The sequence below is a fragment of the Grammomys surdaster genome, unplaced genomic scaffold (genome assembly GCF_004785775.1).
Source record: "Grammomys surdaster isolate TR1022 unplaced genomic scaffold, NIH_TR_1.0 125504, whole genome shotgun sequence".
Taxonomy (NCBI): Eukaryota; Metazoa; Chordata; class Mammalia; order Rodentia; family Muridae; genus Grammomys; species Grammomys surdaster.
The window spans coordinates 131,011-197,615 of NW_021620360.1; the positions used below are offsets into that span (position 1 = coordinate 131,011).

Genomic DNA, 66,605 nt, shown 5'->3' on the forward strand with positions numbered 1-66,605 from the left:
AAAGCTCCCAGGTTACATGGGAAAATAAAGTCAAGGTCCTCGACAAAAGAGGAGATAAAGTTCCCAGGAGTGGGACGAGATAATTTTCCTCTTCTCTGTAGATAAAGAGAGAGCAGGCAAGTTCGTGGTGTAGCGAACCGAAAGTGAATCTTTGGGAGGAATTTAATTATGGGCACTGCTCAGTCACACCCAATTTTTTTTTTGGCTCTTTAGGAGCTGCTTTTATCAAGGAGTTTAAAGATAAAAAGCTCAACTCTATTAACATTTTTGAATGAATGCGATACCATTGCACCCTGGTTCACGGTATCAGGAAATCTTACAGTATCCTGCTGGGATAAGCTCGGCAGAGACCTAGACTTTGCCCAGGAACAAGGAATTTTGAAAAAGGGAGTAAAACCCATTTGTAAGTTAGTGAGAAGCTGTTTGGAAGATCAGAAATGCTGTAAGGCAGTTGAAGAGGGACAAACGGCCTTGGAAATGTTGCAGGAGCAGAGATCGGAGAGGGCTGCTAGTGAGAAGGAAAAGAAAAAAGAGAAGGAGAAACCCCCGTTAGCAGCAACCGGCAGATTCGAGGCCGTCATTAAAACACCCTCAGTTCTTCCAGCTTATCTTGAAGCGTCGCCGGCTACTCCACCTACACAGCCTGCTAAGGCCGTCATTAGCATACTTTCCTCTGAAAAGCTAAGCACTGCCAAAGAGTTGTGGGTTGAGCAGATAAGGACACTAGCATGCTAGCTTGGCTCATAGTGAGCGGGGGCAGTGGTGCTTCGCTGCCCCTGACTTCAGAGTGGCAGGGGTCCTAGTAGGGCAGTGCAGAGAAGTAAGCTAGAGTAGTAAATGGAAACCTGAACTTTTTTTTTTTAGAAAAAATAAAAAATTACTCTGAGGTAAAATGTTTAAATAACTTTTCATCTTTAAGCTTGTCTCTCTGGCAGAGCTTCTGTCCTAAAGCTAAGAGTAGAAGCAGGATTATGAAGCTTCTCATTCATTGCAAGGATTGGGGTATGAAGCCACTCCTAGCATAAGTGCAAAAGAATTAGTGTGGAAAGATCATGAGGGAAGAAAAGGTAGATTTCAGCCTTATGTTTTACCATTACCAGTGAACCTCTGGGGAAGAGACATCCTAAAGGGCATGGAATTAAGACTAACCAATGAATACTCTGCTCAGAGTCAGAAAATGATGAAAGACATGGGATATATTCCTGGACTTGGCCTGGGAAAGTTTCATCAAGGTATTTCCCAGCCTATTGAGACCAAAGATCAAACCCACACAAAAGGGCTGGGTTTTTTCCTAGGGGCCATTAAGGATGCAATACCCATACCGTGGAAATCAGAGGACGCCGTGTGGGTTCCTCAATGGCCTCTAACCTCTGAAAAATTAACTGCTGCTAAAGCTCTAGTTGATGTACAGCTAGCCCTTGGACATTTAGAGCCCACTCAATCTCCTTGGAATACTCCAATTTTTGTTATTAAAAAGAAGTCTGGAAAATGGAGACTTCTACATGATTTAAGGGCCATCAATGGTCAAAAGCAGGTTATGGGAGCCATTAAGCATAGTTTACCACTTTTATCAGCATTACCTAAAGAATGGAAATTGATAATTGTAGATATTAAAGATTGTTTCTTTTCAATAACTTTAGTAGTTGAAGATAGACAAAGATTTGCCTTTACGTTGCCATCCATTAACCATGAGGAGCCAGATTATAGATATCATTGGAAAGTCTTACCTCAAGGTATGGCTAATAGTCCCACTATATGTCAGTTATATGTGGGAAAATCCTTAAAAATTATTCGAGATAAATATCCTAAATTGAGAATATGACATTATATGGATGATGTATTGCTTTGTGGATCTAAGGATGAAGACTTGTGCCTTGCCTATGCTGATTTAATAAAAGTATTTGAGAGTAAAGGTTTATTTATCGCACCAGAAAAAGTGCAGAAAGGTAACATAGGAGCATTCTTGGGAACTAATATACATCCTCAGTTTGTATCCCCACAGAAAATTACCATTTGTAGGAACCACCTTAAAACATTAAATGACTTTCAAAAGCTTTTGGGAGATATTAATTGAATACATCCCTATCTTGAAATTCCTTCAGCTGAGTTAAAGCCTTTATTTGCTATATTAGAAGGAGACAGTCTTATTTCCTCACCTAGAATACTAACATCTGCTGCTATAGTAGCTCTGCAGAAAGTAGAGGAAGCTATACAGCAAGCTCAATTAGTGAGGGTTCAGCCTACTGAACCTATTTTCCTATGTGTTTTTGACACAGTCATATTGCCTACAGCAGTGTTGTGGCAGCAGGGGCCGTTGCTGTGGATACATCCTCATGCCTCCCCAAACAGAACCTTGGATCATTATCCTACAACTATAGCAGAGTTATCTTTAAAAGGACTGCAGGCTTCTATAACACATTTTGGACAGTACCCTGATACTCTTATAATTCCTTATATGACTCAGCAAGTTCAAGTGCTTTGCACAGCAATAGATATGTGGGCTATACTGAAATGTGTTTTTCCAGGTCATATAGATAATCACTACCCACAACATTCGTTATTACAGTTTGTGTCAAAACATCCCATAATTTTTCCTAAAGTAACTGCCAATGTCCCTATTTCAAAGGCTATAGATATCTATACAGATGGATCGAAGTCAGACATTAGATGTTATGTGACTGCTTTTGCTAGCCCAGTAAAGTTTAAATTTGCTCCTGACACTCCACAATTGGTAGAGTGTCAGGTGGTTTTAGAAGTCTTCAAGGCTTTCCCTGGTCCCATAAATATCATTTCTGATGCTCACTACGTGGTGAATGCAATTCGTATTCTAGAGGTCGCAAGTACAATAAAATCAACCAGTCCTGTGGCCACCATTCTGAAACAAATACAATAGTGTATTTTATCTAGGAACTCAAAATTTTTTATTCAACATATTAGAGCCCATACCTTATCACCAGGTCCTATGGTGCTGGGTAATGCTTTAGCTGATGCGGCTACTCGCCAAGCATTCCCTGTTTTGCAAACGAATCTTACAGCTGCTCAGGAATTTCATAAACTGTTTCATGTTCCAGCCTCCACTCTCAAACTTAAATTTGGTATCCCAAGAGCTGCAGCTCGAGATATTACGTTGAACTGTCAAAAATGTGTTGAATTTATCCACCCTCCATGCATTGGAGTAAACCCAAGAGGGCTTAGACCTTTAGATGTCTGGCAGATGGATGTGACACATATTAAACATTTTGGGAAATTACAATATATCCATGTATCTATAGATACTTGCTCTGGAATTATCCATGCTACGCCTATGGCTGGAGAAAAGGTTTCTCATGTTATTGCCCATTGTTTAGAAGCTTGGGCAGTGTGGGGTAAATCGCGTCTGTTAAAGACTGATAGTGGGCCTGCGTATACAGCTAAAACTTTTGTACAATTTTGTGTGCGTATGCAAGTGCAGCATCGTACTGGATTATCATACAATCCTCAGGGTCAAGGCATCATTGAAAGAGCCAATCTAACTTTGAAAATGTATCTGCAAAAACAAAAAGGGGAAATTATGGAATCATCACTGGCTCCTAAAGCAGCCCTGTCTCTAACTCTACTTACACTTAACTTTTTAAAACTGGATGAGAAGGGGCTGACTGCTGCTGACAGGCACAGTAATCCTGAGACAAAACAGCAAGAGACAGTAAAATGGAAGGATATCTTGAAGAACTCATGGAGAGGCCCGGATCCAGTGCTTACCAGATCCAGGGGAGCTGTTTGTGTTTTCCCACAGAATGAAGAAAATCCTGTCTAATCCTGTCTGGGTGCCAGCAAGATTAACCAGAGTTGTTGCGGAGCCAAGGACGTTTTCTAAGAAGAATGAAGATGCTGTGGTGGACACTTTTAGTCATGATGACTTATGAAGAAGTGCTAAGTATTCAGTTATGGGCAATAGTTAGATCTTGGCCCGTACCTATGCCCGTTCATGACAATTCTACTGTGTTGCCATTGTTTACTTCTACTCAATGTTTTATGGAAGTCCCATGTGCTATGCCTATGGGACAGGAGCCTGTTTTATACAATGCCACTGCATTTCCATTGAATTTTACTCTCTGCTTTACTACTAAGGCTAAAGCTCATACTCCATGTATCGTGCTCAGGAACACCACGTTAACAAACTGGGTGGATCCTATAGCATTTAGCAAGGTTGGTACCGGAGTCTTGGCTGAGGCACTAAAGCAAGTGTCAGCTGGTAAGATGGAAAGTTCAGGAAATATTGCTAATAATGACAGGGCCTTATTAAATATAACTACCATGTTGCTCCGGAGTAATGTTACTGCACCTTGGACATCACAATGGCCCACCCGTAATGCAACATACAAGAAAGTTTTGCCTTGGTGTCCATCTGATCTATCTTTTCCTCCAGTTTTTATGCCATGTTAATCTAGAGAATCTCCCGACATGGAGATTGCTTCAGGATTTGCCCTTTCACCTCCTATAAAATGGGCTGCTATCAACAGGACTGGTATTTGAACAGGAAGGCGAAATATATGGCCCTTTTATCAATGGATACTAACAAATATAGCTGGAGCCAGTACTAGCCTTTCTGCATTTGTCTCTATGCAAGGTCTATATCATGTGATACAAAATGTCTCAGCCACCCGTTCTAATAATAGCTATCCTTATTTGGATGGGATTAAGGTAAATGGTGAGCTGGTGAGTTCATCTGTCCCAGCTGCCCCCGTATGTGTTTCACCCCATTTTTCTTCGTATTGGCTGAGTTTGAAAATAATACAAGTCTTCTGAATTGTAGTACAAATAATGTTACCTGCTACTTAGCTGAATGCTGGAACGGTTCCTTATCTTTGGCCTTAATAGTACATATACCTACTTTTGTGCCAATTCCTGTGGAAGCAGATCCAGAAGATTTTCCTATAGCCACTTTATTTAGACAAAAAAGACATTTTGGTATTACAGCTGCAATCGTGACTGCTACAGCAGTGTCAGCAGCAGCTGCTGTGACTGCAGGCATAGCAATGGCCAATCAAGTAAATGCAGCTCAAACTGTTGATGCTTTAGTAGAAAGAGCTGCGGATGCTTTGGTTACACAGCATCAAATGAATGCTCATCTCACTTCTGGTATTCTTCTGGTTAATCAGAGAGTGAACCTTCTTCAAAGCAAATTGGAGGAGATTATAGATATTGTACAGCTAAGTTGTGTTAGTCATACTAAACACATGTGCATTAACCCCACTGAGGTATGATAATTCTACTTTTAAAGATGGTAATCTGTTGTCTAATTTTTTAAAAGGCAATTGGTCTCAGCAAGTGGAGTGGTTGCAGAATCGTCTATTGATGGAGATTACAGTACTGAATGGAACCCGCATCAATCCTATCACTGTGGGAGATTTCACTTCTTGGCTAACTTCGGCATTTTCCTACTTTAAGGAATGGATAGGGATAGTTCTCTTTGGGGCTGCAGTTTGCTGTGGATTGGTATTGTGTCTGTGGTTGCTTTGCAGACTTAAATTTTGTCAATGAAGAGACAAAGTACTAATTACTCAAGCATTGCTAGCCCTAGAACAAGGTACATCCCCCCAAGTGTGGCTAGTGGCTCTTCATAAAGAGCTGTAATTCTCTTGTCAAGGCCAGCTGCCATTGATCCCAATGACGGGAGTAGGTTGACGCCATAAGCCAGAGGCACACCATCCAGGATTAAAGCTGTGAGTCAACCCCATGACGGGAATAACGAGTGGCCATGACCTGGGTGCACATTCTCTTGCACAGAGAATGCCAGACGTGGGTGCAACCCTCGTAGCCTAAGACAGGGAACTCACCCTTCCTTATTGGAGTTTTGTCCTTTTGGTGCTGGCTATGGGGGCACGTCAACTAGCCTAAGACAGGGACATTGGCCAGTGCCTGCTCTTAAAAAATAAAATAGGGGGAGATGTAAGGAGCCGCCATTAGAAGATGGCGCTTGTTTCCTCTGTTTGAGGTGGAAAACAGCTGCATTCAGGGTCATAAACACCTGATGTGAGCCTGCATATCTTTCAGACGCAGCTCCTCACCCTCCCGAGCAGTATGTAACTGAAGTTCTGCAAGAAGCACCAATTAGACACTTATACACAGTTGTGATAACTATTTAAGCAGCACCCAGTTCAGGCCTCAGGGTCTTTCACTTTACAATCAATGGTGTGTTCCCCAGTATAGTGTGTGAGGAAGGATCCTGTTGTTGCATCATCCTTGCTGGCGAGGTGGGCGTGACAGTCAAAACATTGGTAGACATAGAACAGTGTCAGAAATACACATAGAGAGATAAAATTTGAGGTAACAGGAGAGATGTAGAAAACAGAGACGCAAAAGAAATACAGAGGAAAGAACAAATGACAGAGGAGTAGACAGAGAAAAACACAGAGAAAAGGCTCAGGACAGTGAACCAGACACGAGAGTCAAAGACAGAGCAAGCCCAGCACAGGGGTGCGTTGGAGAAGTTTAGCCTGGTTCATCCTCCCAGCCCCACGCTCCCAGAAATAGGACTCAGACTCAAATATATTTACAGATACTTTGGCCATATAGTTAGGCTCTTCTATGACTAGATATAACTTAAAATATTCCATATAGTCTAGCCTACATTCTGCCATGTGACTGGTTACCAGTGCTCAGGAACCATGTGTCTGACTCCTCACATCTTCCCAGAGAATCTCCCCCCCATCTCACTCTATCCCAGAATATTTTCTCTCTCCCGGATGTCAACCTCTGTCTTGCCTAAGCCATAGACTTTTTAATTGACAAGTAAAGCATCCATATAATACATAAGATACTCTCTACAGCATGTGCACACACAGGAGATGCCGGAAAGGAAGACAGGACAGATGGAGGAATGGCTGAGGGAGGTGACTGTCTCACCAGTTACGAGTCTAGTCGCCTACGAAACCAAGCCTAGCTTCCTAACAACAGTGACAAAAGAAGATTAAGTTGCTTTTTATTATTTGCAACCCCCAAAAGTGTTATTTGAAAGACTATAATCTATCAAAAATGAAGGTGAGCCTCAGTCAGTCACTGTGACCTCACAGGACACACATGATACACTGTGGAGAGGTCACAGTGTTCATGCCCAACAGTTCTGCCATGTTTACTTTCCCTGTCCTCACCAGCCTGAAGGAGGCTGGGGTGAGAACAGTGCACTGAACAGGAAATGTCCTGGCCATGAGGATGCCACAGCTGGAGCCTGCCTCCTCTGTCCTTACAGGCTCAGGATGCTCCTGGTCGCCTCTGTAGTAGAAACTGCTACTTCCCCACCATTTGGCTGGGTCACCTTGTCCCATAAGACTCCCATCCAGCCCACTCAGTTACAGACGTTCAGAATACAAACAATTCAGAATATGTTTAATTATGAAAAAGGCAAATGGTTTCAGTGCATCAGCACCCTGAGTGTGACAGTGGAGGCAGAAAGCCTGAGGTTTGAGAAGATGGTGCTTCTGTACATGGATGGTGTCTCTGGAATTAGCCCAGGGCAGAGCCACAGACTTGGGGACTCGGGGATCACAAGAGCTGGGTACACTGGCATCATGCTAGACTCTGAATCCAAGAGTGGCAGGCTGACACAGACAGGTATTTGGAGCAGGGAAATGCAGGCCTTACAGTGTGAGACAGTCAACTCACTCAAAACACTCTGAGTCACTGTAGGAGCCCTGTAGGAGAGAGAGGGAGTGGTCACAGGAGTGACCTCAAGATGCCTGATTGTTCCAAATCCCCTAGAATTAGACACAGACATCTGGTGTCCTGGTCATGTCTCCTCCTCCCCACTGCCTGTACAAAGGTGAAAGCAGTTAAGGAGGGGACACAGAGCCTCACAGGACACGAACGTGTGGAGGGGGAACAGAAGCCACCACCCTCCCAGGGAATATGGAGAATCCCCGATCTTCGGGGAAATTGGAGAGATCCGTCTCCTCTGCAGGGCCATCAGCCTCTTCCCACCACTGTCACTGTCCATGGTCACAGTCTCCATGTGGGGCACAGAGCAGGCAATATCTTGGTGTCTACACTCATGGCTCAGGCTCCACTCAAGACACCACTCAAGTGATGGTGGCAAACAAAGTCCTGCTGGGGACGAAGCCCCGGAGCTTCCTATGAACACTGGCTGTGACCCTCTCAACCCCACAGCATAGACAGACTGTGAACCAAGACTGTGCCAGACACAGCTGCCTCACACCTTCCCTCACACCCTCACACCCTCACCCCTGCACCACCCTTCCCTCACACCCTCACCCCTGCACCACCCTTCCTTCACACCCTCACCCCTGCACCACCCTTCCCTCACACCCTTACCCCTGCACCGCGCTCAGATAAGAGCTGAAATATTACCTGTTGGAGGAGGCCCCCGAGGTCCTGCAAAGGGAAGTCACATAGAGAAAGGTGTTGTTATAAAAACAGGGCTCTCTCAAGCAGCCTGAGGTACAATGAATGGGTCCTGCAGCTTAGCTGGAGTGTTCTCTCCATGTCTGTATTCACTAAGACCCTGAGCACTGCCCCCCACCCCCGAAATGGATCAAACTGCCACAGGAAGGAGAGAAAGCAAGACCCATGCTTTCTCATTGCCTGAAGCTTCCTGAAAGAGCAAGCAAGGGTGGATGACAGGGACAGGAGCCACAGAATAAGCTCCATCATGGGTCTGTGGCAGTCCCACACAACCCAACCAGCAAAACCAGATCCCAGTGTCTCCCCTGGGACCTCCGTGCACTCCCACCCACAGCCCAGCTCCTTCCTGCAGCACAGCCCAGCACCCCCAGGTCTCCAGAGCTCCTCACCTTTCTGACTCCTGTGACGGATGAACAGGCCAAGCCCGAGGAAGATCACCCCGAGCACAAAGCCTCCAATGCCACTCAGCATCTTGCTCTGGGCAGACTCAGACTGTGCCCCTGGGGAGCAGAGCCCAGTGTCAGCTTTTGTCCCCACAGGGCACAGCAGCCCTGACTGAGAGCCCACAGTCCAGCCTGAACCACAGGAGGTGAGGGATCTGGCAGGATCCAGTTCTGTGTTCTGACCCAGGGCCAGGAAGGGCCAGGAGCTCTGAGCACAATGGTGGGGGAGGGGATATGTGGGTGTTTGCACCCCACAGACTTATCTATAATCTTGAGCTAAACTACCCACTCACTAGCTATCATTGCCAATTCCTCTGGACATTGAGTTCCAGGCCCCAGTATATGCAGTCATCTCCAGAACTGCTGTCTGGGCAGACAGTTAGGTCAGGGCTCTCCTGATGTCCTGACTGTGAGGAGAGAGATATGCTTCCTTGTGGTTCTCAGCTCAGTAGTGGAAGCAGACCATGCAGGACAAGTGACAGGGTGCGTGATATCAGAGGGACAGGGTAATGACAGCTAAAATCCCATGTCATGTGGGGCCCACAGTATAAGAAAAAACTTCCTCGGGCAGTGGTGGCGCACACCTTTAATCCCAGCACTTGAGAGGCAGAGGCAGGCGGATTTCTGAGTTTGAGGCCAGCCTGGTCTACAGAGTGAGTTCCAGGACAGCCAGGGCTACACAGAGAAACCCTGTCTCAAAAAACAAACAAAAAACAAACAAAAAAAAAATTGGGGGCTGGAGAGATGACTCAGTGGTTAAGAGCACCAACTGCTCTTCCAGAGGTCTTGGGTTCAATTCCCAGCAACCACATGGTGGCTCACAATCATCTGTAATGGATGCCCTCTTCTGGTCTGTCTGAAGACAGCTACAGTGTGTTCATATACATAAAATAAATAAATCTTTAAAAAGAAAAAGAAAAAACTTCCTTACGCCACTCCACTGTAATGGGGCTCTCCAGGCTGGGGTGTTCCACGTGGCAGGTGTAGACCTCTCCCCGCTGAGGAGTCATCTCCAGCATCACCAGGACCTGGTAGGTCCAGTCTCCGTTCTCAATAAGCTGTGTGGACACGACCCCCACAGTCTCCTCCTGGCCATTCCGGAACCAGCGCACTTTGATCTGGGCTGGGTAGAAATCTGTCACCGAGCAGACCAGCAAGTTGTGGTGGTTGAGGGCCTCCGTCCTGGACAGGGAGATGGCGACCTTGGGCTGCTCTGGGGTGACAGAGAAGACAGTGAGTGAGATGGGGCCACGTGGAGACTCCCCTGGGGAAGAGGCAGGGTGGGGATGAATGCCTCGGTTCTGACAGTGAATGGAGATCAACTCCACAAATACAAACTTAACTCACTAGGAAAACAACAGTCAGTGGCCATGTTCATATGTAATGTGAAAGGTAGTAAAACAAAAGAAGTCGGGAAGTGGAGGTGCACACAGGAGGTAGAGCCAGCAGGATCTCTTCTACTGGGAGCCCAGCCTGGGATATAGAGCAAGTTCTAGGACAGCCAGGACTTCACACAGAAACCCTGTTTGTAAACCCTCTGTGCATTTTTTAAATTTATGTGTAAATAAAATATTTTTATTTATGCAAAAACATAAAAATGAACTGTTTTTCTAAAACATACAAAAGAAAATCTGTTCCAATTTCAAGTTAATAATTTTTGGGGGAAAAAATGCAAAAAATACTTCAGTTCGACATTTTTCCTTCATCCCTCAGACTGTCACGCAGTCAGAGAGACCTGTTTCTGGATTGACTTTGATACAGTGTTCCCACTACCTCAGAAGCCTTCTCGCCCGGTGCTGTCATCCTTCAAGTTGAGAACAGTATACACATTAACGTGTGTTTCATGAACTGAGAACACACTGTGTTCTCTCATTTTCTCCTCTCCCTGCCCCAGTTTTCTTTCCTCAGTCACGTGCATTGATCCCTGGCGGCCATCACTGTTCCCTTGCTGTGAGGAATCAGTTGCCAACAGTTGAATAACAAACAAGGCCTCCCAGAAAGCAAGAGGGGAACCTTTCCAGTTAACCGTTGGTCCTGATGTAGGATATTAAATCTAGGCCGGGCAGTGGTGGCGCACACCTTTAATCCCAGCACTTGGGAGGCAGAGGCAGGCGGATTTCTGAGTTCGAGGCCAGCCTGGTCTACAGAGTGAGTTCCAGGACAGCCAGGGCTACACAGGGAAACCCTGTCTCGAAAAACCAAAAAAGAAGGAAGGAAGGAAGGAAGGAAGGAAGGAAGGAAGGTAGATATTAAATCTGAACACGACGCTTTAACTGACATCACGTGTGAGAGGTTCGCACAGTATCAGGGAGTAGAGACGGAAATGAGTCCCTCAGATTTTGTATTAAACTTTTAGTGTGACCCAAGTCAACACAGTCTACCTCAGAGAACGAGGAAAATGACAGTGATGCCTTCAGGTCAGTGCCAGGCAGCGAACAGCCCTCACCGGACAAAGTCCCTCATCCCTGCTCAGCTTCCTGGCCTCGGCGCTGACAGGTGACTGAGGTCACAGCAGAGCCAGGGGTCAGAGGGCAAAGGGCAAAGGTGAGACAGGAGGGAGGCTCAAGGAGGCGCTGGGTGATGCGGGGCAGAGGGAAGAGGCCAGGGCCGGTCCTCACGCCGGGACTCTGACTCCGTGTCCCCTCGCGGACCCCGAGGGACCCTACGCGCTCACCGAGCCGCCGCAGGGTGGTGTGGGATGCCGGACCCTCGTAGTTGTATCTGCACACCGTGTCCAGCTGGGCCCGCGTCCGCTCCAGGTACTCCTTGTTCCAGTCCTCGGCTATGCCCCGCCCCAGCTCGGTGACCGCGCGGTACTCGCCCACGTCGCTGTCGTAGCGCACGTACTCCTCCAGGTTGTAGATGTGTCTGGTCACGAGCCGTATGCGCTGCGTCCCGTTGGTGTAGTAGCAGTAGGGCTTGAACTGGAACACGGAATACCCTGCGGACGGACGCGGTCACCGGAAAGCGGGGACCACGGAGACCACGGGCCCTGCGGCCCCACCCCGCGCCGGCGCTTCCCGCGTGGGGCGACCGCTCTCTGGGGCCGCCGGGCCTCGGGGCCTCGGGCCGGGCAGTCGCTGTGCCGCCCCCGCCGCGCTTAGACCGAACTCGGCCTGCGCGGAGCTGCTTCCCCGGAGCCCCGGGCGGCTCGAGACACTTCCACCCGGGTAATAAGAACAAGGAAGCGATGGGGCGACCGAGCTCGTCCTCATAAGGATACTCCTCAAGAAGCACAAATTGTACTTAGTACGTTTGAAAAAAAATTGAGGGAACACCAAAAGTTGTGTGGGTAGAAGCGGGGGTGGATCTGGAAAAGGGGGTAAAATATGACTAAAATTGTACGAAATTCTCAGCGAACGAATAAAAGTATGATGCAAAGAAAAACAGAATATTCGGTTGTTTCAGCGACCCCAACGCCACCCCATGAGAGTTTCCTATGTGCAAAAATCCCAGACCTCCCCGCCCCTAGGGGGCGCTCGTCCTCGGGGAAAACCCGACTGCAAAACAGACAACTGGGAATCCAGGCAACCTCTGGGAACTGCTTGTGTGGTGGTCACTCAGGGCATCTTAAGTGTAACTGCAAGAAGAAAGCCACCTCTGGCCGCCACGCCTTTAATCCCAGCACTTGGAAGGCAGAGGCAGGCAGATTTCTGAGTTCGAGGCCAGCCTGGTCTACAGAGTGAGTTCCAGGGCAGCCAGGACTACACAGAGAAACCCTGTCTCGAAAAACCAGAAATAAAAAAAAAAAAAGAAAAGAAGAGAAAAAGAAAAAAGAAAAGAAAGCCACCTCTGTGCACCGGCTTAGGGGACTGGGGATTTCTATATTCTCCGGCCTCCGAACTAGGACACACACACAGACACACTGGGTATGTGGCACATATTTCCCTAGTGTTCTAGGCCTAGTGTTTCCTTGGAAATTCAATTTACAAACCTCGTATTTGACTCCTCGGTTCCATCTGACCGAAAAATTTAGACTCCTTGGCCGCTGGCTTCTCTCAGAGTTAAGATACCTAGAGTTCGCTCTCTAAAACCTCCACGCCACATCAGGAATTTTCCTCAAACACCAGGACAACAGACCATCGCTAACCTGTTTCTTCATTTCAGAATCTGGCATTTCCTCCAGACAGGGTGCTGGGGGCAGAGAGGGGAGGGGAAGGGCTGGTATTGTAAGCCCTGCTGTCTCCTCAAGCACAACCCTGTGCTCTGTCTTATCTTTGGTGGTCAATTTAAACTCTGCCTCCTCTTCCTCCTACTTTTCTATGCCAGGCTCGCCCTGTGCAGCAGGCACCATCCTAACTTCAATATTAGAACATAGAAATGACAATGGAGTCTCACCCTCTCTTCAGAGAAAGGAAATCTATGGTAAAAGACTGCTCTAAAAATCAAGATTTTGCCATTCCACCTCTTACACACACACACACACACACACACACACACACACACACACACACACACATATCCCAGGGCCCCCAGGGTCCCTCAGAACCAGTCCTCCCAGAGTGCTGGCTCTGGAGACCCATGCCCTCACTTACTTGGGGAGTCTCCGCCCTCAGTCCCTGGGCAGCTCAGCACCATCAGTGCCACCACAGCTGCTGAGAGGAGGAGGCTGGAGGTCTGCAGAGCCATCTCTAAGACAGGGAATGGCAGTCACCAGGACTCACACCTGCTGTGTCCCCTTCAGAAAGCAAAGTTCTGGAGCCTAGGGTGATCTGAAACCCCAGAGGTTGGGGGTTGGTCCCAAGTGAGGAACCAATCAGCACGGGAGCTGAAGCCTGTCATCTGTCTCTGGGCAGACTTTGTTTACAAAGGCTCTCTCTGCAGGGCATGGTCTGTTTCAACATGGAGCCCTGCTGGATGGACATTTGAGGTGACCGCTCCTCTCAGTTACAGAGTAAAACCTTTCCAAACTGCAGACTGTCTGTGTTTGGGGTTTAAAGAACCAAGGAGAAAAGTGAGTCAAGTATAGGCAACTTTGGGATAATTATTTCAAGTCTACTGTTCTTACATTATTTCAAGTCTACTGTTCTTACACTTGAGGCTGTAGTGGGAGGAATGAGTGTGACTTGTGTTGGGGGACAGAGAAATTATCTTTTGTTATATCTGACCCTCTGGGGCACCTCAGGTGAGAAAGCAGAGTTCTTAGAGAGCCTCTGAGCCTCTTTCTAATCCTAGAGACTCTTTGTAAAATACAAACCCATGTTCCCTGCACTGTGCACTGGGTATTGGTAAGCTCACATGAGAGAGCAGTGTGGTGTGGTTAATGGTGAGAAGCATGAGCTGTCGTGTGTGGGAAACGGCAGGTTAATGTGTGTCCCAGCCCCGCTGGCTCATGCACCTTCCCCACACAGGAGTCCACTGTGTTCATGATATTCCAATGAAAATCCGGGAGAAATTACTCAACTCAACTTTTCTCTTGTGGAGTCTTCTGCTGGTCATATCCTCCACAGCCATGATGTCAGCAAAGGAAAACTCCATAACCTTAGGGCTTCCAGATACAGCTGCCTGTGATCTCAGGACAAAAGGTGGATGGTGCAAAGCAGCAGCTTCAGGAAGGGACATCCACAGGCTTGTCACACTGCACTATGTCAGCCCAAACAACAGAGTCACCAACGTGTGCTTCCAACACGTCTCTTCTCAGAGCACACACTCCTGAGTTTAATTATCCATCAGCTGGAGCAGTGTCCGCCAAACGCCAGTGACTAAACAATAAGTCTCTTTCCCTCAAACCACCACACCATCTCTATCATGTTAGCTCCTAGTTAAACAGGGGTCGGGATCTGAGAGCAGAGCTGACCAGGGAAGAGAGAAAGGGGTGGGGATGCACAAAAATGTCCTGTGAGGGCTCAGACAGCACAGGTGAACTGCAGCATTTGGGAGTTCACACTGGCTCCCTGATACAGAGAACCAGAGAGGGACAGACCTAGGCTTCCACCAGCAGCTCTGCACAGATCTCTGTCTGATGACACAGATCTCCTCAGCCTCCACAGAGAGCAAGAAGGAGAATCATCAACTCAGATGGGCAACAGGTTAGAGACAAACATGGCCATTCAGGGAACATGCCGGTGGATGTTCTCAGTCTCCTCATTCCCCACCTCAGACCTCCACACAATAATCTGCAGCCTCTGCCTCTTCTACACCTTCCCTGAGAAGAAAACTCCCACATTTTGTCTGGGGCTGTGAGAGAAAGCCTGTGCCACGCTGGGGATTTCCAGCTCTCCCAGGCCTCTTCACACAGGCTTTTCACCTAGCAACAGAAGCATCATCAGGAGTCCTTTTGCTGGTTGGCTGATATCACATTAGCACACCAGTGGCTTGAGCTTCTGCCAACTCCTGCCCAGCCCAGCCTTCTCTAGAGTCCTCAGCAGGGTTCATGTCCCTCCTGTCTCACACAAGACTGTCACCCACTTCTGCCCTGACTTGAAAGGAAGGGAATCCCGAACCTCATCCCATGGTGCCTTCCCTGACTCACCTTGTGGTCCTGTGTGGAGACAGGGCCCTTAGACTGAGGGCAGTGCAGACTCCATCTGGCTGCAGAAGACAAACTGCCATTTATACTGGCCAAAGTTTTACACAGGACATCTTCAGGTCACATGTATAGGATCAAAGAGCTGTGGACTCCTTCCAGGAAGCTCAAGAAGAAACCCTCTCCTCAGCCAGCATCCCTTTGAAATCAGTGCTTGGTCAGGGGGGCCAAGTGTAAGATTAGTAATCGACTCGTCACCAAAATGGACACCCGGGACTCTATTGTGTCCACTTCAGGGATCAAGTGCACCATCAGGACCCCACGGCTCCTAACGACACTATTAATATAATGCTAAGAATGATGTTGAATTTTTCTTTAATAAATATATCAGGCAACTCCCCCCAAGTTTTGCTTAGTCTATTTGAAGATATTTAGATATTTCCATTATTCAATTCTTGAATAATAAGTTTTATTAACTTGCAATATAAATATAAAGTATGGGTTTTATTATTCTACAAGTTTTTCTCTTTAAGTAACATTTTAGAAAAACCAGAGTCACACAGGCAGCAGAGCGAGCACAGACACGCCATCTGAACCTCAGGAGATTCGACTTCACTTGCAGAAGAAATGCACACCACAGGCAGTGGCTTGAAGCAGATGTAATTTGTAAACACCTCTGGGATCTGTGATAACCTGAGCACACATCACTCTCTGCTTTACAGACTCCATCTTGAATGGCTACCGAGAATCCACGCATCAAAGGCCCGGCTGCTGCCCAGGACATCACTGAGAGAAGGCAGAAGCTTGAGGAGGTGGAGCCTAGAAGAAAATCGGCCAAGGGTGTGTTGGGGTTGTAGAGGCTCCACCCCTCCCTTGCTTCCAGGCTCCCATGATGAGCAGTCGTTCCCCTCTGTGTCCATGATGATCTGCCTCACCGCAACCCAAAGGAAATGGAGTCACAGGACTGGGGATGAAGCCTGTGAACTGGGAGCCAAAGCGAACTTCACACCTTATAGACTGATTCTGGTAACACCACAGTGCACTGGAAGGGCTTCATGAAGCTGCAGATGTAACCAGGATCTGGACTCTCATAGTGGGGCAGATAAGTGACCAGGTCGCAACTTTAATACAACAACAAGTGACAGCTGTGGTGGTTTGCACCTGTGATCCAGCACTTAAAAAGCTCAAACAGGATTACCATGAGTTTGAAGTTATCTTGGTCAAACAGCACATGTCAGAACCACGTAGAAAAATCCAGAGTAAATTAAAAAAAAAAAAAAAGGAAAAAAAATACTAAAAGTCCAATATGACACTGTGTATGTTAACTAAAAGATAACACAAGTTAAATTAAAATCTAACCCTGAATTCTAAGCACTATCTGAACTCTTTAAAAATTGCATAAAAAATTTAAGGGAACAATATCATAAAATAGCTTCAAGGACCTGTTACAACCACCAAATGTATCAGTTATAAGGGAAAATCGACAGAAATCAGAGTGGTGACAGGGCCTGGAGACCTGGGATCTGGGTAGAGGGAGCTGCCTGGTAACACCTGAGTCCTTTGTGACCGAAACAACAGCCTTCCAGGCCCTGCATCTCCAGCTTAAAGAAACTGTGGTTAATTAGTTCCTTGTGTGAAAACACAATGTTTACTAATCATACATGCCTATTTAATCTTTAAATGTCTATAAGGTGAGTATAGCTGGACCTGCCCACACATGTCCAACACTAGGGAGGCAACAGCATGTGGCGCTCTCTGAGTTCCAGGCCAACCTGGTATACATAGCAAGTTACAGGTCAGTCTGGGCTACATATTAAGACCCTACCTAAAAGAAAAATGTAAGTACAGCGTCAGATTCCCCAACATGTACAGTGGTTACTGTGTACATTCATGGTCATGCCTGCATCTTATGTATCTGACGTTACTTCTAAGATATTTGATTTTATTGATCAGACAGCTACTCAAGCTGACACAAGACATTATAACACCTGTGGACCCTGGGCTGTCCACTCTGCTGTCTGCACAGACATCACCCCTCAGGACCTGAGAGGAAAGGGCACACTCAGCAACAGCAGCAGATGTCCATCCCTAAGACAGGATACATGCAGGGCGTGTGGAAAGGTGGAGGAAAGTCCAGGCAGACTCGTCCAGCTGTCCCATGTGGGCAGTGACAGTGGTCATATGAAAGACCAGCCCACCAGCAATGAGAGTGTGGGGCAGACACATCACACACCTCTGAAACCAGACTGCTTGGATGCCGACTGTGGCTTCATCTTTGACTCCTGGGTCTTCACACAGGTTGCTTAGTGATTCTGCCCCAGCTTCCTCATCCCTAATATGAACGGTGATTGTGGTAACACCACCTCAGAGAACAGTGTGATAACTGGGTAAGTCAGAATTTCTGAGGACACAGTGAGGTACTTGGTAAGAGGTTCGCTCTCCACAGTAAAAGCAAAGAAACAGCATAGACAAGATATAGCACCAGGAGACACTGTAGAAACTACTATGGCTGCAGGGGCCTGGTAATGCTCCTGCTCACGGGTCTGACCCAAACGGACACTCATGGAATTGGGAACAGGATCCCAGTTCCAATAGCACACAACGGAAAGAAGCCAAGTTTGACTTGGGGTTTGTTTTTAATAATGAGTGGGGCAAAGGACTGGACCAGATGCCATTTTTTCTTGAGTTCTACACCCTCCTAGATTCCTTGGGGTCACAGAGACTTTAGCTGTTTCTCCATCCCCAGCTCTCTCCTCACGCCTAACAAACCATGAAATAGTGTTGACTCAGAAGCTGTGAGAAGCAGCTACTCCCTGATGGGTCTGCAGCCATCCCATTCCACTGATAAAGCTGAACCAGGAGCACACATGTGGGTGACTCGGAGTCGGTTCCCTCCCATTGACCTGTCTCCTAGATTTCCTGGCAGGGACATACATTAAGATGGTGACACTGAATACTTTACTTACACAGTAGCTAGTGCTAGAGCAGCCATGTCCTGACTCTGACTTAGAGTGCTCTGTCCCCAGTCCTATTGCTCACCCAATTGTCTCCTTTGAAATCACATGAATCTGTAGACACATGAGCAGGACGCTCCAGGAGGCATGCGCCTGTACAGGGGAACTTCCCACACGGGTTTCCCTTCCCCAGAACTCTAACATTTAAACCACTCACTTACCACTAAAGCTGAAATAAAGGAATCGATGACAAAGAGGCTTTACAGATGCTGGTTTCTGATCCAGCCAATGAGGAGGGAGAGTGAGGCAGCATCACCAGTCTCCAGCAGACTAAATCACCAAGAAGGCCTGCAAGAAACACAGAAGTGTAACTGGAGGAAATCCACATAAAAGAAATGATACGCAAGATTATTAGGAAATTACAGACAGGTGGGACTGTGCATTAAAGGAGTTACTGGGACGATGTGTCATGTTCTAAGATCTAAAGAAACAATCAAAGTTCCCAGAACATTAAAAAACATTTTTAGATTGGATTTTTGTTTATCATTTTTGTTTCTGTGTATGTATGTATGTATGTATGTATGTATGTATGTATGTGTACCTGTATGAGTGAATGTCACCGGTGTGTGGATGCTCATGGAGGCCAGAGAAGAACTCCGTTCCTTCTCCGCTGCTTCCTGTATCTCTTCGCCCTTGTGATCAATTTATACAGATTGTCTACTTGTTCATCTTTGAGCCCGTACCTGGTTTCCACGGTGAACACATTTCGGATGGTTTGCACACTCATCCCACAAACATCCCAGCCTTTATTTTCTGTCCCTTGGATCTATCCAGTCTTCCTCAGGTCATCAGTAGACACGGTATTCCATCAGTGACGAATTTCACCGTCCCCGCCATGATGTGTAAATCCCTCTGCTGCCCCCGGGAGCACCCGAGTTCCCTCTGAGTTCCCTCTGACATCATTGATTCTCACCTCCAGCTCTGAAGCCAGACCTCTTCGGGATCACCGCTTCCCACGGACTCACAAGAACAGGATGCTGAACTTACCCACCACACCCTCTTCAGTCCCTCGTCTACTTCCGGTCTTGATTCCTACCACCCCTATTGGCTCTCCTCTTGTTTACTTGATTTTTTTTTCCTTTTTAAGTTTTCTCTATTGTGTCTAAAACTACCATATCGGTTTTCATGTCAGGAATACTTGACATAAACAAGGTTGGAAAGACTCATGTTTGCTCACCATTAGGAGGGGCTCGGTCCATCATGGCGGGTAAGACATGGACGAGCCGTTCATGGCAGTTTCCTCTCTAGCAGCTTCAGCTTCCTGTGCAGCTCATTATGTCATTATGGATCAGGAAGTGGACTGGAACCGGAAGCGGATGTCACCTTCGAGGTCTGACACCTACTTCTGCTCAGTAGGTCACTGCACATAAGGTTCCGCAGCCTCTGAAAACAGTGCCCCCAGCTGTGGACAAAATTCCCAATGTGTGTTTCTATGGGGGACATTTCACATTGGAACCCGAGCAGCTGTGATCCACCTTGGGTTTTCATTTGCCGCATAGATCCAATTTTTTTGTGTAAATACTCATTATTTCAATGCCAACTATTTAAAAAATATTTTCCAACTGGGTACTTTTGTCAAAGAATGATTATATACTTATATTTGGAATATATGTAACATATACCATATACATATATATAGACACACACACAAACACACTCATACCACGTTGTCCTGACATCACTGTAAAAAAAGGCCTTAAAATCAAGCATCCTAAATATCCATCTATCTTCTTTTTGAAAAATCGTTCTTTCTATTCCATTCTTCGCTTTTCCCATGTAAATGTATCAATTTCTTCAATAAAGTCAAATATTTAGATGAGAACTGTGCCCAGTCTACATATGAATTAAGAAAGAATTCATTAATGCCAACACTTGGTCTCTTCCACAGATGTGGCTCATCTTTCCATTCATTTGGTATCCTATGATTTTCCTCGCCCCCATTTTATACTTTTCATGATATGGACTGTATATGTTGTTTGTCAAATTTATCCCTGTTTTTTTTTAATATCTTGAGAAGTGTAGAAAATAAAAATTCTTGATGCAGTATCAGAAAAAATATATACATTTTAAGTTGTAGTCTTTTATTATGAATACATAGAGAGAAAGTTGACGGCCATTCTTAAATTTGTGTACTGAAAATTTTATTTATTGATTTATTTGATATTATTTATTATTAAACCTTAATTAATAATTTTTAAATTTATGTTAATGAAGGGCATTAATCTATAGATTTTCTTTTCTTTTTCTTCTTTCTTCCTTTCTTTCTTCCTTTGTTTCTTTCTTTCTCTCTTTCTTTGTATAAGTATAATGATGGCTTTAGACAGTGACCAGGACACATTACTCTTCCGTTTGTAGTGATGTCATGTCTTCCTTAAATACCTAATAGTCTCTGTCAGTGCAAACACTTGAACCAGAGCTGACTCTGTAGAAATGCTTTAAGTACAAGTTCTACCTGTTAGAGGCAGGACTGTGTTCTCTTAGTCTGTTACCTTGGGTTGTCATGGCATCAGCTTTTATATTTTACAGACAATATTTTCATTTCATCTGAGTGGTCTAATGTGTAGAGATAAAGTTTTTCATAGACTGTTATACATACATCTCTGAGTGCTATATAATTATGTCCCTAACTCTTGTTCTTGATGTTACTGTGTTTTTCTTTTTTTCTTGGTGTATCTTGATACAGTCTAGCAGTCTTAAATGATACAGTCTAAGGGCCTGGATTGGATTCATTTTCTCTGCCAGCTAAAGAATTAAAAGGCAAAAAGTCTGAAATGTGACAGGGCAGCAGGGAAATCTCACAAGAGACACAGAGAATCAGCAGGTAAAGAAAGGTGTTTATTGGATGTGCGGAAACATACACACAAGGGGCACACAGAGAAAAAGGTTCTGCAAGCAGGTCATGGAGGACTGGGACACACACTCCAGAAGCTGGAAATCCAGGTCATCTTGAGAACAGGGTTTTACAGCTCTGGATCATTTTCCTCCTTTGGTTAGGGGTGGGCAGTTTGAAGACAGACAGGCTGGTTGATTGGTCCACAACTCTCATGTGACATGTCCTGATCCAGCCTTGAACTTAGCCCCTCCATCATGAGGGGGCCTACTGGGAGACAAAAGCTCAAGTCAGAGGAAGAAGCCAGCCATCACGTGAATTCTCACCTTTATTACCAAGCCTTGGCCCCTTCCCCTGTCTGTCTAATGCCTTATCTCCTGTCTCACCACAGGTCAGACTGACTGCTCCTCTGATGCTCTTATCTCCACACTGATCTATGCTCTGTTTGTTATCCCTTTTGTCTGTTCATTTGGGCTAAAACTAATATTACCTGTTCTAATTTCTGAAGATAAAATCTTTAGCTCATTGGCCTGAGCCCTCTCTTCATTGTTGGCCTGTGTATGCAGTTTCTGGAAACACTGCATTTGGGCTCTTTATTTATTTGTTTGTTTGTGTTTTGGTTTTTGAAGACAGGGTTATTTTTGTGTACCCTTGGCTGTCCTGTAACTCATGCTGTAGACCTTGCTGGCCTTGAACTCTGAGATCCTCATGCCGCTGCCTCCTGAGTGCTGGGATTGAAGGCATGCACCACCACTCTTAAATTTCTGTACTGATTTCTCCTATGCCTTATTCAACAAAAGTCCAGTTTTTCACTTACAAATATTTGGTGATAACTTTTGCATTAACTTTCATTTAATTTCAGTTTTTGAACAAATAAATATCCCAGCTTGATTTTCATTACTGTAATAAAACTCTGGCCAAACCCAACTTGGGAAGAAAAGGGTTTATTTCACCTCCCAGACTACAATTCATCATGAAGGAAGTCAGGGCAGAAATTTAAGGCAGGAACCTGAAGGCAAGAACTGAAGCAGAGGCCATGGAGGAACACTGCTTACTGGCTTGCTCCTGGTGACTTCCTCAGCCTGCTCTCTTATGGAACACAGGACAACATACCCTCGTGGCCCCACCCACAATGGGCTGGGCCCTCTTCCATCAATCTGCAATTCTTCAGCTGAGTTGTCTTCCTCCCAGATGATTTCAATTTGTGTCAAGTTGACAAAAAACTAACCAGAAAACTGTGTGATTTCAATTCTTTCAAATTCATCAATCCTTAGATATCCCTCCCCAATCCCTACAAAAAAAAAATTGATGTAATTAAGGCTACATTCAGGTTAAGTTACCCAGTAAAACAGGAGTGTAGACATATTTTTTAACACTAAATGTGCGTTCATTAAACCACATATTATTTCATTTTTAAGCTTTATACATGAATCCTGACAATTTTAAAATATAAATGAAAAATAGCATGTTTGCTAAATTATCAAGAATACATTTGATAAAAAAATTACAAAAACTTGATGTACAAAGGGAATCACAGAGTGACTGCCCAGAGGTATTTGTTTGTTTAAATTTATTATCTCACATGTATGAATGTTGGACTACATGTATATCTGTGTACTGTGTGTGTGTGGGGGGGGTGTATGTGATGCCTGCACAGCCAAAAAGATCTCCTGGGATCTCCGGGAGTTACAGTAGTTTGTGGACCACCAGTGGAACTGGGAAGTGAATCCAGGTTCTCTGGAAGCACAAGAATCCTTGGTCATCTCTTCAGCCCTTTTTAAGGCTCAGTTTTAAGGATGTAGCTTTACTCAGTGCAGTCACTCTAAAACATACTCAAGCTCCTGCATCTCATGCTTCTTTGATTCTCTGGCATCCAAAACCTCCTCTCACGCTGGTGTCATCTCCCCTGGAACCCTGATGGAGCACTGAGCGAGATGAGAAGCACTTGGGCGCCAGCCTCTAAACAGGATCGCTGGCCTTTCCCAGTCCAGACCTGTGAACCAGAGACCGGATTCCAACCCTTCCCCTGACTGTAGGAGATTCACTGTGGCCACCTGCTGGCATGTGACTACCTCACATTCAGAGCTGTACTGTCTTGGGACTGTCATGGGGCAATGTAGTTTGTCACAGTTAGACATGAAGACAAAAACCAAATAGGACTTACTTCACTGACCATGAGGAAGTCAGGATTCTGAAGGTTAGGAAAGTGTCTCATTAGTCACTCTGTCCTCCCAACCTGCGGTGCACAGTTTCAGTTCAGGGTGTTCTCTCTGTCCCATCCCTTCTGACACCCCATGAAAATATATAACATCTACTAAACATGCACAATTTTGTTTTCTTTTTCTTCTCCCCCACCCCTCAAAATCTAATATCTCTGTGTAGCCCTGGCTGTCCTAAAATTCACTCTGTAGACCAGGCTGGCTTCAAAATCAAGGATATTCTTGCCTCTGCCCCTGCCCCTGCCCCTGCCCCTGCCCCTGCCCCTGCCACTGCCCCTGCCCCTGCCCCTGCCCCTGCCCCTGCCCCTGCCCCTGCCCCTGCCCCTGCCCCTGCTGGGCAAGGATTAAAGGCAAGCTGCACCAAGGCCAGCTATACTTTGATGTTCTTTGTTTCTTTACTCACTCACCCCCCAGCTCTGAATGTGACCCAGCAATACAGAGTGTGCCTAGGTAGAGCATACACACAAGGCCTGGAGTTTGATTCCTGTGCTGGTTAATTTTGTGTTAACTTGCCACAGGCTGGAATCATCTGAGAGGAGGGAACCTCAAGTTAGGAAAAGCCTTCATAAGATCTGGCTGTAACTATTTTCCTACACAGTGATTAATGGGAGAAAGCACAGATCATTGTAGGTGGGACCACCCTTGGCTGGTGGTCCTGGGTTCTATAAGAAAACAATCTGAGCAAGCCTTGGGGAGCAAGCCTGTAAGCAGCACTCCTCCATGGCCTCTGTGTCAGCTCTTTCTTCCAGGTCCCTGCACTGTGTGAATTCCTGTCCTGACTTCCTTTGATGGTGAACAGTGATGTAGAAGCATAAGTTAAATTAACATTTACCCCCCAACATTGCTTGGTCATGGTGTTTCCTTACAGCACTAGTAGCCCTAACAGAGACAATGCCCAACACTGGGGGAAATGGAAACAGTATTTCTGAAGAAAGTTTGATCTAACAGTAACTGAGGAAAAGAAACAACAGTCCATCACCTTCTCAACTCCCAGGGAGAGGAAGAAAACCAATGTCTCCCATCTGCAGACAGGCAAGCTTCTGACATGAAGAAAGACAGCTCTGGAGCTGACCTGAGACTCTCCAGAGCAGAACCAAGCCCACCCAGGAGGAGAAGGACAAGACCAGGCTGGTCTGCACCCTGTGGTGGGAGGGCTGGCCTCTGCCTGTGATCATGACAGTGTGCTGTGTCTCCACTTCTTGAAACACAATCGAGGGATATTTTGTTCCACAGTCACTGTCTTGACTGTCTGGTGCCATTTTGCAGTTCCCTTTAGTAAACACACTTTGGAACATCAACCATGTGACTGAGTTTTCATTTACAATTTTCTTATTTTTCTTCCTCTGACTTTAGTTAACCATCATTCTGCATCTTCTTCTTTCCTAACTATTTAATTGCTGGGTTCCTAGGTCTTAATTTGCATTTTCCTTCATGTGGTGAATGTACAATTCACTCCGTCCTCAGTGCTGTTGCCCTGGCTCCTGTTCTGGTCCTGTGTCGGGAGACAATATGTACTAGTTAACATCAGCTCTGAGGGATCACATCTATAGCTCTGTGTTCGATTGTTTCTATTTTATGTTCCTACCCAGAACAGGTGAGAGTATGAGGACAAGAACCTTGAAGGCTTTCTGGACTTCTGAGCTCAATGCCGCCATCTAGTGTTAACACAGCACACTGACATTTCATTAACAATGTGGGGGAAGTTGATGTCTGATTTCATGACTCCTGTTTCTGGAAATAATTAATTTTCCCCACTTCCTTTTTCTCTTTAAAACTATGATACTTGTATTTTCCACCACTGAAGCCATTGCTTTACTCCCTAGATCAATACTTCCTCAAGACTTTCCTCTCTGGTTGCCGTGCCGTTTCCCCTCCTCAGACCCCTCAGCAACGGTGGAACACAGTGCACCTGTGTAGAGGACCACAGACTTCTTCCATAATGACCCAGCTCAAAACAGAATGCATATGTGTATGTGTATATGATGTATATATCATATATATATATATATATATATATAACAAAATATATATATATATGATTTAAAATTTTTTGAGACAAGTGTGGCTGTCCTGGAATTCACCATGTAGACCAGGCTGTCCTCAGAATCACAGATCTATCCACCTGTCTTTGTGTAGCATGATTCACAGTGAAGGACAGATCACAGTCACAGGCCTATCTACCTATGTACCCTCTTATCCTGGAGTGTAAACTCCCTCTCACAAGGCAGCTGTCAAGACAATTCAACAAGTAAATGTGCCAGTTACCAAGCCTGAGGACCTGAGTTCAATCTCTAGGACCCACATGATGGAAGGAGAGAACCAGCTGCATCAAGTTGTCCCTGACCTCAGGGGCCTCAGCATCTCACAGTGAACATGTTCTCTTCAGCCAGTTGGGAGCAGATGTAGGTATGGTCATTTGTCTTTAACGAACAAACATGTTGGAACTCGAGGGAACAGAGCCATGTACACAGCTATATTTTGTCAGAAAGTCCACAAAACCTGGCATAAAGGAGACTTGTATAACAAAACTTTCTAACGTATTCAGTGAAACGTGGAAAGCTGAAGCCCTGGCCCAGGGTCCTGGGTAGAAATATGATATAAATCAAACAAATGAAATTCCAAAATTAGCAGCATAAATTGGAAAACCAATAGAAATTATAAATGGGCCTTAAATTATGTACAGAAAAAAGTTAACTAATGATATTTTTTTTTTTTTGGTTTTTTCGAGACAGGGTTTCTCTGTGTAGCCCTGGCTGTCCTGGAACTCACTCTGTAGACCAGGCTGGCCTCGAACTCTCGAACTCAGAGATCCACCTGCCTCTGCCTCCCAAGTGCTGGGATTAAAGGCGTGCGCCACCACCGCCTGGCTTAACTAATGATATTAATCCCCACAGTCCTGCCTGCCTTCCACAAGGCAGGGAAATGCTAACACTGCCTCATCCACTGTAGCCTTAGCTTGAGAGCCAGACACAGTAGCTCAGGGCAGCAGTTCTCAACTCATGGGATGGGACAGCTTTTGGGATCCAACGATGCTTTCACAGGGGTCACATATCAGACATCCTGCATATCAGGTACCTACACTATGACTCACAACAGCAGCAAAATGATAGCTGTGAAGTAAATACAAAATAATATTACGGTTTGGGGGTGGGTCACCAGAACATGAAGAAATAATTTTATTGAATGGTCACGGCATTAGGAAATATGAAGGTTGAGAACCACTGCTCTGGGAGGCCTGTAGTTACACACTTCTGAGGCTGAAGCAGGAGGATTGCAAGGTTGAGGCCAGCCTGTGGAGACTGATGCTTTTGTCTCTGTTTTACTGTGTCATCAGACTCTGAAATAAATCAAACATAGGAATCCTAACTCAGCTGAAGGCTCTTAGAGATCCGGCCCCTCCCTTAATGGAGCAAAACCACATAAATAAACATCACGTGTCTCAGACATTTGAAATCAAAGAGAAGCAAATGCAGGAAAGGCTTTACATTGTTCCAGTTTTCTCATTGCACAGTTTGTAAACTAGACTGAGTTTTATGAAGATTTGTGCAGTTTTTATTGTATTGAAAACATTTGTACAGATCTTAAAAATACTTTTCAGTAAGTTCTGATAAATATGTTCTTATAACTCACACCTCTATCAAGATGTGGTTATCCATATACACACAAAAATCATATGTTGGGGTCAGGAGAAGTGATACTGTCTAGGGAATAACAGAGGAAAGCGGAGATTGTGGACAAACACAGCCGAGGTGCATGGCAAACTTGCATCAAAGTGTATTTACAAAACCAAATACTATGTACAAGGAATATGTTCCAATAACAATTTATTTTAAAAGAGAGATGTGGGGGCTGAGAGATGGCTCCAGGGTTGAGAGTATTTGCTGCTCTTGCAGAGGACTGAGTTTGGTCCCCAGCATGCTCGTTGGGTGTCTGGAGTTGCCTGGAACTCCAGATCTAGGGTCCAATGTCTCTTCTAGATTCCACGGGCATCCACATGTGCACACCCACACACAGAGACACACACATGCACATTAAAATGCAATGTTCACAATGGAGAAATGTGCTTTATGAACTGCACACAGAGTGCACTGTGGACTTAGCCCATTTGACCACTATCCCAACTTTACAATATAGAACAAGCATTCTGCCCTAAGATTTGTAATAAAAAATTATATAGCATATATTCTTTAAAATATTATTCATTCATTGTATTTCTGTGTATATGTGCATTCCTGCATGAGTTTATGTGCACCACACACATTAAGGTGCCATGGAGACTGGAGTGTGCCCTGGAACTGAAGTTCAAGGCAGTTGTGATTCCCATACAGGAACAGGAAAGGAGCTCCGTTCTCTGCAGCAGTCAGGGCTCTTCACACCTGATGCATCTCTCCAGCCTCAGCGTGTCTTCCTGTTTCTGACTTCTTTCAATTTTGTGTGTGCTTACCTTTGCTTTGACCTTTTTTCATTTATCTTTAAGTGTGTGTGTGTGTGTGTGTGTGTGTGTGTGTGTGTGTGTGTGCTTTTCTACAAGAGCACCATGTATGTGCTGTGCCCTCAGAGGTCAGAAGAGGGCATCAGATCCCCTGCAGCTGTAGTTACAGATGGCTGTGAGCCGCCTTGTGGGTGCTGGGATCTGAACTTGTGTCCTCAGCAAGAGCAGCCAGTGCTCTTCTCTGCTGAGCCGGCTCTCCGCCTCTCACCTCTTCTTTGATTTCTGTCTGTAGCTTTTCCCTTCTATTACTGAGTAGAGGTCTGCTGTAAGAACAGATCACAGAGTCTCCACAGCGCGCTCTCCCACAGAGCTGCCTGCAGGTTGTACAGGGAACTTCACGGATGCAGCTTCTGTGAGTCATTGTCAGGTGGGGGTGGGCTGTGTGTGTGTAGCTGCCTCTGAGTCACCATGTGCCTGTATGTAACTCCTCTCCCGTGATCTTGTCCATAATTCCAGTAAACTCACTGCTTCCCCAAGCTAGACCTGGGCAGCATCATCTCATTAGTGGGCTGTCTGTGTCCTGTCAGGGTGAGCAGTGTCAGTCTCTGCAGGAACTCAAACAACATCTAGTAAAGGTCTGTGAGCATCCCCCAGGCAAAGATCACCAGATAAACAAGAGGGAACTCACTAGCTGGAGTCACTGGGCCTCCTCCTTACAACCCGTTGGAACTAAGGAAGTGAAGCCTGTGGGAAGATCTACAGAGAGAAGTGTTGCTCTTGCTCGTGCAACTGTGGGGTGAACTGGCATGGCCACGGCCTGCGGGGCAGATGGGAACTCAATGCAGGCAGAGGACACAGTGATTCCCCTTCCTCAGACAAGTCTTGACTTGCTCTTAAGGCTCCCAGCTGTGGTCAACTCAGCCTGATTGTCCAGGATCATCTCCCTACTTAACATCGTCTGGTTATAGAATTAATCACACCCACAAAATACCACGACAGACACAGGGGTATTTGTTGAATAACAGGACACTATAACCTAGACACTCAAAACCAGTCACTATATTATCTGAAGGGAATTTTCCCTTATTCCACCAACAAGTGGGTAGAAGTAGACACACTCTGTGATTACCTTAATACATTTGCCTAGAAGGAGGCAAGCCCTCAGTGATGCTAATGCCATAGCAGCACCTACTTCATTGTGTCCAGGCAGGTGCTAGGGTGTCCCATCCCACCCCTCACAGTCTCCATCTCTGTAAAGGATAAGGGCTTGCACACTTGTCTCAGGTCAGAGGAGCTGGTCCCAAATGTCCAGGAGCTTGTGGCCTCCACAGAGTAGAAAAGACTCAGATTTCTACAAGCACTAGAACCCACAATGGTTCCAGAGACTTAATCCACAGATTCACACACTTATCTGAAATAATCACAGAAGAGAACAAAACAAACAAACAAACAAACAAAAGATGTGGAAAATCCAGTAGTTTGGAGAAGAAAGATACTTTTCCAAGTTTCAAAAATTCCCCTCAACATTTCACTGAATGCTCTCACATTTAAAAATATATTAAGAATAATTGAGCTAGCCAGAACTTTCTTCTGTGTTCAGTGTCCCTAAACTCCCTTTAAATGTAGTCAGGCAACATTAACAAGCAGAGGACAAAAATTACTCAAAAGAAGAGAAGAAACCTGGATAAGACACTGGGAAGTCCTGAAGGCACCCACAGGTCCTGCATTCCTACTGGAAACACCAGGTCTTCTGCCCAGAGCAAAGAGCCTCTACACCTGGGCCCACACAAGCAGAAAGAGCAAAGAAATTGACTGGCCACTGTCTGTGGAACCCTTGAAGAGTGGATCCACTCACAATTTGGAGTATTCTGTACACAGTATGGAGAGAAAATAAGGAAAAAACAGCTAACTCGTGATGTCGCTATTTTTATTTTATCAGCAGTAACAACAGCCTTCATTTCTGTGAGGAAGAAACCTCTGTCATCAACAGGGCCATGGGAGGATGGGGTAGTTTTGATTGACAGTTGCTGTGCAGAACGCCAGACTGTAACTTGCCCACAGCCCCTCACGGCACCCTACATGCACTGTCTGTCGACTGACCCCGCTCTCCTCATAAGCCCGAGAAAGTAGCTGGGTGTCGAGGTTGGAGAAGCACCAGGAAAGGAATAAATTCAGGAGAGACTTTCTGGACAGTGCAGCTCAGACAGTTATGAAAAACAGTATTATTGTGGATGAGTTCATCTATCCATGAAGCTTTTCAGAAATCCCCTCCTCTCTTGCCATCTGCACACATAAGCACAAGACAAAGAGTCTGACTCGGAACCCCTTTTCCCCAGGCATTCCCTCAGTCCACTCTGAGCAGAGCCTGCAGCAGGTCCAGGGAGTTCCCCTAGCCTCTTCCAGGCCTCTCAATACAAAGTCTGCAGCTGGCAACAGTGATGTCATCACAAGGGAATTTTCTGATTGGGTCTGGCAAGTTTGGTTTGGGTGTGTGATCTCCTTGGCTGGATCCTCACAATCTCTTGAAGACTCAGGAGAGCAGCTGCAGAGTCCACCCAGAGGACAGGATGCCACTCAGCAGAGCTCTGATTCTGGGGGTCCTCGCCCTGACCACCGTGCTCAGCCGCTGTGGAAGTGAAGACGACATTGAGGGTGAGTTGTGCAGCTGAGGGACACCTGGAGCTGGGCAATGGGAAATCCACAGAAGAGGGAGATACAAATTGTCAATATTAAGAAGTCTAACAATTATGTGATTCCTTCTTCGGGAGGCTCTGGTTGGCGAGCACAGCTCATGATCCACCAAGCCATGGTTCTAACAGTGGACCCCATGAGGGAAGGATGGAGGGCTTTGTAAGAGGCGGGGTTTTCTCAGAACTTGGGAGAGTTTCCACGAATGATGGTTCTAATTATTAAAAATCCATGAACTATTACTCTCAAATTTCTCTGAGAGTCTCTGAGGCCCTTCCTACCTGTAGTGTGTCCTAAGGAATCATGTACACAAACATTCAGCAAATGCTTCCCCTATGTTGGGCTTTACACACACCCTTTTCAAGTTAACTGAGGCCATGGTGGGAAGGAGCTCACTATTTTACTGCGCAATCCTCCAGAATCTGGGTCGCATCATGTGTCACCTCACAAATGACTAAGTCAAGTAAACATATAGATGTGGTTTTAAAATAGTGGAAACCAAGGTGGGCCTGGCAATGCATGCTGGTGACTACCGGCTTAGGTGCTGAAGCAGGAGGATGGTGAGTTCAAGGATAGCCTGAGCACATAGTGAGATCATGTCTCAGAAAAGTATCCATTCATTAGTAAATGCCTATAAATGCCATTTTGTTTCCACTATAGATACAATTTAATATTATTGTAACAAAGTAGGGAATGTGAGCTGCCTGTTCTACAACCCACTAGTACCCCCATGAAGTTCTGTGACAATACCCCAGGCAAGCACAAGCTACACCAGCCTGTGGTCCTCTGTCTGTATTACCCACCTCCCTCCACACTCTGCCGACATTCCTCGTCCTCTCTTAGATCCCTCCTTAACTCCACGCTGTGTTACAGACATGAATAGGAGCTGTGTAAAACAGCAGATGAAAAGTCAAATGTCTGAAGCAGGAAGTGAAAGGGGTTGAGCGTCCTTGTGAAGCATGGCCTCTCTTTCCAGCATTGGTGGAAGGTGGAAGTCTCCCCTGCTTCTCCAGGGAGTGGTGGTTTCTTTGCCTCCAATTTCTTTCTTCAGTGTCACGCTAGGGCTCTCCAATCTGTTGTGAGCAGGCACCATGGGCACAGTTCTGAGGAACCACAGAACTGAAGGGTTTCATAAAAATATCCCCATTTCTTTTTAATTTAGAAAAAAACTGGAAATTTCAAGGTCTGAGAAAATACTTTGACTTTAATTTAGCCTATATTACATTTTCTTATATATAAAATATGACTTTCGATATTTTCATCAAAGATGGGCTCCAAAGCTAAATGTGTGGGGCACACAGGTCCTAACACAGCCCAGGTCATCACTGACCCTGACTTTCACGTGGTTCTGACACCTGTCCATCATTCCCAAAGTCTCCATGGGCCTCAAAACTAGCAATCATCACTCAATATTCACTTTGTCAAGTATTTCCTCAGCTAACAAGTCGGTGCTGAAGTATATAAACCTGCTGCCTGCCCCTAGGGAGTGGGTAGACTAGTGAAGGAATCAGATCAAGGTCAGGAAGCAGAAAGGCCTTTGTGGGGAGTGGACACAGCTGAGGGCAACACTGTACCAGCAGGGGGCAGTGTGGAGTCCTCAGCAGCACCTGAGGCCCAGGACAAGCACCCGCTGAAGTGAACACTGTGTACATCCACAGTTGGAAAGGACGTCGAGAAGGTTTATTAATAATGAATAAGGGAGCTTTGAGGGAGAGGTGTGGTGTGTTATTGGCTGATAATACCAACCAAGATGGCCGCACTGGGAAGGGAAGGGCCAGAGGAGCAGTTGAATGTGGATAGACAGAGAGACAAAAGGGATTGAGAGGGTCATAGTGCAGTTGGAAGCCTATTAATTAAAACTGAGCAGAAACCTTCAGAGTAGAGGAGGATTTCAGCAAACAGAAAAATGACAACAGCAACAACAACCTTCATTTCTGTGAGAAAAAAGAGACCCCTGCCATCACCAGGACCATGAGAGGATGGGGTAGTTAGTTTTGATTGACAGTCGCTGTGCCGAACTGACTGTAACTTACCCACAGCCCCTCACAGCACCTCACATGCACTCTGTCAACTGACCTCACATTCATCAAGCCTGGTGACTGCGGAGGCCAGGCCTGGCTGCCCAGTTATCCCTTGAACTGCACTACGTCTGACACTTGCTAGAAGTCAATAAATGAAGAAGGAAGAAAAGACTTATAAAAAAAAAAAGTAAATAGTAGATCCGTGCCTTGCTGATGTTTACTTGATGATGATGTCTACTTGGCGTCCTTTGGGTTCACCTGTCCACACTGGCGGCCATTCTCCTCAGCAGCTCACACATGCTCACTGTCAGAGGAAAAAGTTTTACTTCACAGTGAATCTACCAGTGAACATCAGGGTTGATTTAGAAATAAGAGGTGAGAAGAAGCACAGAAGAGGTTTACAGAAGCACAGAATCCAATAAAGTCTCTATTTCTTTTACTCCAGAAGACAGTCCTGTGGGTCCCCAGTTAACGCTGGAACGTTAGACAGAACTTCCACACACTTTGTCATGATGTCACTGTTCTCTTATATAAAGTTCTATATGCTTTTTCTGTGTTAAGAAAGAAAAAGAAGAAAATTCCTTGTGTGAAAAATGCCCTTTTTTTTTTGAAGGAAAGTAAAATGCAATACATTATTAACTGATAGAAGATCAATGAGATACAAAACCTAGTAAGAGAAGGAAACATGCTGACTGAATCTTTGAAAAGAAAGCTTTCTCCCTCCGTTCAGTTTTAAGCTACTTGGCTTGAGATATCTGTGTACCAGACAGTGGATGAGGCAGTCAGGATGGCAGAAATCAAACCCATGACATTCCACTGTGATGTTCCACATGTCACAGAGGGAAAGACTGGAGTGTAACCCACACCAAGAGCAGGAGGGAGGAGCAGATGGTAAAAATGAATCAAAAGAATGAAGTTCATGGTATTTTTTAAAAGCATTTCCATCAGTTTGTTTAATAACGTTCTTTTTTCTTCCTGTTTTCCATTTTTCCACTAAATCCATCAGCCAACCACGTAGGCAACTATGGTATAAATGTGTATCAGTCTTATGGACCCAACGGCCAGTACTCACATGAATTTGATGGTGATGAGTTGTTCTATGTGGACTTGGATAAGAGGGAGACTGTCTGGAGGATTCCTGAGTTTGGACAACTGACAAGCTTTGACCCCCAAGGTGCACTGCAAAACATAGCTACAGCAAAATATAACTTGGACATCATGATTAAGAGGTCAAATTCAACCCCAGCTACCAACAGTAAGTACAAACCACCCTGCTACACCCTCCCCTCCTGGGGCTGGTGGTTGGATATGATCTGTGTATAAATGGTTCTATAAAATCCTCTCCTTCCCAAGGAGCACCCAGACCTCTTTATCACTGGATACTCAACCTCTCTTTCCTTAAAAATCACACATTTCATGTAATGCACAGCTCAATGTTCCCATAATGCACTCCTTGAATCTTTTGAAGAAGCCCCGACAGACATCCTCCCTCACACCCTAGAGAGAAGAGCACATGGGGTAAAGTGGATGCAGTGCACATTAGCTCCAAGCAGGAAGGATGATCAGGCTCTGTGACCGTCATGGTTTTAAGTCTTATCACGAGGGCTCCCTCACCAGACAGTGCAGAGCTTCAGGGAGAGACGCTCCCTCAACCTCTAACACCTTGACCATCTCCCTTGCAGAGGTTCCTGAGGCGACCGTGTTCCCCAAGTCCCCTGTGCTGCTGGGTCAGCCCAACACCCTCATCTGCTTCGTGGACAACATCTTCCCTCCTGTGATCAACATCACATGGTTGAGAAACAGCAAGTCAGTCATGGAAGGCGTTTATGAGACCAGCTTCCTCTCCAACCCCGACCATTCCTTCCAAAAGATGTCATACCTCACCTTCATCCCTTCTGATGATGAAGTTTATGACTGCAAGGTGGAACACTGGGGCCTGGATGAGCCGGTTCTGAAACACTGGGGTGTGTATGAGCTCTGCCCACTTCTGGCACTTTCTAGTTCATTGTCATCTCTAGAACAGCATGTCTTCTGGCTCTCCAGAGACAGAGCAGGAGAGTCATCACGAGTTTAAGGCCATTTTCAAGTTTAAAGAGTTTCTAAGGCTAGATTTCATTTCATTCCATAAGCCCAGCCCACAAAGTCTATGTAGATTAACTTTCTCCCTCACCCTGGCCCTATCATACACATACAGGAATATGCTCCCTTCTGACTCCAAAACTTGTCTTTCTCAGAACCTGAGGTTCCGGCCCCCATGTCAGAACTGACAGAGACTGTGGTCTGTGCCCTGGGGTTGTCTGTGGGCCTCGTGGGCATCGTGGTGGGCACCATCTTACTCATTAAAGGCCTGCGATCAGGTGGCCCCTCCAGACACCCAGGGCCCTTATGAATCACACCCTGGAAAGGAAGGTAAGTGTCTGTGTTTGTGGAAGACGAAGCCACCACACATGGGGAAGGAAGGGAAGGGGAGGGACTAATGGAAACATGGTTGGAACATGGTAGGAGAACTGTGTCATGACATCATCACAGCTCAGGAGCCTCTGGAACTCACCTGTCTCCTGTCTGGTTTGTGGCAGGCATGTGGCCCTCTCCAGGGAGGAAGTAGTGTGCTAAGTGACCTGGAGCAGTGTGTCTTCCAGTCCAATGCATCATCGTCTTCATCTTGCCTGAGCGACCGTCCCCCATCTGTCTTTTCCCTTGGCCCTAAGTCTGTCCCTGGTCACAGCTCACACATCCTTGGCATTCTCCCCTGATCTGAGTTTTGTTTTCTGGCATCTTCCAAATTGTATGTACTGTAGACTCTCTCAGAACCCCTGATTAAATAGCTCCACAAAACCAATAAATCTCCTCTTATATGTTGTCTACTGGTTTTTGTTTTGTTTTCTTGTCTTTTGTTTTGGAGCTTACTAGAGCCAGGCCCACGTAATTTCATTTTTCAATGACACAGGAAACAACCAAATACAGTCCAGAATGCTTGGGTAACTTAGCTGAGGTTGAACTTTCTCTCTTCATTTTGTTCCCAGCCCTGACCACTCTCTTCTGTCTCCAGTCAGATTCAGGGAGGTAGAATGTGAAATCTGCCTCAGTGTGCACTTGTGAGGAAATACCAAGGCACAGGGTGCACATCAGTAATTCCAGCACTCCAGAGACAAAACAGGAGAGTTCTCACAAGTTTAAGGCCAACCTGGTCTGCCCAAGGCAAGTTGGAGCTATAGAGAAAGGTCCTGTCTAAAAAATTAGAGACAGAAAAGAAAAAAAGAACTACATTTATTTTATGTAAGCTCTAATGAAAAGAACTTTGAATCTCAAAAGTGAATAAAAGTTTTAAGAAAATTTATCAAAAGTCAAAATTGTTCTCAAAACATATGGACTCATAAATCGGCACACCTCTAGGTGTGCCTCTGAGGTAATTTCCAGAGGCAAATATGTGAGGTGGCAAAAGTCAATCAAGTCTGAATATAGGCAGCAGCAGAATCTTGTGGGCTGGGACAAAGAAAAAGTGAGCTAGCCCTCATCTTTATCTGCATCCTGACTGTGGATGCAGTGTAATCAAACACCTCATGTTCCCCCTGCCTACCCCACCATCATGGACTGTGTTCCCTCAAACTGTGGCCCAAAGTAAATCCTTCTCCCTCCCTCTCTCCTTCCCTCCATCCCTCCCTCCCCCTTCCTCACGTCTTCCCTGCCTGTCTCCCTCCTTCCCTTACCCTCTTACTCCTTCCTTTCCTTCCTCCCTCTCCCTCCCTCCATAAGATGCTACTTTTTCTGTATCTGTCACAGCAACAAGAAAGTAACTCCTGTAGTAACAGAGTTCACTCTCAAAGCTGAGATGACAGGATCCTATAGGTCCACAGCTGGATATGTGGCCCTTCATTAACCAAAACTTTGCCATGTGATGCACAGCTATGGCTATATTTTAGATTTTGATAAAATATACAGATAATTATTAAAATAATATTTGGTAGAGAAAGCTTTAAGTTTGTGATGGTGACAAGGGGCATGTCCTTTGTCCTCACAACAAAAAGATAAAAATCCTTAAAATAGGAAAGGAAATGGATATCTGCAGGCTTAGATTTTTCAAAATCTACTTTAATAAATGTTCTTACATGCCTTAACCTCCCTTCTATCCCTCCACCACCAGAGGCAGTGGAAAGGAAAGGTTAATAGAGCAAAGGAGGATGTGGACCTGCTTAGAAATAGTTCTTTGGCACAAATCCAATCTGCATTGTCAGGATATCACACAAATCAGCAATGGCAGTTCAATCCAAAAGAAACCTCAGGCAGCAAGAAGCCACCAGAATATCACAAGAAATTCTTTGATGCCTTTCTCTCTACTAAGTCACAACAAATGATAATCAGTGAAGAAGGCAAGGCTAACCAATGCCACACAATGACGTCAGGATCAGCAAAGCCCAACAGAGACCAGCAGAGAGTGGCAAGGAAACCAATGACACAACCACCGTCTGTTGGGTTATACTTATGTCCTTTCCAAACATCACATGTTCTCTCAAGCTTCTGCTCCAGCCAAACATCACATGCTCTTTTCCAGGCAGCTTCCAGAAAAACACCACATGTCTATTCTCAACAAAACACCTCCCTAGATGTCAGCAAAAACATCCTCTCACATGTCTGCTTAATCGAAATATCCCCTTATAAGACAGTTTCCAGAAAAATATCACATGACACAACTAAGTCTCCAAAAAGAATCCAGAAATTTTCACTTCAGAGGTTAGTTCCAAAAGCATCAGAAAAGGACGATCATGAAGTAAATACATGGGTTCAGGGAGAAATCAGAAACCACAGACTTCCATGGACCAGACAGAGGTGTGGGTGCCTCAGCTCCTAAATGAAACATGGATAGATGCTACATAGATTTCCCTGCACCACAAAAGACTACTGGAGGCTGTGTGGTGAACTGTGGCTAAAGATGTCTCTAGGCAAATTAGTCCAAGTGGTGCTCACAGAATCTCCTTGTGTCTTGGAAGCAACAGAATCTCATCCCCAGCACTGTACCCTTATTCCTCCTAGTGATGGAGGCATGAGCCTGTGGGAACAAACTCTCAGAGAGCCAACACAGTTTAGAATCTGTAGTGCAGCTGTGGACCAGGCATCCACTGTCCACACTGTCTACACGATTTCTACTGTCCCCACTGACCCCACTGTCCCTGCCTTAGTTAGGGTTTTACTGTTGTGAGCAGACACCATGACCAAGGCAACTCTTATAAGGACAACATTTAGTTTGGGCTGGCTTACAGGTTAACAGGTTCAGTCCATTATCATCAAGGCAGGCAGCATCCAGGCAGGCATGGTGCAGGAGGAGCTGAGAGTTCTACATCTTCATCTGAAGGCTGTTAGCAGAATAGTGACTTCCAGGCAGCTAGGATGAGGGTCTTAAAGCTCAAACTTACAGTGACACACCTATTCCAACAAGGCTGCACCTTCATATAGTGACACTCCCCGGGCTGAGCGTACATAAACTGCCACATTCCACTCCCTGGCCCGAATAGACTTGTTCATTTGAGTCTATGGGGGCCATATCTAAACATAGCATAATACAAAATACATCTAGTCCAACTTCAAAAGTCCCCAAAGTCTTTAGCAGTCTCAACAATGTTTTAAAGTCTAAAATTCAAAGTCTTTTCTGATATTCATCCAATCACTTAACTGTAATCCCCAAAGCAAGACAGGAAAACAAAAGCTGGGCAAACAAACTCCAAATTTTACATCTCCATAACTGATGTCAAAGTAGTCTTCAGATCTCCAACTCCTTTTTCATCTTTGTTGACTGCAACAAACTTCTTTCTCCTGGGATGGTTCTACTCTCTGTTAGCAGTTTTCCTCAGCAGATAGACCATGGCTCTAGCATCTCTAATATCTTGGGGTCTCCAAGGCAACTTCAACATTACAGCTTCTTGTTGCAATGTCAGGGATCTACACGTGACCTTATGGACACCTCCAAAGGACTGGTGCCTTTTCTCCAGCTCTATCCTCTGTAGCACTCTAAGCTCAGGTTGAGTCACTCCATTGGCTGCTGTTCTTGGTGATCATCCAATGGTGCTGGCATCTCCAATACACTGGGGTCTTCCACTATAACTAGGTTTCACCAATAGCCCCTCACAGGCTCTCTTCGTGGTGCCAAGCCTCAACTCCTTTGCATGACCCCTTCAGTCCTAGTCTGTCAACTGCAACTGAGGCTGCACCTTCACCAATGGTCTTCCATGGCCTCTCATAGTGCCAAGCCTCAGCTGCTCTCCATGACCTCTTCATGCCTTCAAAACCAGTACCACCTGGGTGACTCTTACACATTACCAAGTCCTGCTGCAGCACAAGGTACAATCTTGACTGCTTTTGATTACAGCTTCTTTGTGCTCTCAGAAGACACTTCCCAGAAGATTTCACCTCAGTGATGCTGGTCTCTTCTTAATCATTGCCAGTCCCTTAGCTCCAGCTAACTTGAATCAATTTTCCCAGGAGTCTCTTCTATTTTCACTCTAAAGCCAGAGCCACATTGCCAAGTTCTGCCACTTGCAGGAGCTGGAACTTGGCCCCCTTGTTTTATTATATTATCACTAGCTTTCAGTTTTCTAACTCTTTCACTGCCTGAGATTGGCTGCCCTAAATCTTGCTCTGTAGATTGACCTTGAACTCAGAGATCTGCATGCCTGTCTCCTGTAATGCTAGGATTAAAGGTGTGTACCACCATGTCTGGATTTAAACATTTCTTCACCTGGAACTTGCTGTGTCCCAGGCTGGCCTTGAACTCAGAGATCTGCTTGGCTTTGTCTCCTGGGATTTAAGGTATGTACCACCATGCCTAGATCTAAACTTATCTGGGTAGGATCTTGCCCCAAAGGCCCACTCCCTTCACCTGCTATCTCCTGGAACACAGGATTCAGTCCATTTTACTTCCTGGTACCCGTTTAATACTTGTAGTGGCTACTCCTGGTTGCCATCTTGACTATATCTGGAATGAACTACGATCCAGAATTGGAAGGCTCACCTGTGATCCAGATCTTGAGGCTGGGAGACACAAGTTTCTGACCTGGATGCTGGCATGGAGATCTTGAGGCATAGTGACTATGAATCCCAGGAGACTAAGGCAAGGAGATCTCTGAGTTCAAGTCCCAGATCTGGGACACACCTTCGGCTGGAGACCTACATAAGGACATTGGAAGAAGGAAGATTCGCTCTTCTTCACCTGCTTGCCTTGTGGGACTGAGCAACAGCTAGATCCTTGGACTTCCATTCACAGCTGCTGCTGACCATTGTTGGGGAGCTGGACTGTAAGTCATCAACACATTCCCTTACTATATAGAGACTATCCATAAGATCTGTGACTCTGAGAACCCTGACTAATACAACACTGGGACCATGTATTTTATATTTTTCCTTTCTAAGCTTGCTACACTTTCTAAAATGCTCTTCATGAGATTTAACCAGAGAACAAAGTCTATGATGGTTGTTTCTGAGACTTCTTTTGTCAATGCAATTTATCTGAGTCTCTTCACCTTAGCCTCAGGCAGACTCTTCAGACCAAGGCAAGAAGTAGTCATAGTCCTCACCAAAATACCACAAAAACAGTCTCTAGGCCAGATATTGAAATTCTCCACTGAAACTTTTTGGGCCAGGTCTGCACAATTCAAATCACTCTCAGTAACAAAGTCTTCCATATTCCTAGTTGGATAGCCCATTAAACCCCATTTAAAGCATTCCACTGCTTTCCAAATCCAGAGTCCTCAAATCCACATTCTTCTGAACAAAAGCATGGTCTGGCCTATAACAACAACACTCCAGTCTCTGGTACCAACCTCTATCTTAGTTTTCTGCTGTGAACAGACACCACAACCAAGGCATCTCTTATAAGGACAACATTTAGTTGGGGCTGGCTTACAGGTTCAGAGGTTCAGTCCATTATCAAGGAGGGAACATAGCAGTATCCAGGCAGGCATGGTGCAGGAGGAGCTGAGAGTTCTGCATCTTCATCTGAAGGCTGCTAGCAGAATACTGACTTCCAGGCAGCTAGGAGGAAGGTTTTAAAGCCCACATCCACAGTGACACACCTACTCCAACAGGGCCACACCTCCTAATAGAACCACTCCCTGGGCTGAGCATATATAAACCAAAACAGTCCCCACTGTCCCCACTGCCCCCCATGGAAAGCACCTACAGAGGAATCCAGCCTACAGATGGGTCTCTCAGCTCTCTGAGTGTGTCTAAAACTCACTGTTGGGGGTTATGCCACCTGACGTGAGACTATGCTGCTGAAATTGTTTTAAGAATCTTACTACAATCTTTCCACTCTGCAACTGCTGGCTGCTTGGTTAGCATTAGAAAGACACTGAGGGTTTATAAAATCCGAGGGCATTTCTGTCCATGCCAGCTGCATCAGTGAGCATAGGATGCAACGCAGAAAACACAGAACATCAGCACAGTAGATACACAGCACAGCTCAGTGCAGAGAAGCCTGTACCAAAGACAGAGCTCAGCACATTATAGGTAATATGTTAAACTTCATATCATTGGGTAAATTATATAGTATTTCTTAGTCTTTTCCCATCTACAGTTCTCAGGTTATTATAAATTATTTGCAGTTATTGAAAAATTCAATATTCCACATTTATATCAATTATTACATCCTTTAAAGGAATGGCTGTGTTATAAAATGAAAGTAGAGACCATGCCAGGTGAGGAGGAAAGGTTAGGAAACAAAAGCAAGGTCCACCTGCTAGGTACGTGTGAGACTGTCATGATGTCATTATTTTATATACTAAAGTTAATGAGAACATTCAGACACATGGGTTTCAACTGGAATACCCCATCAGGAAATTACTATGTAAGTATGGGGAGAGCTTCCAAAGCAGGGAAATCAATGCAGTGGTATAAAGGGGATGAGGAGTAGTGGGATAGGAAGGGTTAAGTTGTGGTGAGTGTGGGAGGGAATGTGGGGAAGGATAAATAACATTAAAGGCCTTCCAGAAAGGTTGTATAGAGGGGATTGGAGAAATGACTCCATGGTTAGGGGCACTGACTGCTCTTCCAGGTGGACCTGGGTCCAATTCCCAGCAACCACATGGTGGCTCACAACTGTCTGCAACTCCAAGATCTGAGACCCTGACACAGATATATGTGTAGGCAAAACACCAACGCACATAAAGATTTTTTAAAAGTTGTATGGAAAATGCACTACTATAGAAGCCTCTTAAACACACACAAACATGCATACACATACACAGATACACATGGGTTAAGTTACCCTGTTACAGGGGGATAATGTGCCTTCAAGATTGTGTACAGGAAGGGAAGCCCTTGTGACAAGAATCTAGACTGTCTAGCTGGGTTTTGTCTCTCTAGTAAAGGATATGTTCCATCCTATAGCCTGCAAAAAAAAAGTTGTCAAATCATGTCATATGTGACAACTATGTGTCTATTTAGGGAAGAGCAAGATTCAAGAAGGGAAAGGCTACTTATGGGGTAGAAGAGGATAATTTAATAAATCAGACTAAGAACTAGAAAGTCCAAGGAATCTAAACATAAAAATGTGTAGGCATAAATTTTTGCAACCTTCTTTTAATTAGGGGTCAGTCTCTTCTGTAGCTCGCCACCCAGCAAAGGTAGGGGAAGAGAAAAGTTATTCCAATGTGGGGGAAGTGGTCCTCCTCAGCAATAGCTCTTTGGGGTCGAGCTCCATCTCCTTTGGCAGCAGTTCAGTCCTGTATCAAACACCAAATATGACTCAGCAGCTGCAGACCAGTCCTCTAGGCAGGCAGATACCAGGCACGAACCAGCAGCTACAGTTCAGACCTTTCAGCAAGCAGACACCAGGCAGCAATAGCTCAATCCTTAAGAAGACTGCCAGGCTCACTGGGTGGTGGTGGCGCATGACTTTAATCCCAGCACTTGGGAGGCAGAGGCAGGTGGATATCTGAGTTCAAGGCCAGCCTGGTCTACAGAGTGAGTTCCAGGACAGCCAGGGCTATACAGAGAAACCTGTCTCAAAAAACAAACAAAAAAACAAAACAAAACAAAAAGAAGAAAGAAGAAGAAGGAGGAGGAGGAGGAGGAGACTGCCAGGCTCAGCAACCAGCCTGAGGCAAGGCTGCTGAAGCACTGAAATGACAAGCTGCCGAAGGAACCTCAGGAGTGGTTCTTGGGTGAGTTTCTCTCAATGGTGACATTATCACAAACTGAGCTCAGCAATGTTATGTAAGATGAACCAATACATGTGTGTCTTTAACAAAGAATAGCAAGGCAGAGCAAACCAAACCAAGGCTCAGCGTTTGTCTCTCACTGTCTGTGGGGTCATGTTTATACTCCTTCATCACAGGTCCTTTCACGTGTCTGTTATAGCAAAACATCCTTTTGCCTGTGTCTGTTTCAGGAAAACATTCCTTCATGTGTTTGCTTTAGCAAGACACCTTTTCACCTGTGTGTCTCAGCAAAGCATCATTTGGTACAACAAACCCTCCAACGAACCAGAAGTTTCCACTTCAAAAATGTGTATCAGAGGACACAGAAGGCAGTGAGACAGCTGTTTGATGCTATGATTGACACATGTCATTCACTTGTCCAAATCCTAGAATGTACCAACATCAGAAGTGAATCACAGAGATGGAGAGATGTCTCAGTGGAACTGGCTGCTCTGGTAGAAGAGCAAGTTTGGATCCCAACATTAACGTAGTGGTTCACAACTGTCTGTAACTCCAGCTCCAGGGTATCTAATGCCCTCTTCTGGACTCCTTGGGTACTGCAAATGCATTGCACATAGACATGTACATGTAGGAAGAACACATATACACATAAAATTAATAAACATATTAAGTGAATCATAAACTATATTTAGAATGATAATGGTGTGTTAACATAGATTTATTAATTGTAACAAATATACTACTTGAGTGGAACTTTAAAAAAAAACTCCTAAGAGTGGTTTTTAGGGCTGGTGAGATGGCTGCTCTTCCAGAGGTCATGAGTTCAAATCCCAGCAACCACGTGGTGGCTCACAACCATCTGTAATGGGATCTGATGCCCTCTTATGGGGTGTCTGAAGACAGCTACAGTATACTTACATATAATACATACATACATACATACATACATACATACCTTCGGGCCGGTGTGAGCAGGGCCGGAGCGGGCAGGAGAAGGGAAGGGGGGAAAAGAGTGTTTTTTAAATATCATTTTTATTTCTTCTGGAAATTTTCCTATATAGATACAATGAAATCTGATCATATACACCCACCATTTTCTTTTCCTACTCCCCAATACTTCCCTAACTCATTCCCGTCTCAACTTTATGTCTAATTAGTGTTATCCATATATGTGTGGCTGTAGGTCCATCCTCTGGGATGTGGGAAACCCACCAGTGGCTACACCCTCCTCCAGCAGTTCCTCAATAAGGTGTGGGGCCTGCAGAGCACCTCCCCATCCACGCAAGAATTCTGGCTGGCTTGAGCTTGTGCAGTTCAGGAGTGCAGTACCCCAGTCATGTCCAGAGCACAGCTCAATCCCCCTCTCCTGCTCTTATGTTCTTTCTACTTCCTTTTCTGGAATGTTCTCTGAGCCTTGGGAGACAATGGGATGGCTCTGAGGAGGTGTGGCACTGGGCATGGACTTCGAGATTTCATAGCCTCATGCCATTTGCGGTTTGGTCTCTCCACTTTCTGCTTAGGGTCCAGATGTGCACTCTCAGCATCCTGCTCTAACCCACCATTCCCATCTGCTGCCATGCCTCCCTGCCATGATGGGTTTGAACAAATCCCTCCGGAACCATAAACGTGAATAAACCCCTCCTTCTATAAGTTGCCTTGCCTGTGGTGTTTTATTACAGCAAAAGAAAACTAATTTATATAATAAGCAATTCAATGAAGTAAAATATTAATAATAATAATAATAACTGAAGAGAAAGGTTAGCAGGTAAGAATACTGGCTGCTCCTCCAGAAGACCTGGCATCTCACAGCTGTCTGTAACTCCAGTTTCAGAGGATGCACATCCTCTTCTGGTCTCCACAGGATCCTGTATCCATGTGGTGTGCACAGACACATACACACACGCGCGCACAGGCATGCACACTCAGGCACACACACATACATACAAAAATAAATATTTATAGTAGTTCTAATGATTTTAATAGAATGTAAAATATTGGGGGTTGGAGATGGCTCAGTGGCGAAGAGCACCTGTTGTCTTCGATCTCAGCACCTACATGGCAGATCACAACCTTCCAAAGTTCCAGTTACAGCAGCTCCCACACCCTCCTCTGACCTCCTCAGGCACTGTATGCATATGGTGCACAAACTGATGCAAAATGCTAAAATGCCTAAAAAAGATTATTTTACCACCGGATGTGGTAGCACACACCTTTAATTCCAGCACTCCAGAGACAGAGGCAGGTGGATCTTTGTGAGTTCCAAGCCAGCCTGATCTGCAGAGAAAGGTCCAGGACAGACAGAGCTACAGAGTGAGACCTTGTCTTGAAAAATAAAAAATAAAAAATAAAAAGTCTTAATATAAAAAGATATTAAACTTTATACATACACTTTAAGAGAAAAATGTTTTCTAGGCATGAAGAAAGGATAAAAAAGACTTCGGGATGTGAGAGGATACAAACTTTACTTAGCACATATAATTTTATTGGAAGATGATTCAGATTATGACACACTAAAGTACAGTTGTCAACCAGGAAAAAGGAAGTCAAAGATAGGCCAGCAAAGAAGTCATTGTTACAGTTTTATGACAAACCAGGAGCAGGTGAGTGAGCAGGTTTGTTTGTAAAATGACAATCTTTTTTCAACTTATACGATTAAAAGGGCAGAATGCTCGATCCATTTGATAAGTATATGTGCAATGGAGTAGAGAAAAATAGAATAATATACATAGAAACATCAATACTTTCATCTAGGAATGGGGATGAGAGACATTGACCACACATAAGGGAAGAACATGAAGACCAACACACTTAACCAACTGCAGTAACTGGCAGATCTCATAAGGTGAGCCATGAATCAGGCAGGGCTGTAGAAGATGAGGTGATTTCAGCCACAAGCTCACACTCTAAAACACAGGCAGCTGAGGCTGCCCTAACTAGAGTAAGGTTCAGGATCTTTATGCCCTGAAACATGCAGCAAAATCCAGCGAGGAAACTCTCATTGCCTAAGGCAATTCAAGGGAGTGGAACTGAATGAGGGAATGTTTTGGTTCTGCAAAGGAATGTGCATAGAACAGGACAGACAGTAGAGATACACTGTGCCAGTCACATCAAATAAAAGACACATATAAAAGCTGTTGAAGATTTACCATCTAAATTTTTAAATAAAGCTGCCATATAATCCTGCAATCCTGCTTGTGGGTACATATGCAGAAATATCACTATATTAATAGAGAGATATCTGCAACTCATGTTTACTGTAACAATATTCACAATATCTAAGACATGGAAACAACCTAAATTTCCATGGATAACAAAATGTGATGTGGGGTGTGTGTGTATGAGTGTGTGAGTATGTGTGTGAGTATGTGTGTGAGTTTGTGTGAGAGTTTGTGTGAATGTGCATGTGTGTTTGTTAGTGTGTGAGTATGTGTGTGTTTGTCAGTGTGTGAGTGTGTGTGCATCATCATTTTTAGCAACATGCCTGAGGCTGAAGGGCACACGGGGAGTGAAATAAGCAGGCACAGAAAGACAGTACTGCATGAATCCACATGTGGAATCTTAGAAACAAAAAGTCAAAGAGCTAGGCTGTTTAACAGTGGTTCCCAAGGCAGATGGTGGAGAACAGAGGGAGGACAGATAGAAGGAGAGATGTCAGTCAAAGGTTGTAAAATTCGAAAATCCAAAAAAAAAAAAAGGTTGTAAAATTTTGGCTGTATTAACAGAGTAATTTCTAGAATCTACTATGCATTGTGCTGTCTATTATTAACAGCACTGCATGCTTGAAAATTACAAGAGCATATTTCAAATGTTCTCACAACATACAAATCTATTGGTAATAATTGATACAAGCATGTGAGGTGATGGGTAGCATCTCTTAATGTTCATTAACTCAGTTGACTCGACTATTAACTCTCCCCCCTAAGTGAAATAGTCCATGATAATCAGAAAGCTCAAAGTCATCTGCAGTAATTCTTAGCTCACAGTAGTGATTAAATCTCAACAGCTTAATTCAGTAAAAAATAGCTATGTCATTCAAAAGCCTTAGGCTGTGGAGTTTGTAACTTCCCACACACCGTCACCACAGTGAAGATATCACATTTGTGCAGCAGGAGACAATGTAGACCTGCTACACACCTTATACCACCATTGGCTGCTTCTAGTCACCTGACCCAACTTAAGAGCAGAGGAGCCTGTGATTCTTGCAGATATTTATACAATATTGATGGGCACCACTGTTCAAAAACACAGATTGATGTTTGTTTGTTTGCTTGAGACAGGATCTCGATGTAGACCAAACTGGCCTTGAACTCACAGAGATTCTCCTGCATCTACCCCCTAAGTGCTGGAATTAACAGTATGGTCACACCCAACTTCACAGTGATATTTTCTTCAAGACTAACTGCTCAAAACTGACAGTTGTTTCTAGTTACCCATATACTGTTCTCCAAATTAAGACTTAGTTCTTTCTCTTAGCAAACTTGTTTATAGATGTTGTATTTGCTACTTATTACATGATCAATTAAAAATTATACTGTCCAATGAATTGTGTGTAATAAATAGTTGTTTCTATACAACCGTCAGTGCCCGACCCTAAGAATTCCCCAGCAGCAGTGTGACAGTGCTAGAGTGTAAGAATGTACCCTCTCCTCTCTGTATCAACCTCAGGGTCTCCCTAAACTCTGATTACTCCCAGGCCTGATTCCTTCCTTTGCAAGACCAAAAGCAATGTTCTCTTTACAGGAACTGCCGGCTCCATGGAAAATCCAGCACAAGTTGTTCTCATTTTCCCCAAAAGTAAAGTAGGTCCTTTGGTCAATTTGAAAAGAACAAAGCACCCAGTGTCTTGTAATATAAGCAACAATGATCACTGGGGACAATGGGAAAACTTATAACTGTGGTCAGGGGCTAGAGAGGCCCTCACAAGACAACAGCACTAGGTGCTCTGGAAGGGAGCCTGAGTAAGCTTTTAAGGACCCGCATAACAGCTCACAACCTTCTGCAACTACAAATCCTGGGAATCCCTCTGGTGGTCTCTGTGGATAATGTGTGAGAGCATGCGTGCCCGTGTGCATGTGTTTATACATCTCTTGTTCTGGAAAAACTCACACTATGACCTTGGGGAACTGTCTTCGTTAGGGTTTTGCTGCTGTGAACAGACACCATGACCAAGGCAACTCTTACAAGGACAACATTTAATTGGGGCTGGCTTACAGGTTCAGAGGTTCAGTCCATTATCATCAAGGTGGGAGCATGGCAGCATCCAGGCAGGCATGATGCAGGAGCAGTTGAGAGTTCTACATCTTCATCTGAAGGCTGCTAGCAGAAGACTGACCTCCAGGCAGCTAGTATGAGGGTCTTAAAGCCCACACCCACAGTGACACACCTACTCCAACAGGGCCACACCTTCTAATAGTGCCATTCCCTGGAGTGAGCATATACAAACTATAACAGGAAAAGAACCCTAAGTGCAGTTCATACACCCCATAATGTCCCTGACTGACAACTTGCATGTAACTTGGATCACAGAAGATAAAAGGGGCTACTTCTCCATTGTGACCATGTCCACCCATGGAAACACTGTTAACATCTTTTTAGACAAAGTATTTGAGTAAAGGCCTGTTCCTCAGAGGCGTAGTCTCCATGATCTGAGGAACAGGGACACCTGTGTTAATGAAAGGAAAATCTGTGGATGCACTCCAGCCCTCAGGGCTAAAACCACATCAAAGAACACACCATGTGGTGACTTCCCTAGGGACAGGTAGAGAATGGCACTAAGATCCAGAGGTCTCCATGAAAGATTCCAGCATGCAGCTTAGACAGACAACACAAGATCAGCGGGTTCCACAAGAGGAGGGGGTTTATTCAGGGTGGAGGATGGGGAGAGAAACGGGAGGAATGGCGGAGAGAGAGGAGGGAGAGAGAGGGGTGGAAGAAGGAGAGAGGCCGGCCATGACCACATGGAGAGAGAGGAAGGGAAGAGGGGAGAGGCAAGGGGACAGAGGAAACCTGTAGGCAAGAGATCAAGGGAGCAAGAGAGAGGGGAAGGGCCAAGCAGCCCCTTTTATAATGGGCACAGCTACCTGGCTGTTGCCAGGTAACTGTGGGGAGGAGCATACCTGGCTGTTGCCAGGTAACTGTGGTGGTGGAGTTTAGACAGAATACTAACATTCCCCCATTTTGGTTTAATTAAAAAAGAAAATTAGAAAGAGGTGACAGCGAAGCAGGAAGCAGGAATAGGGTCGTTGTGATATCTGGCTACTTCCTGCTGGCATTGGGGGCGATGTGTCTCTAGAGGGAACCTAGAAGAATGGGTATGAGAGATGTTTGTCCGGTTCTGCTGTCCAGGGTCTATGTAGCGAGCCATATGAGGATAGGTCAGAAGGAACAGGTCCAGTAGAAGCAGCTGTGTGTGTGACAGGAGATGGAGCATCTAGAGGTTGCTTCTCTGGAGCTGTTCTGGATGTGCCTGGACTTGACAAGATGTAGTGATTAAGATTAAGTACATTTGGGAGAAAAAAAAATTTCTAAGATGTATATTTGAAACCCAGAGGGATCCCACCCTTTGTAATAGATAGTAAGTGGGAACTTTAGGCAGGTGTACTTATCTGGATGTCGTCTATTTGGTACATGAGAGGTAGATCTGAGTGGGTTTCCTGTAGCTTATAAGTTTGCAAAACAGATAACAGCATGAGTTAACAACACAAGCAGTCTTTAAGATGAACCTTTATTGGATCATATAGTGGAATGTTTTATTAGAGTTAGGCAAGTTTATAGGAACTTAGATAATATTAGGACAGTGGGATAGTAAGAAAAGGAAATATGAAGCATTTAATTGATGGCAACCTGTTGGGAGCCGACTCTTAGCTGAAAGCGGCTATCATCTTTACAGCCATCTCACGCCATATACCCTGACAAGAGACTTGTTTTCAACAGCCTGTAACAGCTGAGCACACTCTGATAAACATCGTGTTTTGCTGTTTAGTGCCACCAGCAGCTAGACACACATGGTCTCTACACTGCTAGTTAGGTGCACATGGTCTCCATGCTGCTAGGAGCATGACGTAGTGCCTTCAGCTGAGCTTGTCCATGAGGGAAAGGCACGTGGTAAAGGGTATAAATACCCAGGATTTCCTTTCAATAAACGAGACTTGATCAGATGTCTTGTCTCCATTTTTCTCATCTCTCACCCCTTCATCCGTGCCCTCTCTCTCTCTCTCTCTCTCTCTCTCTCTCTCTCTCTCTCTCTCTCTCTCTCTCTCGCTAGGCCCTGACCCGTGGACCAGAGCAGCAGAACGGGCTGTTACAGCAACTGAGTTTAGGTAATGAGGTAAGAGATAACATCTGTGAAAGTTTAGCTGTCAATGTAGTCAGAAGTCTGACTGAGAAAGAGTAAACAATAACCTACCAGTTATATATTACTTTAAAAAATGACAGAGTCCACTAGCCAACAGTTCCCATGGTCTCCAAAGTCTCTTGGGTGAAGTCAGTTTGGTTTCCAAGTGCAGATGCAGGGTTTTTTCTCTGTGGAATGGATACGCGTGACATGAGAAATGACTTACCTTGGTTTGACTTAGCTAAGTCATTTGACTCAGAGTATCCAGTTTAGCCCACTGCGTTTGTTCGCATACAATCCAGGCTGTATCTTCTAGGTGTCTGGCATCCAAGTCTTCTGAAATCATCTTGGATTAACTGTTATAAGCTTTAGGAATTCTGTTGGCCATGAGCTTAAAAATATTATTAGCAGACTTCTGACAAGATTGAGAGCCATAAGGATTGCTTGTAACTGAATAGAATTTAATAGCAGTAGGAAAAATCTATTAAGACAGAGCCTTTCCTATCTTAAGTAACTTTGGCGGGTTGTGTAGGTAGAGAAAAGCACATTTTTTTTTGTATTAGCAAAGAAACATTTGGCTAGGACCAGAATAAGAAAGCTGGCAACAGTGGCATACGATCATATGTCTGGCAAGTTGGGCCTGTGAGCCACAGGCGGTGTGGGTCAGGTCTGTGGGTGGCAGCAACAGGACAGGACTTCCTACTAGCAGCAGAAGTCACTGCCCAGTGCCTCTGGCGGCTGTGGTGGGCAAGGAAAAGCAAGTGTGTCCCTTATCACAGCAATGTTCATGTTAGTTATTTTTGTGGCAGAAGGCACCGCTAGCACTCACTTTACAGGTCCCAGGCAGAGAGGAAGAGAGAGAGAGCCTCCCTTGCATGGTTGGGCAGCCAAGCCTTTTGCATGGGTGGTTGTGCATGTGGGGAAGCAAGTCTCAGAGAGGTCCCTGGCAGAATGTAAGGAGAAGACCCAGAGCAGAGGTAAGAACCACAGAGGGTAGGGAGCAAGCCGGGTGTTGAACCTGCTGCTTTTCAGGCAAGGTGCTGGAACTAAATGGGTCCAGTCAGCCTGCAAATGATGAGGAGGATGGGGGGAAAGGAGCAAGCAGGGTCCCGGACCTGCTTTCCAGGCAACCGACAGAACTAAGTGGGTCCAGGTGGCCACAGATGGCAGAGGAGGAGGGGAAGAAGCACACAAAAGGCTGACCCGTGGAAGAGATACGCTGAAGACTAGGGTCAGAGTCGGTGCTCCTGAGGCAAAGAGAACAGTCTGTCCAGGCCTGGCCTGGGGTACTCATCGACGAGAAACTGTCTCAAGAGGAGAGGGGAAGTGTCCCATCCAAGGGGAGCAATCTTAGAACGAGGTTCAGGGAAGAACAGGGTTCGCTCTGAGCTCAAGAAATCTTTCTTGGGACCATGTGGACAGTTACCCTGGTCAGTGAGGGATGGGGAAGCTTACCAGTTCTAGGCTAGGCTAGTGAGCACTGATCTGATGCAAACCTGCAGACGTCCACTAGAGTCAAGGCAATTCCCCCAGTTTGGTTTAATTAAAAAAGAAAGATTAGAAAGAGGTGTAGGGTTGAGCAGGTTTCATGGCTAAGAGAACCTGGGGTGGGGAACAGGTAGAACACATGGAATGGGGTGATTTTGGCACGCAGCTTTGACGGACAACACCAGACCAGCTGGTTCCATGAGGGGAGGGGGTTTATTCAGGGTGGAGGGTGGGGAGAGAAATGGGAGGAATGGCAGAGAGAGAGGAGGGAGAGAGAGAAGTGGAAGAGGAATAGAGGCCGGCCATGACCACGTGGAGAGAGGGGGAAGGGAAGAGGGGTGAGTCAAGGGGACAGAGGGAACCTGCAGGCAAGAGATCAAGGGAACAAGAGAGAGAGAGAGGAGGGGCCAAGCAGCCCCTTTTATAGTGTGCAGGCCTACCTGGCTGTTGCCAGGTAACTGTGGGGAGGAGCATACCTGGCTGTTGCCAGATAACTGTGGAGGTGGAGTTTAAACAGAATACTAACACTCCATGTTCACAGGTGACAGGGGCAGCATCCCCTAAGAATTCCAGCTCAGCGATGACAACATGTGCCTGTGTGAGGATGGTGCACACATGAGCTGGAGCCTCCAGTGAGGGGACCAGAGCCACACTGGCTGTGCCACTTCTGCTGGTCTCACATTAGTTACATTACTCACTGCTCTGCCAAAAAACCTGACAGGAGCTATAGGAGTCAGGGGTTACTCTGGCTTAAGGAGGCACAGCTTGTGACAGGGAAGGTCTGTGGCAGGATGGGAGGTCACCATCAGGAAGCAGAGAGACAAATATCCAAGCCCCTCTTGCTTTTCCTTTGTTTTTTCCCATCTAGGACCTCAGGCCATTTAGGGTACATTTTCCCACCTCAATTGAATCTAGAAAGCCTTCACATACGCATAGAGATGTATCTCCAAACTGACCATCAACATACACCCAGGGGCTCCATGGGGCTGATGTAACTATGCCCATGCCAAGGCTCTAAAATTCATTTCCCTAGTAACAGGGATGACCACAGGGGCAGCTGTTTGTATACTTGTGTACATGATATTTTTCAGCATTGTATCTGTTATCCAAGTTTGGCCAACAAAGATTTCCCAAAAATTGTTAAAACATTGGTAGACATAGAACAGTGTCAGAAATACACATAGCGATAAGATTTGAGGTAACAGGAGAGATACAAAAAACAGATGCAAAAGAAACGTTATAGAGGAGAGAAAAATGACAGAGGAGTAGACAGAGGAAAACGCAAAGAAAAGGCTCAGGGCAGAGAATCAGACAAAGATGGGGCAAGCACAGCACAGGGTGTTTGCACACACAGGAGATGCAGTGGAGGGAGACAGGGCAGATGGAGGGACAGCTGAGGGAGGTGACTGTCCCATCAGTTATGTGTCTAGTCGCTTCTGAAATCAATCCCAACTTCTTTACAACATCAACAAAAGATTAAATTGGGGTTTTAATATTTGCCACCACAAAAAGTGCTTTTGTTTGAAAGACTGTAATCTTTGAAAAGTCTAGGTGAGCCTCAGTCAGTCACTGTACCTCACAGGACACACGGGATACACTGTGGAGAGGTCACAGCATCCGTCCCCAACAGTTCTGCCATGTTTACTTTCCCTGTCCTCACCAGCCTGAAGGAGGCTGGGGTGAGAACAGTGGACTGAACAGCAAATGTCCTGACCATAAGGATGCCACAGCTAGCACCAGCCTCCTCTGCCCGCCCTTACATGGAGCCCAGGGTGTTCCTGGTGGCTTTTGTAGTAAAAACCACTACTTCCCCACAGTTTAACCTGGTTACTTAGTCCCACATGACCCCACCCACCCCATTCAGTTACAGAGATTCAGGATACAAATAAATCATAGAATGTTTAATTATGAAAAAGAGGTGATGGTTTCAGCACATCTCTTCAGCAGCCTGTGTGGCACAGTAGAGACAGAAAGCCTGGAGTGTTACAGTAAATGGATGGTGTCTCTGGAATCAGCCCAGGGCAGAGCTGCCAACAAAGACTTGGAGACTCCGAGATCACAAGAGCTGGGTACACTGGCATTATGCTAGACTCTGAATCCAAGAGCGGCAGGCTGATACAGATGGGAATTTGGAGCAGGGACCTGCAGGCCTTACAGTGTGAGACAGTCAACTCACACAAGACACTCTGAGTCACTGTAGGAGCCCTGTGGGAGAGAGAGGAATCAGTCACTGGAGTGCCCTGGAGACGCCTGACTGTTCTGAATCTCAATCTAACTCTTTAGACACAGACAACTGGTGTCCCGGCCATGCCACCTCCTCTCCATTGCCTGTGCAAAGGAGAAAGCAGCTAAGGGGGGAAAGGGACACAGAGCGTCACAGGACACAAACGAGTGGGAGGGGAAGAGAAGCCACGACCCTCCCAGGGAATCTTTGTGTAAGTTGGAGAGATCCATCTCCTCTGCAGGACCATCAGCCTCTTCCTGACACTGTCACTGGCCACAGTCACAGTCTCCATGTAGGGCACAGAGCAGGCAACATCTTGGTGTCTACACCCATGGCTCAGGGTCCACTCAAGACACCACTCAAGTGATAGGGGCAAAGTCCTGCTGGGGATGAAGTCCCGGAGCTTCCGATGGACACTGGCTGTGACATCAACTGTGACCCTCTCAACCCCACAGCACAGACAGACTGTGAACCAGGACTGTGCCAGACACAGCTGCCTCACATCTTCCCTCCCACCCTCACCCCTGCACCACCCTTCCCTCACACCCTCACCCATGCACCACCCTTCCCTCACACCCTCACCCCTGCACCGCCCTTCCCTCACACCCTCACCCCTGCACCATCCTTCCCTCACACCCTCACCCCTGCACCACCCTTCCCTCACATCCTCACCCCTGCACGGCCCTTCCCTTACACCCTCAGCCCTGCACCATCCCTCAGACATGAGCTGAAATATTACCTGCTGGAGGAGGCCCCTGAGGTCCTGCAAAAGAAGTCACAGAGAAAGGTGTTGTTATGAACACAGGGACTTTCTCATGCAGCCTGAGGGGTGATGGATCCTCGGCTGGAGCTGTTCTCTCCCTGTCGGTATTCACTAAGACCCTGAGCAGCCTCACAAATGGATGAAACTGCCACAGGAGGGAAAGCAAGACCTATGCTTTCTCATTGGTGGAAGCCTCTGGGAAGGAGTCAGTGAGAGTGGTGGACAGTGATGGAGATTACAGAATGAGCTTCACCATGGGTCTGTGGCCATCACACAACCAGCAAAACAAGATCCCAGTGTCTCCCCTCAGTACCCTCTTACCCACAGCCCCGCTCCATCCTGCAGCCCAGCTCCTTCCCGCAGCCCAGCCCACCACCCCCAGGTCTCCAGGGCTCCTCACCTTTCTGATTCCTGTGATACACAAAAAGGCCAAGCCCAAGGAAGATCACCCCGAGCATGCAGCCTCCGATGCCACTCAGCATCTTGCTCTGGGCAGACTCAGACTGTGCCCCTGGGGAGCAGAGCCCAGTATCAGCTTTTGTCCCCACAGGGCACAGCAGCCCTGACTGAGAGCCCACAGCCCAGCCTGAGCCACAGGAGGTGAGGGAGCTGGCAGCACCCTGTTCTGTGTTCTGTTCCAGGGCCAGGAAGGGCCAGGAGCTCTGAGCACAGTGGTGGGGGAGGGGATATGTGGGTGTTTGCACCCCATAGACTTATCTATAATCTTGAGCTAAAATACCCAGTCTCTACCTATCACTGTCAATTGCTCCGGATATTAGAGATGAGTTCCAGGGGCTTCAGTGTATGTGGTGATCTCCAGAACAGCTGTCTGGGAAGACAGTTAGGTCAGGGCTCTCCAGATGTCCTGACTGTGAGGTGAGAGATATGGTTCCCTGTGGTTCTTGCTCAGTAGTGGAAGCAGACCATGTAGGACAACTGATAGGGTGGGTGACATCAGAGGGATGAAGTAATAAAAGCTAAAATTCTGTGTCTTGTGGGGCCCCCAGTGTAAGAAAATAGTTTTCCTTACGCCACTCCACAGTGATGGGGCTCTGCAGGCTGGGGTGCTCCACATGGCAGGTGTAGACCTCTCCCCGCTGAGGGGTCATCTCCAGCATGACCAGGATCTGGAAGGTCCAGTCCCCATTCCTAATAAGCTGTGTGGACACGACCCCCACAGTCTCTTCCTGGCCATTCCGGAACCAGCGCACTTTGATCTGGGCTGGGTAGAAATCTGTCACTGAGCAGACCAGCAAGTTGTGGTGGTTGAGGGCCTCTGTCCTTGACAGGGAGATGGCGACATTGGGCTGCTCTAGAGTGACAGGAAAGATGGTGAGTGAGATGGGGGCCACGTGGAAACTCCTCTCAGGGAAGAGGCAGGGTGGGGATGAGTGCCTGGGTTCTAACAGTGAATGGAAATCAACTCCACAAATAAAATTTAACTCACTAGGAAAATAAGTCAGTGTGGCCATGTTCCTATATAATGTGAAATGTAGTAAGACAAAAGGAGCTGGGGACAGTGATGCACTCAGGAGGTAGAGCCAGCAGGATCTCTTCTACTGGAAGCCCAGCCTGGCCTATAGAGCAAGTTCTAGGACAGCCAGGACTTCACACAAAAACCCTCTTTGTAAATTCTCTGTGCATTTTTTAAATTTATGTGTAAATAATTTTATTTATGCAAACATATAAAAATGAACGGGTTTTATAAAGCAAACAACAAAAAGACAAAAGAAAAATGGCTTCTGATTTCAAGTTAATTTTTGGGGAAAAAAATTGCAAAAGTAACTCCAGTGCGACAACCTTCCTTCATCTCCTCAGACTGTGGTGCACAGTGGGATGACTTTGATACATCATGGCCACTATGTCAGAAGCCGTCTACCCGGGTGCTGTTAACCCTTCAGTGAGGAAAACAGCATACACACATAACGTGTTTCATGAACTGAGAACACGCTGTGTTCTCTCATTTTCTCCTCTCCCTGCCCCAGTTTTCTTTCCTCAGTCACGTGCATCTCAGTCACGTGTGTTGATTCCTGGCGGCCATCACTGCTCCCTTGCTGTGAGGAATCAGTTGCCAACAGTTGAGTAACAAGGACACCCGGAAAGGAAAGCGTTAGCAACCTTTCCAGTTAACCGCTGGTCCTGATGTAGGATATGAAATCTGAACAAGACGCTATAACTGGCATCATGTGTGAGAGGCTCGCGCAGTGTCAGGAGTAGAGACAGAAATGAGTCCCTCAGATTTTGTATCAAACTTTTAGTGTGACCCAAGTCAACACAGTCTACCTCAGAGAAGGAGGAAAATGGCAGTGCTGCCTTCAGGTCAGCGCCAGTCAGCGAACAGCCCTCACGGGACAACCTCCGCCTCCAAGGGACAGCGGAGTCAGGGGAACAGACAAATGGAGGGAGTGACCACAGTAACCGAGGGACCGCTTCCTTCGAGAACGGGACGCTCCCCCGCTCGCCCTCGTCCCTCGTCCCTGCTCAGCTTCCCGGCCTCGGCGCCGACAGGTGACTGAGGTCACAGCAGAGCCAGGGGTCAGAGGGCAAAGGGCAAAGGTGAGACAGGAGGGAGACTCAAGGAGGCGCTGGGTGGTGCGGGGCAGAGGGAGGAGGCAGGGCCGCTCCTCACGCGGGACTCTGGCTCCGTGTCCCCTCACAACCCCGAGGGACCCTACGCGCTCACCGAGCCGCCGCAGTCCATTGTAGGACTCCGGCCCCTCATAGTTGTATCTGCACACCGTGTCCAGCTCGGCCCGCGTCCGCTCCAGGTACTGCTTGTTGTAGTCCTCGGCTATGTCCCGTCCCAGCTCGGTCACCGCGATGTGCTCGCCCACGTCGCTGTCGAAGCGCATGAACTCCTCCTGGTTGTAGATGTGTCTGGTCACGAGCCGTATGCGCTGCGTCCCGTTGGTGTAGTAGCACTGGAACTTGAACTGGATCACGAAATCCCCTGCGGACGGACGCGGTCAGCGCGGGGACAGCGGGGACCACGGAGACCACGGCGCCCCGCGGCCCCGCCCCGCGCCGGCGCTTCCCGCGTGGGGCGACCGCTCTCTGGGGCCGCCGGGCCTCGGGGCCTCGGGACGGACAGTCGCTGTGCCGCCCTCACCGCACTTAGACGACGGAACTCGGCCTGCGCGGACCCGCTTCTCCGGAGCCCCGGGGGAGTTCCACCCGGGTAAGGAAGAGCAAGGGAGGGAGCCGACTGGCAGAGCTCGTCCTCATAAGAATATACCCCACACAGCATTAATTCTACTTGGTACGTTTGAAAAAAAAATTGAGGGAACATCAAAAGTTGGGGGGTGGGGGAATGGGTCTGGATGGAGTTGGAAAAGGGGCTGACTATGACCAAAATTGTACGAAATTCTCAGCGAGCTAATAAAACTAGGATGGAAAGAAAAACAGAACATTATGCTGTTGCTGCGACCCCAACCCCACCCCATGAGATTCTCTCCTGTGTGCAAAAGGCCCTGACCACCCCGCCCCTAGGGGGCGCTCGTTCTCAGGAGAGCCTGGTTGCAAAACAGACAACTGGGAATCCAGGCAACCTCTGGAAACTGCCTGCTTATGCGGTCACTCAGGGCATCTTAAGTGTAACTGCAAGACTGAAGCCACCTCTGTGCACCGGCTTAGGGGACTGGGGCTTTCTATAAGTTACTCTCCGGTCTCCAAACTAGGACACACACATACACCGGGTATGTATCACATATTTCCTTTCTAGGCCTAGTGTTTTCTTGGAAATTCAATTTATGAACCCCGTTTCTGAGTCCACGGTTCCACTTGACCAAAAAATTTAGACTCCTTGGCTGCTGGATTCTCTCAGAGTTAGACGCCTAGAGTTGACTCTCTAAAACCTCCACTCCACATCAGGAATTTTCCTCAAATGCCAAGACCACAGAGCATCACTGGCCTGCTTCCTCAATTCAGAATTTGACATTTCCTCCAGACAAGGTCCTAGGATCTTGGAGGGGGTGGGGCTGATATTGTAAACCCTGCTGTCTCCTCACCCACAACCCCGTGCCAAGTCTTATCTCTGGTGGTCGATTTAAACTATGCCTCCTCCTACTTTTCTATGCCAGGCTCACCCTGTGCAGCGGGCACCATCCTAACTTCTATATTAGAACACAGAAATGACAATGGAGTCTCAGTCTCTCTTCAGAGAAAGGAATCGATGGTAAAAGACTGCTCTAAAGTCAGGATTTTGCCACCCCCTCCCCACAAACACACACACATATCCCAGGACCCCAGGGTCCCTCAGAACCAGTTCCCCCCAGCATGCTGGCTCTGGAGAGCCCTGCCCTCACTTACTTGGGGAGTCTCTGCCCTCAGTTCCTGGGCAGCTCAGCACCATCAGCGCCACCACAGCTGCTGAGAAGAGGAGGCTGGGGGTCTGCAGAGCCATCTCTAAGACAGGGACTGGCAGTCACCAGGACTCACACCTGCTGTGTCCCCTTCAGAAAGCAAAGTTCTGGAGCCTAGAGTCATCTGAAACCCCAGAGGTTGGGGTTGGTCCCAAGTGAGGAACCAATCAGCACGGGAGCTAAAGCCTGTCATCTGTCTCTGGGCAGACTTTGTTTACAAAGGCTCTCTCTGTGGGGCATGCTGTTTCTTCATGGAGCCCCGCTGGATGGACATTTGAGGTGACTGCTCCTCTCGGTTACAGAGTAAACCTTTCCAAACTGCAGACTGTCTGTGTTTGGGGTTTAAAGAACCAAGGAGAAAAGTGAGTCAAGTATAGACAACTTTGGGATAATTATTTCAAGTCTACTGTTCTTACACTTGAGGTTGTAGTGGGAGAAATGAGTGTGACATGCATTATAGGACAAGCTCACATGAGAGAGCAGTGTGGTGTGGTTAACAGTGAGAAGCATGAGCTGTTGTGTGTGGGAAACAGCAGGTTAATGTATGTGCCAGTCCTGCTGGCTCATGTACCTTCCCCACGCAGGAGTCCACTGCGTTCATGATATTCCAATGAAAACACAGAAGTTACTCAACCCGACTTTCCTCTTCTGCTGTTCATATCCTCCACAGCCATGATGTCAGCGAAGGAAAACTCCATAACCTTAGGGCTTCCAGATACAGCTGCCTGGAATCTCAAGGACAAAAGGTGAACAGTGTAAAGCAGCAGCTTCAGGAAGGGACGGCCACAGGCTTGTCACACTGCACTATGGCAGCCCGAACAACAGAGTCATCAACATGTGCTTCCAACACATTTCTCCTCAGAGCACACACTCCTGAGTCTAATTACCCATCAGCTGGAGCAGTGTCTGCAAAACGCCAATGTCTAAACAATAAGTCTCTTTTCCTCGAACTACGATACTATCTCTATCATTTTAGCTCCTAGTTAAACAGGGGTCGGGATCTGAGAGCAGACTTGACCAGGGAAGAGAGAAAGGGGTGGAGGGCTCTGATGGCACAGGTGAACTGCAGCATTCCAGGGTCCACACTGGGTCCCTGGTGTAGAGAACCAGAGAGGGACAGCCATGGATTCCCAGCAGCAGCTGTGCTCAGGAGAGACACAGATCTCCTCAGCCTACACAGGGAGCATAAAGGAGAAACATCAGCTCAGATGGGGTCAGGTTAGAGACAAACATGGCCATTCAGGGACCATGGCGGTGGATGTTCTCAGTGTCCTCAGCCCCCACCTCAGACCTCCACACAATAATCTGCAGCCTCTGCCTCTTCTACACCTTCCCTAAGATGAAAACTCCTAGGTTTTGTCTTGGGACTATGAAGGAAAGCCTATGCCATACAGGGGGTTTCCAGCTCTCCTAGGCCTCTTCACACAGGCTTTTCACCTAGCAACAGAAGCATCATCAGGAATCCTTTTTCTGATTGGGTAATATCACATTAGACCACCAGTGCCTTGGGCTTCTGCCAGCTCCTTCTCCCAGCCCAGCCTTCTCTAAAGTCCTCAGCAGGGTTCATGTCCCTCCTGTCTCACACAAGACTGCCACTCACTTCTGCCCTGGCTTGAAAGAAAGGGAATCCCAAAACCTCATCCCATGGTGACTTCTCTGACTCACACTGTGGTCCTGTGTGGGGACAGGCCCCTTAGACTGAGGGCAGTGTGGACCCATCTGGCTGCAGAAGACAAACTGCCATTTATACTGGCCGAAGTTTTACACAGGACATCTTCAGGTCACAGATGTAGGATCAAAGAGTTGTGGACTCCTTCCAGGAAACTCAAGAAGAAACCCTCTCCTCAGCCAGTATCCCTTTGAAATCAGTGCTTGGTCAGTGGGGCCAAGTGTAAGATTAGTAATCGACTCGTCACCAAAATGGACACCCGGGACTCTATTGTGTCCACTTCAGGGATCAAGTGCACCATCAGGACCCCACGGCTCCTAACGACACTATTAATATAATGCTAAGAATGACGTTGAATTTTCCTTTAATAAAATATATCAGGCAACTACCCTGAAGTTTTCCTTAGTCTATTTGAAGTTATTTAGGTATTTCCACTATTCAATTCTTGAGCAATATGTTATATTAAGTTTCATTATAAATATAAAGTATGGGTTTTATTATTCTGCAAGTTTTTCTCTTTAAGTAACATTTTAGAAAAACCAGAGTCACACAGGCAGCAGAGCGAGCACAGACACGCCATCTGAACCTCAGAAGATGCAACTTCACTTGCAGAAGAAATGCACACCACAGGCAGCGGCTTGAAGCAGATGTAGTTTGTAAACACCTCTGGGATCTGTGGTAACCTGAACATACATCACTCTCTGCTGTACAGTCTCTGCCTTGAATGGCTACCGAGAATCCACGTATCAGAGGCCTGGCTGCTGCTCAGGACATCACTGGGAGAAGGCAGAAGCTTGAGGAGGTAGAGCCTAGAAGGAAATCGGCCAAGGGTGTGTTGGGGCTGTAGAGGCTCCGCCCCTCCCTTGCTTCCAGGCAGCCATGATGAGCAGTTTTCCCTCTGTGTCCCTCCATGATGATCTGCCTCACTGCAACCCAAAGGAAACAGAACCACAGGGCTGCGGGTGAAACCTGTGAACTGGGAGCAGAAGGAGACCTCGGACCTTATAGTCTGATTCTGACAACCACCACTGTGCTACTAGAAGGGCTTCATGAAGCTGAAAATGAAACAGGATCTGGAGTCTCATAGCAGGGAAGGGAAATGACCAGGTTGTGACTTTAAAAAAATAATAATAATTGCCAGGTATGGTGGTTTGCACCTGTAATTCCTAAGTGTCTCAGCACTTAGGAAGCAGAGACAGGAGGATTACCATGAGTTTGAGACTATCCTGATCTACCAACACATGCCAGACCACCAAGAGCTACATAGAAGAACTCAGTCTTAATCAATAAATAAATAGATTGACAGATAAGAAATAAAAATACTAAATGTACATTATGACACCATGTATGCTAACTGAAAGATAGCACAAGTTAAATTTTAACCTAACTGTGAATTCTAAGCACGATCTGAACTCCTTTAGTACTGCAAAAAAAAAAAAAAAAAAAAAAAAAAGAATTTTAAAGCAACAATATCATTAAAAATAAGATTAGAAGTTCCAGCCAGAGTACTGCACAGCACCCCTGGTCCAGCCATGTGGGTGCTGGGAGCTGAGACAGGTTCTCTGCAAAAAGCATCCAGCGCTGTAACCACTGAGCATTCTCTCCAGCTCCCCCTCCTTGCATCTCTGTGGTGTCAGTGGGAAAGGAGAGCCTGAGAGCAGGTGACACTCTGGAAGGCATTTGCAAGTTGGGTTCGTATGTGGGTCAGCCAGGTTTCCGGCAGGGAAGACACAGCAAACTCAGCTTTGTTGCTTTGAGAGGAGTCTGGTCAGGACCTACTTACTAGCTGTGACATCTGAGGGTGTGCTGGGTTAGGGAGAGCACTTAGCTGCCCCAGCTGCCATCCTGTGGTCCGAATAAGATATGTGCTGAGAGGCTCATGGTAGCTGAACAATTACCCACAGCTGTAAGTGCAGTTTGGAAAAGTCACAGAGCTTTTAGGAGCTTTATTGGAGGAAGTATGTCACTGGGGTGGGCTTTGAGGGTGCTGATCCATGCCCCACTTCCTGTTCCTTCTCACTCTCCTTCCTGTGTGCAGATGAAATGTGGCCACCCAGCTCCATGCTCCTGCTGACAGGCTATCCCTGCCATGAAGGACCCTATCCTGCTAGGATCATAAGCCAAAATAACACCTTTTCTCCTAGTCAGTATGCATTATCACAGCAACAGAGAAGAAACTAGCACCCATCTTTAGCCTCAGAACTGAAGAGAGTGGTGACAAGGCCCTCAATCGAAGATCTGGCTAGAGGGAGCTGCATGGTAACACCTGGGCCTTTCTGATCAAAACCTCAGCCTTCCATGACCTAGAGACAGAGATGGAAGAAACAACAGAGCCCCTGCCACCTTCCTCTAACTGGCTTGTTCCTCTCGACCCAAACCAGAGTCCAAATGAGAGCCACCACCCACAAAACCATGGCTACTCAGACCCAAGCAATCAAATCTCTTCCACTTGTGCATTCCCACCAAGCTGTGGAGACTCCTGGGGTAAGTGCAGTTCCCGGTGCCACCCGGGCTGCTCAGGTAACAGACTGACGCCTCAGTCCTTCTCCATGATGTCCGTTCTCAGCCCTTCTCACTGTCTCACATATAACTCTGCTCTTTCAGAGGACAGCTCCTCTCAGAGAATTAAAGTGTGCCTTCACTTCATCTTCATTGAAACGGAGAAGACAAGACACTCTCCTGTCCCCACATGAGCCAAGCCCCGTGGATGTAGAAACTCAAGGCTGGGACAGGAAACTCAGAGAGGACAGACCCCTCCCCTCGGGGAGGGGGAACAGTGGCAGTAGCACCTGCCCCTGCACATGTGTGTGGGCCCTGCATCTCCAGCTTAAATTGATTGTGGTTAATTAGTTCTTTATGTGAAACACAATTTTTATTAACCATACAGGTCTGTTTAATCTTTAAATGTCACATAAGGTGAGTACAGCTAGACCAGCCAGGACATGTAATCCCAGCACTATGAGGGAGGCAGAGGCACAAGGAGCTCTGTGAGTTGGAGGCCAGCCTGGTCTACAGTTACAAGTGATGTGGGACTATATAGTAAGACCAGAAGTAAACGAACAATGTAAGTACAGTGTCAGATTCCCCAGCCTGTACAGTGGTTACTGTGTATACTCATAGTCAGGCCTGCATTTATGCAACTGATGTTACTTCAAAAGTGTTTGATTTTATTGGTTAGACAGCTATTCAAGTTCACAACAGACATTAACACCTGTGGACCCTGGGCTGTCCACACAGCTGTCTGCACAGATGTCACCCCTGAGGACCTGAGAGGAAAGGGCACTCTCAGCAACAGCAGCAGATTTCCATCCCTAAGACAGGGTCCATGCAGGATGTGGGGAAAGGTGGAGGAAAGTCCAGGCAGACTTGTTCAGTTGTCCCATGTGGGTAGTGACAGTGCTCACATGAAACACCAGCCCACCAGCAATGAGAGTGTGGGGCAGACGCTTACATCACAGGACTCTGAAACCAGACTGTTCGGATGCCGACTGTGGCTTCATCTTTGACTCCTGGGACTTCACCAGTAGCTTAGTGGTTCTGCACCAGCTTCCTCATCCCTAATATGAATGGTGATGGTGGTAATATCACCTCAGGGAACAGTTACCAGATTGTGGTACCTGGGTGAATCAGTATTTCTGAGTACACAGTGAGATGCCAGGTAAGAGGTTCACTCTCCACAGTAAAAGCAGAGAAACTGCATAGACAAGATGTAGCAACAGGAGACACTGTAGAAACTATTACAGCTGCAGGGGCCTGGTAATACTCCTGCTCACGGGTCTGACACAAACGGACACTCATGGAATTGGGAACAGGGTCCCAGTTCAAACAGCACCAGACAGATAGAAGCCAAGTTTGACTTGGGGTTTGTTTTTAATATTGAGTGGGGTGAAGGACTGGACCAGATGCCATTTTTTTCTTGAGTTCTACCCCTCCTAGACTCCTTGGGGTCACAGAGACTTTAGCTGTTTCTCCATCCCCAGCTCTTTCCTCACGCCTAGCAAACCATGAAATAGTGTTGACTGAGAAGCTGTGAGAAGCAGCTACTCCTTGATGGGTCTACAGCCATCCCATTCCACTGATAGAGCTGAACCAGGAGCACACGTGTGGGTGACTCGGAGTCGGTCCCGTCCCACTGACCTGTCTCCTAGATTTCCTGGCAGGGCCATACATTAAGGTGGTGACACTGAATACTTTACTTACACAGTAGCTAGTGCTAGAGCAGCCATGTCCTGACTCTGACTTAGAGTGGTCTGTCCCAAGTCCTATCGCTCACCTCAGTGTCCTCTTTGAAATCACATAATTCTGTAGACACAGGAGCAGGATGCTCCAGGAAGCATGTGCCTGTACAAGGGGAACTTCCCACACGGGTTTCCCTTCCCCAAAACTCTAGCATTTAAACCTCACACCCACCACTAACGCTGAAATAAAGACATCAATGACAAAGAGGCTTTACAGATGGTGGTTTCTGATCCAGCCAATGAGGAGGGAGAGTGAGGCAGCATCACCAGTCTCCGGCAGACTAAGTCATCAAGGAGGCCTGCAAGAAGCACAGAAGTGCAACTGGAGGAAATCCACATAAAAGAAATGAAACACGAGATTATTAGGAAATCATGGACAGGTGGACTGTGCAGTACAAGAGTTACTGGGATGTTGTGTCATGTTCTAAGATCTAAAGAAACAATCAAAGTCCTCAGAATATTAAAAAAAATTTTAGATTGGTTTTTTTTATCATTTTTGTTTATGTGTATGTATGTATGTATGTATGTATGTATGTATGTGTGTATGTGTGAGTGAATGTCACCGGTGTGTGGATGCTCATGGAGGCCAGAGGAAGACTCCCTTCCTTCCCCGCTGCTTCCTGTATCTTTTCACCATCTACATTGTAGCATCCTTGAGATCAATTCATACAGATTTCCTACTTGCTCATCTGTGAGCTCGTACCCAGTTTCCACATTGAACAGGTTTCGGGTGGTTTTGCACACTCATCCAACAAAATCCCAACCTTTATGATCTACATTCCCTCTGCAGCCCCTGGAGCACCGGAGTTCTCTGGCGTCATTGATTCTGACCTCAGGCTCTTACATGAAGACAGACAGACCTCTTCGGGATCACTGCTTCCCATGGACTCACAAGAACACGATGCTGAGCCTGCGCACCAGTCCCTCTTCAGTCTCTCGTCTACTTCCGGTCTTGATTCACCACCACCCCTATTGGCTCTCCGGGGTACTCCTTTTGTTTCTTGATTTTTTTTTAAGTGTTCTCTAGTGTGTTTAAAACTACCATATCGCTTTTCATATCTTGGGATGTAACACCTGACAGAAACAAGGTTGGAAAGACTCATGTTTGCTCACCATTAGGAGGGGCGCGGTCCATCATGGCGGGTAAGACATGGCCCAGCCGTTCATGGCAGTTTCCTCTGTAGCAGCTTCAGCTTCCTGTGCAGCTCGTTTACATCTTCACCGATCAGGAAGTGGACTGGAACCGGAAGCATATGTTACCTGCACGGTCCAACACCCACTTCAGCTCCATAGACAACAGGACATAAGGTTCCGCAGCCTCTGAAAACAGCGCCTCCAGCGGGTGACAAAATGTCCTAACATGTGTTCCTGTGGGGGACATTTCACATTGAACCTGAGCAGCTGTGATCCACGTGCGGTTTTCACTGGACATAGGGTATAGATTCAGTTTTTGTGTGTAGATACTCAATTATTTCAACACCAACTATTTAAAAAATATTTCCCCACTGGGTACTTTTGTCAAAGGATGATTATATACTTATATTTGGAATATATGTAATATATACGTATACATATATATAGACACATACATACACACACACACTCATACCACATTGTCTTGACATGACTGTATAAAAAGCTTTAAAATCAAACATCCTAAACCTCCATTTGTTGGTATAGGTCCAAACTCAGTGCGTCATCATCCTCATCTGTATAAATAGGCGGAGCTTCCCCAACCTCGCTCTCTTTCCTCTCCACCATCTTCTCTCTCTCTCTCTCTTTCTCTCTCTCTCCTTCCCTCCCTCCCTCCCTCCCTCCCTCCCTCTCCCCCCTCTCTCCTTCCCTCCCTCCCTCTCTCCCTCCCCCCCTTC

General features: G+C 46.3%; 3 protein-coding genes across 3 annotated transcripts; 1 reads left to right on the forward strand and 2 right to left on the reverse strand.

Moving 5' to 3' along the window:
- Nucleotides 1-7,344: 7,344 nt before the first annotated feature.
- On the reverse strand, nt 7,345-13,552 carry LOC114638134 (rano class II histocompatibility antigen, B-1 beta chain-like). The gene is made up of 6 exons (XM_028786514.1): nt 13,376-13,552; nt 11,515-11,781; nt 9,772-10,053; nt 8,787-8,897; nt 8,344-8,367; nt 7,345-7,670 (listed from the first exon to the last, which is right to left on the reverse strand). Exons 1-6 carry the CDS (start codon nt 13,467-13,469, stop codon nt 7,657-7,659), a joined length of 792 nt encoding a protein of 263 aa, XP_028642347.1. The 5' UTR covers nt 13,470-13,552; the 3' UTR covers nt 7,345-7,656.
- Nucleotides 13,553-30,313: 16,761 nt separating this feature from the next.
- Nucleotides 30,314-35,374, forward strand: LOC114638135 (H-2 class II histocompatibility antigen, A-S alpha chain-like). The gene is made up of 5 exons (XM_028786515.1): nt 30,314-30,453; nt 33,517-33,765; nt 34,193-34,474; nt 34,745-34,919; nt 35,087-35,374. Exons 1-4 carry the CDS (start codon nt 30,369-30,371, stop codon nt 34,897-34,899), a joined length of 771 nt encoding a protein of 256 aa, XP_028642348.1. The 5' UTR covers nt 30,314-30,368; the 3' UTR covers nt 34,900-34,919; nt 35,087-35,374.
- A 17,985-nt stretch (nt 35,375-53,359) lies between these two features.
- LOC114638136 (rano class II histocompatibility antigen, B-1 beta chain-like) lies at nt 53,360-58,938 on the reverse strand. Its single transcript, XM_028786516.1, has 6 exons — nt 58,775-58,938; nt 57,150-57,416; nt 55,497-55,778; nt 54,867-54,977; nt 54,443-54,466; nt 53,360-53,684 (listed from the first exon to the last, which is right to left on the reverse strand). Exons 1-6 carry the CDS (start codon nt 58,866-58,868, stop codon nt 53,671-53,673), a joined length of 792 nt encoding a protein of 263 aa, XP_028642349.1. The 5' UTR covers nt 58,869-58,938; the 3' UTR covers nt 53,360-53,670.
- Nucleotides 58,939-66,605: the final 7,667 nt, after the last annotated feature.

What these genes read in the sequence shown, in the direction of transcription:
- LOC114638134 (XM_028786514.1), bottom strand. Translation starts at nt 13,469, where the DNA reads ATGGCTCTGCAGACCTCCAGCCTCCTCCTCTCAGCAGCTGTGGTGGCA. An exon ending in TGAGGGCGGAGACTCCCCAA is followed by an intron (nt 11,782 to 13,375) that starts GTAAGTGAGGGC and finishes GTCCGTCCGCAG; the next exon opens with GGTATTCCGTGTTCCAGTTC. An exon ending in CCCCATTACAGTGGAGTGGC is followed by an intron (nt 8,898 to 9,771) that starts GTAAGGAAGTTT and finishes TCTGCTCCCCAG; the next exon opens with GGGCACAGTCTGAGTCTGCC.
- LOC114638135 (XM_028786515.1), top strand. Translation starts at nt 30,369, where the DNA reads ATGCCACTCAGCAGAGCTCTGATTCTGGGGGTCCTCGCCCTGACCACC. An exon ending in TTCAACCCCAGCTACCAACA is followed by an intron (nt 33,766 to 34,192) that starts GTAAGTACAAAC and finishes TCTCCCTTGCAG; the next exon opens with AGGTTCCTGAGGCGACCGTG. An exon ending in GCCGGTTCTGAAACACTGGG is followed by an intron (nt 34,475 to 34,744) that starts GTGTGTATGAGC and finishes TGTCTTTCTCAG; the next exon opens with AACCTGAGGTTCCGGCCCCC.
- LOC114638136 (XM_028786516.1), bottom strand. Translation starts at nt 58,868, where the DNA reads ATGGCTCTGCAGACCCCCAGCCTCCTCTTCTCAGCAGCTGTGGTGGCG. An exon ending in CAATGGACTGCGGCGGCTCG is followed by an intron (nt 55,779 to 57,149) that starts GTGAGCGCGTAG and finishes CTGTCACTCTAG; the next exon opens with AGCAGCCCAATGTCGCCATC. An exon ending in CCCCATCACTGTGGAGTGGC is followed by an intron (nt 54,978 to 55,496) that starts GTAAGGAAAACT and finishes TCTGCTCCCCAG; the next exon opens with GGGCACAGTCTGAGTCTGCC.